At 44.3% G+C, this 72089-nt stretch overlaps 2 protein-coding genes and 1 long non-coding RNA gene across 3 annotated transcripts; 1 reads left to right on the top strand and 2 right to left on the bottom strand.

Moving 5' to 3' along the window:
- Nucleotides 1-14861: 14861 nt before the first annotated feature.
- Nucleotides 14862-16636, bottom strand: LOC135537189 (uncharacterized). Its single transcript, XR_010455142.1, has 2 exons — nucleotides 16310-16636; nucleotides 14862-16127 (listed from the first exon to the last, which is right to left on the bottom strand). It is a non-coding gene; the product is annotated as an uncharacterized LOC135537189 (long non-coding RNA).
- Nucleotides 16637-22769: 6133 nt separating this feature from the next.
- On the bottom strand, nucleotides 22770-32232 carry LOC135537190 (zinc transporter ZIP9-like). The gene is made up of 7 exons (XM_064963387.1): nucleotides 31564-32232; nucleotides 29735-29843; nucleotides 26413-26619; nucleotides 25206-25274; nucleotides 24979-25064; nucleotides 24549-24683; nucleotides 22770-24311 (listed from the first exon to the last, which is right to left on the bottom strand). Exons 1-7 carry the CDS (start codon nucleotides 31663-31665, stop codon nucleotides 24075-24077), a joined length of 945 nt encoding a protein of 314 aa, XP_064819459.1. The 5' UTR covers nucleotides 31666-32232; the 3' UTR covers nucleotides 22770-24074.
- An 11350-nt stretch (nucleotides 32233-43582) lies between these two features.
- On the top strand, nucleotides 43583-64961 carry LOC135537192 (M1-specific T cell receptor beta chain-like). Its single transcript, XM_064963389.1, has 8 exons — nucleotides 43583-43690; nucleotides 43771-44114; nucleotides 50810-50812; nucleotides 50958-50960; nucleotides 51208-51265; nucleotides 63552-63899; nucleotides 64105-64128; nucleotides 64315-64961. The coding sequence occupies exons 1-8, from the start codon at nucleotides 43642-43644 to the stop codon at nucleotides 64440-64442; spliced, it is 957 nt and encodes a 318-aa protein (XP_064819461.1). The 5' UTR covers nucleotides 43583-43641; the 3' UTR covers nucleotides 64443-64961.
- The last annotated feature ends 7128 nt before the right edge of the window (nucleotides 64962-72089 follow it).

The following is a 72089-nucleotide window of genomic DNA, read 5'->3' as shown; positions in this document are numbered from 1 at the left end:
ATTACGAGTTTGGAGGGTACTATGGTGTTAAATGCTGAGCTGTAGTCGGTGAACAGCATTCTCACATAGGTATTCCTCTTGTCTAGATGGGTTAGGTCTGTGTCCAGTGTGGTTGCGATTGCGTCATCTATGGACCTATTGGTGTGGTAAGCAAATTGGAGTGAGTCTAGGGTGTCAGGTAGGGTGGAGGTGATATGGTCCTTGACTAGACTCTCAAAGCACTTCATGATGACGGAAGTGAGTGCTACGGGGCGGTAGTCGTTTAGCTCAGTTACCTTCGCTTTCTTGGGAACGGGAACAATGGTGGGAACAGCTGGTCTGCGCATGCTCTGAGGACGCGGGTGGGGATGCCGTCTGGGCCTGCAGCCTTGCGAGGGTTAACACGTTTAAATATTTTACTCACGTTGGCTGCAGTGAAGGAGAGTCCGCAGGTTTTGGTAACAGGCTGTGTCAGTGGCACTGTATTGTCCTCAAAGCGGGCAAAAAAGCTATTTAGTCTGCCTGGGAGCAACCTGGTCCGCTACGGGGCTGGTTTTCTTTTTGTAATCCGTGATTGACTGTAGACCCTGCCACATACCTCGTGTCTCTGAGCTGTTGAATTGCGACTCTACTTTGTCTCTATACTGACACTTAGCTTGTTTGATTGCCTTGCGGAAGTAATAGCTACACTGTTTGTATTCGGTCATGTTGCCGGTAACCTTGCCCTGGTTAAAAGCAGTGGTTTGCGCTTTCAGTTTCGGGTGAATGCTGCCATTAATCCACGGTTTCTGGTTAGGGAATGTTTTAATCGTTGCTGTGGGTATAATGAACTCGCTCACTGAATCAGCGTATTCGTCAATGTTGTTGGACGCAATCGGAACATACAGTATCACGTGATGGAAGCAGTCTTGGAGTGTGGAATCAGATAGGTCGGACCAGCGTTGAACAGACCTGAGCACTGGAGCTTCTTGTTTTAGTTTCTGTCTGTAGGCTGGAAGCAACAAAATGGAGTCGTGGTCAGCTTTTCCGAAAGGAGGGCGGGGGAGGGTCTTATATGCGTCGCGGAAGTTAGAATAACAATGATCCAGGGTTTTACCAGCCCTGGTAGCACAATTTATATGCTGATAGAATTTAGGGAGTCTTGTTTTCAGATAAGCCTTGTTCAAATCCCCAGCTACAATGAATGCAGCCTCAGGATATGTGGTTTCCAGTTTACATAAGAGTCAAGTAAAGTTTGTTCAGGGCCATCGATGTGTCTGCTTGGGGGGAATATGATTATAATTGAAGAGAATTCCCTTGGTAGATAATGCAGTCGACATTTGATTGTGAGGAATTCTAAATCAGGTGAACAGAAGGACTTGAGTTTCTGTATGTTGTTATGATCACACCACGCCTTGTCTTGAAACTCCCCATCCCGGATCCGGGATCGTGACTAAGCCTCAGGCTCATTAGCATAACGCAACGTTAACGATTTCTGAAAATCGCAAATAAAATTAAAATAATGCGTTTGCTCTCAAGCTTAGCCTTTTCTTAACAACACTGTCATCTCAGATTTTCAAAATATGCTTTTGAACCATAGAAATGGACTAATTTGTGTAAGAGTATGCAAAGCTAGCATAGCATTTTGTGTAGCATGTAGCACGCAACATTTTCACAAAAGCCAGATAACCAAATAAATAAAATCATTTACCTTTGAAGAGCTTCTGATGTTTTCAATGAGGAGACTCCCAGCCACATACCAGATGCGCAGTGTTTCCTGAAAGCGTCTGTGTGTAGGAGAAATCGTTCCGTTTTCTACATTGTGCCTGGCTACCGAAACGAACCGAAAATGCAGTCACCTACAACGTGAAACTTTTTCCGGATTAACTACATAATATCGACGAAACATGGCAAACGTTGTTTGGAATCAATCCTCAAGGTGTTTTCACATATCTCTTCATTGACATGCAGTTCGTGGAAGCTTGCTTCCCTCTCTGTGTCCCATGGAAAAATACTGGCAGGTGACTTTTGCGCACCAATTTCGGCGCAGGACACCGGGCGGACACGTGGTAAATGTGGTCTCTTATGGTCAATCTTCCAATGATCTGCCTACAAATACGTCACAATGCTGCAGACACCTTGGGAAACGACAGAAAGGGCAGACTCATTCCTCTTGCGTTCACAGCCATATAAGGAGATCATGAAAGACAGAGCCTCAAAAATCCTTGTCATTTCCTGGATGCCATCTCATCTTGGTTTTGCCTGAAGCTCACGTTAAAGGGCACGCAGAGAAGATATTTGTATTTCTGGACACGTCAGAGTGTTTTCTTTCAACAGTAGCAATTATATGCATAGTCGAGCATCTTTTTGTGACAAAATATCTTGTTTAAAACGGGAACGTTTTTCTTCCAAAAATGAAATAGCGCCACCATAGATGTAAGAGGTTAATGATAAGGCATACCCCCCCCCCCGCCCTCTTCTTACCAGAAAGATGCTTGTTTCTGTCGGCGATGTGGAAGAAACCAGCTGGCTGCACTGACTCCATCCGTGTCTCGTGTGAGCCATGTTTCCATAAAGCAAAGAACATTACAGTCTCTGATGTCTCTCTGGAATGCTACCCTTGCTCGGATTTAATCAACCTTGTTGTCAAGAGACTAGACATTGGCGAGTAGTATGCTAGAGAGTGGTGCGCGATGTTCCCGTCTCCGGAGCCTGACCAGAAGACCGCTTCGTTTGCCCCTTTTACGGCCACGTTGTTTAGGGTCGCCGGCTGGGATCCAATCCATTGTCCCGGGTGGAAGGCAGAACACAGGATCCGCTTCGGGAAAGTCATATTCCTGGTCGTACTGATGGTGAGTTGACGTTGCTCTTATATTCAGTAGTTCCTCCATGAAACTATGTAATGAAACCTAAGATTACCTGGGGTACCAATGTCAGAAATAACACGTAAAAACCAAAATAATGCTTAGTTTCCTAGGAACGCGAAGCGAGGCGGCCCTCTTTGTCTGCGCCAGAAGTAGACCTGAAAAACCTCCAGTAATCCGCGGATGACGTGGAACTGTGGGACCTTATATAGACAAGTGTGTGCCTTTCTAAATCATGTCCAAGCAATTGAATTCATCACAGGTGGACTGTTGTAGCAAAGGGTCGGAATACTTGTGTAAATAAGGTACGCGCTCTCGTCCTCTCACCTTTTCCTTGTGGACTTCAGTGCACAACACAGCAGCTGTCTTTAACCAGGCAACAAAAACAGAATGCGTGTGTGGAGAAGTTTTAAGAACAAATTCTTATTTACAATTATGGCAAAAGGCCTCCTGAGGGGATTAATAGGATATATAGGATGTAAAACGCACATCACAACACTACATAAAGAGAGACGTATGTGGAGGATGAGGGCTGCAGTACATATCTCAGATAAGGGGGAGATGAGGTCTAAGAGGGTTTTATAAATAAGCATCAAACAGTGGGTCTCGTGACGGGTATACAGAGATGACCAGTTTACAGAGGAGTATAGAGCGCAGTGATGTGTCCTATCAGGAGGATTGGTGGCAAATCTGATGGCCGAATGGTAAAGAATATCTAGCTGCTTGAGGGCACCCTTACCTGCCGATCTATAACTTATGTCGCCGTAATCTAGCATGTGTAGGATGGTCATCTGAATCAGGGTTAGTTTGGCAGCTGAGGTGAAAGAGGACCGATTACAGGACTCTTTAACCTTAGCCTCCAGCTTTGATATGTGCTGAGAGAAGGACAGTGTACCATCTAGTCATACTCCCAAGTACTTGTATGAGGTGACTAACTCAAGCTCTAAACCCTCAGAGGTAGTAATCACACTGGTGGGGAGAAGGACATTCTTCTCAGCAAACCACGGGACCTTTGTTTTGGAGGTGTTCAGAGAAAGCTTGATGGACACTAAGAAAGCTTTGTTGTAGAGCATTTAGCACAAAATCCAGGAGGGGACAGCTGAGTATAAGACTGTATCATCTGCATATAAATGGGTGAGAGAGCTTCCTACTGTCTGAGCTATGTTGTTGATGTAAGTTGAGAAGAGTGTAGGGCCTAGGATCGAGCCTTGGGGTACTCCCTTGGTTACAGGGCAGTGGCTGAGACAGCAGATGTTCAGACTTTATACACTGCACTCGTTTGAGAGCGGTAGTTTGCAAACAAGGCCAAAGAATCTATCTTTATGTAAAAACATGCAGAAGAATGCGGGAGCCCATCTGTTAAATGATATCTACTCTCTTCACGTTTCAGCAGGACCCCCTCTTAACTAGACAGGACCTAACTGCTGCTAGGTATAATTAACTAGACAGGACCTACCTGCTGCTAGGTATAATTAACTAGACAGGACCTAACTGCTGCTAGGTATAATTAACTAGACAGGACCTAACTGCTGCTAGGTATAATTAACTAGACAGGTCCTACCTGCTGCTAGGTATAATTAACTAGACAGGACCTACCTGCTGTTAGGTATAATTAACTAGACAGGGTCTACCTGCTGCTAGGTATAATTAACTAGACAGGTCCTACCTGCTGCTAGGTATAATTAACTAGACAGGACCTACCTGCTGCTAGGTATAATTAACTAGACAGGACCTACCTGCTGCTAGGTATAATTAACTAGACAGGAACTACCTGCTGCTAGGTATAATTAACTAGACAGGACCTACCTGCTCCTAGGTATAATTAAATAGACAGTACGTACCTGCTGCTAGGTATAATTAACAATGCAGGACCTACCTGCTGCTAGGTATAATTAACTAGACAGAACCTACCTGCTGCTAGGTACAGTGCCTTGCGAAAGTATTCGGCCCCCTTGAACTTTGCGACCTTTTGCCACATTTCAGGCGTCAAACATAAAGATATAAAACTGTATTTCTTTGTGAAGAATCAACAACAAGTGGGACACAATCATGAAGTGGAACGACATTTATTGGATATTTCAAACTTTTTTAACAAATCAAAAACTGAAAAATTGGGCGTGCAAAATTATTCAGCCCCCTTAAGTTAATACTTTGTAGCGCCACCTTTTGCTGCGATTACAGCTCTAAGTCGCTTGGGGTATGTCTCTATCAGTTTTGCACATCGAGAGACTGAAATGTTTTCCTATTCCTCCTTGCAAAAAAGCTCGAGCTCAGTGAGGTTGGATGGAGAGCATTTGTGAACAGCAGTTTTCAGTTATTTCCACAGATTCTCGATTGGATTCAGGTCTGGACTTTGACTTGGCCATTCTAACACCTGGATATGTTTATTTTTGAACCATTCCATTGTAGATTTTGCTTTATGTTTTGGATCATTGTCTTGTTGGAAGACAAATCTCCATCCGTCTCAGGTCTTTTGCAGACTCCATCAGGTTTTCTTCCAGAATGGTCCTGTATTTGGCTCCATCCATCTTCCCATCAATTTTAACCATCTTCCCTGTCCTTGCTGAAGAAAAGCAGGCCCAAACCATGATGCTGCCACCACCATGTTTGACAGTGGGGATGGTGTGGTCAGGGTGATGAGCTGTGTTGCTTTTACGCCAAACATAACGTTTTGCATTGTTGCCAAAAAGTTCAATTTTGGTTTCATCTGACCAGAGCACCTTCTTACACATGTTTGGTGTGTCTCCCAGGTGGCTTGTGGCAAACTTTAAACAACACTTTTTATGGATATCTTTAAGAAATGGCTTTCTCATTGCCACTCTTCCATAAAGGCCAGATTTGTGCAATATACGACTGATTGTTGTCCTATGGACAGAGTCTCCCACCTCAGCTGTAGATCTCTGCAGTTCATCCAGAGTGATCATGGGCCTCTTGGCTGCATCTCTGATCAGTCTTCTCCTTGTATGAGCTGAAAGTTTAGAGGGACGGCCAGGTCTTGGTAGATTTGCAGTGGTCTGATACTCCTTCTATTTCAATATTATTGCTTGCACAGTGCTCCTTGGGATGTTTAAAGCTTGGGAAATCTTTTTGTATCCAAATCCGGCTTTAAACTTCTTCACAACAGTATCTCGGACCTGCCTGGTGTGTTCCTTGTTCTTCATGATGCTCTTTGCGCTTTTAACGGACCTCTGAGACTATCACAGGTGGATTGTATTTATCATCATTAGTCATTTAGGTCAACATTGGATCATTCTGAGATCCTCACTGAACTTCTGGAGAGAGTTTGCTGCACTGAAAGTAAAGGGGCTGAATAATTTTGCAGGCCCGATTTTTCAGTTTTTGATTTGTTAAAAAAGTTTGAAATATCCAATAAATGTCGTTCCACTTCATGATTGTGTCCCACTTGTTGTTGATTCTTCACAAAAAATACAGTTTTATGTCTTTATGTTTGAAGCCTGAAATGTGGCAAAAGGTCGCAAAGTTCAAGGGAGCCGAATACTTTTCGCAAGGCACTGTATAATTAACTTGACAGGACCTACCTGCTGCAAGGTATAATTAACGAGACAGGGTCTACCTGCTGCTAGGTATAATTGACTAGACAGGACCTACCTGCTGCTAGGTATAATTACCTAGACAGGACCTACAAGCTGCTAGGTATAATTAACTAGACAGGACCTACCTGCTGCTAGGTATAATTAACTAGACAGGACCTACCTGCTGCTAGGTATAATTAACTAGACAGGACCTACCTGCTGCTAGGTATAATTAACTAGACAGGACCTACCTGCTGTTAGGTATAATTAACTAGACAGGACCTACCTGCTGTTAGGTATAATTAACTAGACAGGACCTACCTGCTGTTAGGTATAATTAACTAGACAGGACCTACCTGCTGCTAGGTATAATTAACTAGACAGGACCTACCTGCTGCTAGGTATAATTAACTAGACAGGACCTTACCTGCTGTTAGGTATAATTAACTAGACAGGACCTACCTGCTGTTAGGTATAATTAACTAGACAGGACCTACCTGCTGCTAGGTATAATTAACTAGACAGGACCTACCTGCTGCTAGGTATAATTAGCTAGACAGGACCTACCTGCTGCTAGGTATAATTAACTAGACAGGACCTACCTGCTGCTAGGTATAATTAACTAGACAGGACCTACCTGCTGCTAGGTATAATTAACTAGACAGGACCTACCTGCTGCTAGGTATAATTAACTAGACAGGACCTACCTGCTGCTAGGTATAATTAACTACGCAGGACCTACCTGCTGCTAGGTATAATTAACAATGCAGGACCTACCTGCTGCTAGTTATAATTAACTAGACAGGACCTACCTGCTGCTAGGTATAATTAACTAGACAGGACCTACCTGCTGCTAGGTATAATTAACTAGACAGGACCTACCTGCTGATAGGTATAATTAACTAGACAGGGTCTACCTGCTGCTAGGTATAATTAACTAGACAGGACCTACCTGCTGCTAGGTATAATTAACTAGACAGGACCTACCTGCTCCTAGGTATAATTAAATAGACAGGACCTACCTGCTGCTAGGTATAATTAACAATGCAGGACCGACCTGCTGCTAGTTATAATTAACTAGACAGGACCTTACCTGCTGTTAGGTATAATTAACTAGACAGAACCTACCTGCTGCTAGGTATAATTAACTAGACAGGACCTACCTGCTGCTAGGTATAATTAACTAGACAGGACATACCTGCTGCTAGGTATAATTAACTAGACAGGACCTACCTGTTGCTAGGTATAATTAAGAATCTGTATCAGAGGCATAACAACAACAAGCACGCTACTTTCTAGCAAAGAGCATGTTAGGTAGTGAAATGAAAAAGAGGGTTTGTAATGTGTACATCACAGGCGATTGGTGGCTCCTTCTCTGGGGAGAACGGGCTCGTGGTAACGGCTGGAGCGGAATAGGTGGAATGGATACGGTTCCATTCACTCAGTTTGGGGAGAACGGGCTCGTGGTAACGGCTGGAGCGGAATAGGTGGAATGGATACGGTTCCATTCACTCAGTTTGGGGAGAACGGGCTCGTGGTAACGGCTGGAGCGGAATAGGTGGAATGGATACGGTTCCATTCACTCAGTTTGGGGAGAACGGGCTCGTGGTAACGGCTGGAGCGGAATAGGTGGAATGGATACGGTTCCATTCACTCAGTTTGGGGAGAACGGGCTCGTGGTAACGGCTGGAGCGGAATAGGTGGAATGGATACGGTTCCATTCACTCAGTTTGGGAGAACGGGCTCGTGGTAACGGCTGGAGCGGAATAGGTGGAATGGATACGGTTCCATTCACTCAGTTTGGGGAGAACGGGCTCGTGGTAACGGCTGGAGCGGAATAGGTGGAATGGATACGGTTCCATTCACTCAGTTTGGGGAGAACGGGCTCGTGGTAGCGGCTGGAGCGGAATAGGTGGAATGGATACGGTTCCATTCACTCAGTTTGGGGAGAACGGGCTCGTGGTAACGGCTGGAGCGGAATAGGTGGAATGGATACGGTTCCATTCACTCAGTTTGGGGAGAACAGGCTCGTGGTAACGGCTGGAGCGGAATAGGTGGAATGGATACGGTTCCATTCACTCAGTTTGGGGAGAACGGGCTCGTGGTAACGGCTGGAGCGGAATAGGTGGAATGGATACGGTTCCATTCACTCAGTTTGGGGAGAACAGGCTCGTGGTAACGGCTGGAGCGGAATAGGTGGAATGGATACTGTTCCATTCACTCAGTTTGGGGAGAACAGGCTCGTGGTAACGGCTGGAGCGGAATAGGTGGAATGGATACGGTTCCATTCACTCAGTTCCGGACATTATTATGAGTCCTGTTGTATACAACTGAATGGTTACTAGGTGACAGACAGTGGTGATTTAAGCATGTACATCTTGATGGGGCAACCCCCCCCCCCCTTCATTTTTTTCTGAGGATGCATGCCAGCAAAGCCTCTACACTACACTACACACTAAACAATACAGTCATTGCCCTATAACGGTGACAACAAGCAGTTAGGGCCTTATAAAAAACTGTCCCAACAGCAGAGCTTTCTATTCAGAACCATGGAGTGAATCCTCTGCTACACCTGGCTATCAGGGGGAACCTTGTCTGGCAGCGAAACAGTTCATTTAGCCTCATTTACTGCCTTTTAAAAAACATCACTGACATGGCTGACTTGGTTAAACAAATGTGGTTTCTACTGACAATCAAAATGTACAAACTATGGCATAAGGGGATAAGAGGAAATCCGTCATTTCGATGAAGACATTAATGAGCGAGCTAGGACGAAAGTAGTCAATATAACTATTTGTTCAGCACTTTTGATATTTACAGCAACGGAATTCAGAACATGGGCCGTTCTTACAGTATTCTCCCTGTACACCAAGTCAGAACCGTAGGATGAATAAAGGGGGCATATAAGCAGACAATGAAAGCTCTTACAATATTCAATGATTACATTTTTCTAAGACAGGATATAGGCTAAATGTGCAACACCAAGTCAGAACAGTAGGCTAAATTATGAGGGGAAAACATACCAAATTATTAGCATGAGACACATGGGCTACTAACAGCTTACTACACAACATACACTTAGTATTACTTTCTTAGCTACAGTATACATATCTCCCTGGCATATTACATAATTTATGCAGCACCATAGAATACATTTTTGGTCTCACCTTGTTGTGCTGTGCTCACTTAAACAGGAAGATGGCGCGTCGGTCCTTCACGAGAAAATGTTGTCATCAAACTTTGTCATCAAAAGTATGGCATTCTCTGGATTTATGTTGCTTTCAAGACAACTGGGAAATCGAGAGAAAACAGCAATGTTGAATCAGTGATCGGCCCCGACTTGGAATTCCGAGTTGGATGATCGGATTTTCCCAGTCGGAGCTCCCCCCTTATTTTTTTTTTTGAGTCCCCAGTTGTCTTGAACACGGCAGAAGTCATGCTGGATTGACAGCATGGCCAATGTATTCAACCTTTTGTGGCCCATGGTGTTGAATGTTTATCATTTTAAGCTTGGTAAAGAGACCCTTAAACCTAGACTTGGACCACACACCCACTCCACTGAATAGCAGGCTAGTGATTGCTTTTTTGCAACACAAGCAGTTAGCCACTGATTCCTTCCAAAACACTCATTGTTGAATTTGCAATCTGCAATTTCCAACTCGTTGTGTAATGTTTATTTCCAATGGCCAATGAGCACCGATATGTTTTATCTATAATTTATCTTCATATGACAAGAGTTTAAAAGGATTTGCCAGTAGATCGTCGACTTGATTCATGATGACGACTGCTCGCTAAGATTTGGAAAGTTAGATGTTGACATGATCAGTCCAATCAAAGCTACGGTATTTATAATGTGATGTAATGTAATTTTATCTGTGGCCAATGACCTTGAGCCTTCTTGGATGGGCACATCTAATGTAACTCTATGGCAGCACCCAAGGGGCTTGAATTTTCAAGCTCTACCCATAGATTTTGCAGTGACGTAGTGTCCCCATGAGTGACAGAACACTGAGCCAATCACGGTGCAACTAGAGAACATTACCAACCCCTATACTCCATATTTTCCCTGGCTGCCCCACCACCACAGAAGGCACTGAGCTAGGCTGAAACACCTGCATTTTGGAGCTGCCTTACTCAAGAAAGCAGAAAAGAGACCATGTTTGTATGTAGCTTTATTAACTCAAATTTAAGTATATATTTTTTTTACATTTACTGATATGTGACACGTTTTAATGCCAAAATTACATGCAAAACAGGCCATTTTTTAAATAAAAAATAAACAGGTGGGGCTTTGATTGACAGGTTGCAACTGGTTACAACGCATATTTAGGAAGTTTGTGTGTAGTAGTGGATAGGAGATTAAAAGATAGACAGCTCTGTCTCTACATCCACCTATAGGACAGCTCTGCCTCTACATCCACCTAAAGGACAGCTCTGCCTCTACATCCACCTATAGACAGCTCTGCCTCTACATCCACCTAAAGGACAGCTCTGCCTCTACATCCACCTAAAGGACAGCTCTGCCTCTACATCCACCTATAGACAGCTCTGCCTCTACATCCACCTATAGGACAGCTCTGCCTCTACATCCACCTAAAGGACAGCTCTGCCTCTATATCCACCTAAAGGACAGCTCTGCCTCTACATCCACCTATAGACAGCTCTGCCTCTACATCCACCTATAGGACAGCTCTGCCTCTACATCCACCTAAAGGACAGCTCTGCCTCTACATCCACCTATAGACAGCTCTGCCTCTACATCCACCTATAGACAGCTCTGCCTCTACATCCACCTATAGGACAGCTCTGCCTCTACATCCACCTATAGACAGCTCTGCCTCTACATCCACCTAAAGGACAGCTCTGCCTCTATATCCACCTATAGACAGCTCTGCCTCTACATCCACCTATAGACAGCTCTGCCTCTACATCCACCTATAGACAGCTCTGCCTCTACATCCACCTATAGACAGCTCTGCCTCTACATCCACCTAAAGGACAGCTCTGCCTCTACATCCACCTATAGGACAGCTCTGCCTCTACATCCACCTATAGACAGCTCTGCCTCTACATCCACCTATAGGACAGCTCTGCCTCTACATCCACCTATAGACAGCTCTGCCTCTACATCCACCTATAGGACAGCTCTCCCTCTACATCCACCTAAAGGACAGCTCTGCCTCTACATCCACCTATAGACAGCTCTGCCTCTACATCCACCTATAGGACAGCTCTGCCTCTACATCCACCTATAGGACAGCTCTGCCTCTATATCCACCTAAAGGACAGCTCTGCCTCTACATCCACCTATAGACAGCTCTGCCTCTACATCCACCTATAGACAGCTCTGCCTCTACTTACAATTATACAGCATTAGACTTTATGCTAAACAAAACACTCTTATTTCGCTAGTACCTCGTCATTTGGATCTCCACGACTTCCTATTCTGGGCCAGGTCCTGATGCGGTGTTGAGTCCCAGGTCCTGAGGCGGTGTTGAGTCCCAGGTCCTGATGCGGTGTTGAGTCCCAGGTGTTGAGTCCCAGGTCCTGATGCGGTGTTGAGTCCCAGGTGTTGAGTCCCAGGTCCTGATGTGGTGTTGAGTCCCAGGTCCTGATGTGGTGTTGAGTCCCAGGTGTTGAGACCCAGGTCCTGATGTGGTGTTGAGTCCCAGGTCCTGATGTGGTGTTGAGTCCCAGGTCCTGAGGCGGTGTTGAGTCCCAGGTCCTGATGTGGTGTTGAGTCCCAGGTCCTGAGGCGGTGTTGAGTCCCAGGTCCTGATGTGGTGTTGAGTCCCAGGTGTTGAGTCCCAGGTCCTGATGTGGTGTTGAGTCCCAGGTGTTGAGTCCCAGGTCCTGATGTGGTGTTGAGTCCCAGGACCTGATGTGGTGTTGAGTCCCAGGTGTTGAGTCCCAGGTGTTGAGTCCCAGGTCCTGATGTGGTGTTGAGTCCCAGGTCCTGATGTGGTGTTGAGTCCCAGGTCCTGATGTGGTGTTGAGTCCCAGGTCCTGAGGCGGTGTTGAGTCCCAGGTCCTGATGTGGTGTTGAGTCCCAGGTCCTGATGTGGTGTTAAGTCCCAGGTGTTGAGTCCCAGGTCCTGATGTGGTGTTGAGTCCCAGGACCTGATGTGGTGTTGAGTCCCAGGTGTTGAGTCCCAGGTGTTGAGTCCCAGGTCCTGATGTGGTGTTGAGTCCCAGGTCCTGATGTGGTGTTGAGTCCCAGGTCCTGATGTGGTGTTGAGTCCCAGGTGTTGAGTCCCAGGTCCTGATGTGGTGTTAAGTCCCAGGTCCTGATGTGGTGTTGAGTCCAAAGGTTGTGTAACTCTCAGCCTTCTTCTCAGGCGTGGCCAGTTCGGGGATGGCTCCTTCAGGATGAGGGTAGGATCCAGAGGTGGGTTCGATCTGGCCACCCTGCTCTCTACTGTGATAGGCTACTCACCTCTCTACTGTCATAGGCTACCCTCTCCTCTCTACTGTGATAGGCTACTCCCCTCTCTACTGTCATAGGCTACCCTCTCCTCTCTACTGTCATAGGCTACCCTCTCCTCTCTACTGTGATAGGCTACTCACCTCTCTACTGTCATAGGCTACCCTCTCCTCTCTACTGTGATAGGCTACCCTCTCCTCTCTACTGTGATAGGCTACTCACCTCTCTACTGATATAGGCTACCCTCTCCTCTCTACTGTGATAGGCTACTCACCTCTCTACTGTGATAGGCTACCCTCTCCTCTCTACTGTGATAGGCTACTCCCCTCTCTACTGTCATAGGCTACCCTCTCCTCTCTACTGTGATAGGCTACCCTCTCCTCTCTACTGTGATAGGCAACCCTCTCCTCTCTACTGTGATATGCAACCCTCTCCTCTCTACTGTGATATGCTACTCACCTCTCTACTGTCATAGGCTACCCTCTCCTCTATACTGTGATAGGCTACCCTCTCCTCTCTACTGTGATAGGCAACCCTCTCCTCTCTACTGTGATATGCAACCCTCTCCTCTCTACTGTGATATGCTACTCACCTCTCTACTGTCATAGGCTACCCTCTCCTCTCTACTGTGATAGGCTACCCTCTCCTCTCTACTGTCATAGGCAACCCTCTCTTCTCTACTGTGATAGGCTACTCACCTCTCTACTGTCATAGGCAACCCTCTCCTCTCTACTGTGATAGGCTACCCTCTCCCTGACCCCAGAAGAACATCTTTGGTTTCTGTCTATTCTGCTTGTGTACAATGGCTGTTTTTCTTGTGTTCTCATAATATAATATTAGTTAAATTACTATTCCCATGTAAAACTCAATTCAAAGCTTAACTTCTAAAACTTATAATAAAATGTTATTTATATTTAGACTGGACTCCCCACTCAAACCTTTTGTGACCTGGTCCTTCCTATTCCCTCTGCCCTGCAAGTCCAGAAACCACTGTAGCACTGTGGCCTATGCTGCCCAGGCCAACAGAATGAGAGCGAGCCTCACACCCCCCCTGAGTTTTGAACGAGCCTTCTCCTCCACGTGTGTTCCATGCTCGCTGTAGACCGAGCTCATTAGTACATAGCTAAACACCAGACACAGACGTAATGGGAAACATATCATTATCGTTGCCATAGATACGGTAAACTTTTTAACTATATTTGCGGACACTACAGTCACATTTTGCCACTAGAGGAGTAGCTACCTAGTTATATAAACCACGACCCTCTGCAAATGCCTTCTCCGACGTTGTTCACTTGTACTCATTTAAATGAGTTAAGAGAATAGCATGTTACCCATTTGGTGTATTTAAATGATTTAAGAGAATAGCATTTTACCCATTTGGTGTATTTAAATGAGTGTAGCGACCCGCACAGACAGCTGTGTGTTATGTGTTAGGCTAGGAGGTGGTTGTGTTGTACTGACCAGTACCCGGTGTTCGCGGGGTCCGACATGTCAATCAACCTGCTATCTGCCAATCACGGGAATGCCTGGAATGTTCTGATGCCGGGCATCCTGGTGGTTGGCGGAGTGGCGTGGAGGGGTTGGGCAGGGGGTGGAGCATTGGAAGTTAAGACCAGGTTCAGCTTTTGTTCTCTCTCTCTTACGTCTGGGCTTCCCAAGAGAAGGTCATGATTGGCTTGTGGGTTATCTGTCATCTTTTTGGCGTGTGCTACGGCCCAAACAGTAGCCTGTGTAAAGTTGGTTTAATAAACCGTCAATTCGCAAACTCAAGCCTCTGTCTGGACAATTGTTCATTTATGATCTAGTCAGGTCATTACATGAGTTAAGGTGACATCACTCTATCCCGTGAATAATGAATCCAAGTGTTTGACATGGAGGAGGGGACTAGTAACTTTATGATCAAACGTTGATCAATGTAGAAGAAACAGTCATTGCTCATACTTTTATATTCCTTCTTTGATCTGGTTTCTTTCAAATATCATCACATTTCATGACAAGCAAGTGCACTACCTACACCAGGGCCCGTAGAGTTCTGGTCTAAAGTAGTGCACTATATAGAGAATAGGGTGTAATTTGGGATGCACTGAGAGACCGTTATTTTATTGTACAGCATCAACACATACATGTCAGTGGAGGCTGCTAAGGGGAGGACGGCTCATAACAATGTCTGGAACGGAGCAGATGGAATGGCATCAACCTCATGGAAACCATGGAAACCACGTACTTGATTCCATTCCACTAATTCCGCTCCAGTCATTACCACAAAACCCATCCAAACCCAACTGAGGAGCCACCAACTTCCTGTCATACATGTACATACATCATAAATACATACGAGCTCTGCTGGGTAGGCACGGTTACAGTGACACCTACAAACCCCAGCCAATCAGAAATGAGGAGAGCAGCAGCCAGCCTCCACATCAACCAATAGAAACCGCTCCCGTCACCGGGGCGTGTGATAATACGCAGGTCTACGACATCAGACGACTTCCTTCTGAAGCCAGAGCTAAAATCATTAGGAATACAGACACATTGTGAAAGCCAGGAGTCTGTTTCTGTCCCAAATGAAACCCAATTCCCTTCATAGTGCACTACGACCCATCGGGCTCTGGCCAAAAGGGTGTCATTTGGGACGTAGCCTGTAGTTAATTCCATCTTGATATGAGAACCAAAGAGCCATCACATAAGTACTGTAAGCCATTTGTTCATGGAGGGTAAATCTACCACAAAAACAAAGGTAAATCCCCCATGAAAACAACAAGCAGGTAAATCCCCCATGAAAACAACAAGCAGGTAAATCCCCCATGAAAACAACAAGCAGGTAAATCCCCCATGAAAACAACAAGCAGGTAAATCCCCCATGAAAACAACAAGCAGGTAAATCCCCCATGAAAACAACAAGCAGGTAAATCCCCCATGAAAACAACAAGCAGGTAAATCCCCCATGAAAACAACAAGCAGGTAAATCCCCCATGAAAACAACAAGCAGGTAAATCCCCCATGAAAACAACAAGCAGGTAAATCCCCCATGAAAACAACAAGCAGGTAAATCCCCCATGAAAACAACAAGCAGGTAAATCCCCCATGAAAACAACAAGCAGGTAAATCCCCCATGAAAACAACAAGCAGGTAAATCCCCCATGAAAACAAAGTCAGACTTAAAGCAGGATATTTAGCGGAGGTCCATTCCCAATGTAAGCGGCAAAGTGTGCATCCCAAATGGAGCCCTATTCCCTATATAGTGCACTACTTTAGACCAGAGCCCTATTCCCTATATAGTGCACTACTTTAGACCAGGGACCCTATTCCCTATACAGTACACTACTTTTGGCCAGGGCCCTATTCCTTATATAGTGCACTACTTTAGACCAGGGCCCTATTCCATATATAGTACACTACTTTAGACCAGGGACCCTATTCCTTATATAGTGCACTACTTTAGACCAGGGACCCTATTCCCTATATAGTGCACTACTTTAGACCAGGGACCCTATTCCCTATATAGTGCACTACTTTAGACCAGGGACCCTATATAGTGCACTACTTTAGGTCAAAAGATGTCCACCATAAGGAATAGGGAGCCCCCCTCCTGGCAGAGCAGGGACCAACTCCAATGCCCCCCTCCTGGCAGAGCAGGGACCAACTCCAATGCCCCCCTCCTGGCAGAGCAGGGACCAACTCCAATGCCCACCTCCTGGCAGAGCAGGGACCAACTCCAATGCCCCCTCCTGGCAGAGCAGGGACCAACTCCAATGCCCCCTCCTGGCAGAGCAGGGACCAACTCCAATGCCCCCCTCCTGGCAGAGCAGACCAACTCCAATGCCCCCTCCTGGCAGAGCAGGGACCAACTCCAATGCCCCCTCCTGGCAGAGCAGGGACCAACTCCAATGCCCCTCCTGGCAGAGCAGGGACCAACTCCAATGCCCAACTCCTGGCAGAGCAGGGACCAACTCCAATGCCCCCTCCTGGCAGAGCAGGGACCAACTCCAATGCCCCCTCTCCTGGCAGAGCAGGGACCAACTCCAATGCCCCCTCCTGGCAGAGCAGGGACCAACTCCAATGCCCCCTCCTGGCAGAGCAGGGACCAACTCCAATGCCCCTCCTGGCAGAGCAGGGACCAACTCCAATGCCCCCTCCTGGCAGAGCAGACCAACTCCAATGCCCCCTCCTGGCAGAGCAGGGACCAACTCCAATGCCCCCTCCTGGCAGAGCAGGGACCAACTCCAATGCCCCCTCCTGGCAGAGCAGGGACCAACTCCAATGCCCACCTCCTGGCAGAGCAGGGACCAACTCCAATGCCCCCTCCTGGCAGAGCAGGGACCAACTCCAATGCCCCCTCCTGGCAGAGCAGGGACCAACTCCAATGCCCCCTCCTGGCAGAGCAGGGACCAACTCCAATGCCCCCTCCTGGCAGAGCAGGGACCAACTCCAATGCCCCCCTCCTGGCAGAGCAGGGACCAACTCCAATGCCCCCTCCTGGCAGAGCAGGGACCAACTCCAATGCCCCCTCCTGGCAGAGCAGGGACCAACTCCAATGCCCCCTCCTGGCAGAGCAGGGACCAACTCCAATGCCCCCTCCTGGCAGAGCAGGGACCAACTCCAATGCCCCCTCCTGGCAGAGCATGGACCAACTCCAATGCCCCCTCCTGGCAGAGCAGGGACCAACTCCAATGCCCCTTCCTGGCAGAGAAGGGACCAACTCCAATGCCCCCTCCTGGCAGAGCAGGGACCAACTCCAATGCCCCCCCCCCTGGCAGAGCAGACCAACTCCAATGCCCCCTCCTGGCAGAGCAGGGACCAACTCCAATGCCCCCCTCCTGGCAGAGCAGACCAACTCCAATGCCCCCCTGGCAGAGCAGACCAACTCCAATGCCCCCCTGGCAGAGCAGACCAACTCCAATGCCCCCTCCTGGCAGAGCAGACCAACTCCAATGCCCCCTCCTGGCAGAGCAGACCAACTCCAATGCCCCCCTGGCAGAGCAGACCAACTCCAATGCCCCCCCTGGCAGAGCAGACCAACTCCAATGCCCCCCCTGGCAGAGCAGACCAACTCCAATGCCCCCCCTGGCAGAGCAGACCAACTCCAATGCCCCCCCCCCCCTGGCAGAGCAGACCAACTCCAATGCCCCCTCCTGGCAGAGCAGACCAACTCCAATGCCCCCCTGGCAGAGCAGACCAACTCCAATGCCCCCCTGGCAGAGCAGACCAACTCCAAAGCCCCCTCCTGGCAGAGCAGACCAACTCCAATGCCCCCTCCTGGCAGAGCAGGGACCAACTCCAATGCCCCTCCTGGCAGAGCAGACCAACTCCAATGCCCCCTCCTGGCAGAGCAGACCAACTCCAAAGCCCCCCCTGGCAGAGCAGACCAACTCCAAAGCCCCCCTGGCAGAGCAGACCAACTCCAAAGCCCCCCTGGCAGAGCAGACCAACTTCAAAGCCCCCCTGGCAGAGCAGACCAACTCCAATGCCCCCCCCCCCTGGCAGAGCAGACCAACTCCAAAGCCCCCCTGGCAGAGCAGACCAACTCCAATGCCCCCCTGGCAGAGCAGACCAACTCCAATGCCCCCCCTGGCAGAGCAGACCAACTCCAATGCCCCCCTGGCAGAGCAGACCAACTCCAAAGCCCCCTGGCAGAGCAGACCAACTCCAATGCCCCCCCCCCCCTGGCAGAGCAGACCAACTCCAATGCCCCCCTGGCAGAGCAGACCAACTCCAATGCCCCCGGGCAGAGCAGACCAACTCCAATGCCCCCTGGCAGAGCAGACCAACTCCAATGCCCCCCCCCTGGCAGAGCAGACCAACTCCAATGCCCCCCCTGGCAGAACTCCAATGCCCCCCTGGCAGAGCAGACCAACTCCAATGCCCCCCTGGCAGAGCAGACCAACTCCAATGCCCCCCTGGCAGAGCAGACCAACTCCAATGCCCCCCTGGCAGAGCAGACCAACTCCAATGCCCCCCCCCTGGCAGAGCAGACCAACTCCAATGCCCCCCTGGCAGAGCAGACCAACTCCAATGCCCCCCTGGCAGAGCAGACCAACTCCAATGCCCCCCCTGGCAGAGCAGACCAACTCCAATGCCCCCCTGGCAGAGCAGACCAACTCCAATGCCCCCCTGGCAGAGCAGACCAACCCTCTGGACGTACAACAGGAACATGATTATCGCTCTTAAAGGGATACTACGGCGGTAATGATGTTATTCATAGTAACTGAGATTTTATAAAATAGATCATTTTTCTGATACTCTATCCACTTCCTCGTCTGTTAGAGCACAGGCAGCGCCATTGAGACAGATACTAACATGAGTGGAATCTTGTTTCTTATGATTATCAGTAAAAAATGTACTAATTTATCAAATATTGATTACTAATGTCTATCTTTGTAAGACTATAAATGACCCAGCTTTGGAGATGTTAGAAGGCCTGTTTCCATGCTTCTGAGAGGAGCTGACTACTGTACCAGGAGTCTTTCAGCTATTGCGTTACGCTAACGATATCTTGATTTCAATAATGTCCAAACTGCACGCAGAGACATAAAAATTTGAAAAATCCTGAAAATCTCACAGTATCCCTTTAGAGCTGGATTCCGTAGAGGTGAAACTGCCACGTCCGTTTGCGATATTACAAAATACGTTACCTTAAAACAACAAACAGTTTTTTCCCCCAGACATCATTGCACGAGCGATCATGTACTTTCATTTTTACCGCGATGCGCTAAGCGGCGCTGTTTCAAACAAATGCAGATCTCAGATTTAACGGCTGAAGATAAATGAAAGCAATCCGAGAGAAAAAAATAAAATAAACACATCTACGTCATAACTGCTGTTTTGTTTAGTCCAAAATAAACAAATTAACTATTTACAGACGGAACAGAGTGACGAGGCTCCTGTGTAATTATTTTCATACCTTTCTTTTGTACCTACATTTTCACCCCTTCATTACCGAGAAGAGCTTCTGGACATCAGAACAGCAATGATTTGGATGAGGATTTCTGCATACGGCTCATCCCGGACCAGGCCCAAATCCCAGACACTCAAAAAAGGGAAGAGGCGACGCTATGGAGGACAGGGATACCCGACGAGACTACGCTTCCCTCCACCGTTCTATTGGCAAAGGTCACTGGAGAATAAACTGGACAAGCTCCATTCGAGATCAACGTGATCTGAAGAACTGTAATATCCAATGTTTTCTCCGAGTCGTGGCTGAACAAGGACATGGTTAATATTATTAGTGGTTTTCCTATTCATCTGATAGTAGGTTAGCGTCGGGCAAACTCAATGGTGTGTGACTCTGTCAACAACAGCTGGTGAACGATCTCTAATATTAATGAAGTCTTGAGGTTCTGTTCTCCTGAGTAAGAATACCTCATGATAAGCTGTAGACCATACTATTACCAAGAGACTTTTCATCTATATTCTTCATAGGTGTCTATTTACCACCACAAACCGATGCTAGCACTAAGACCGCTCTCACCGAGCTGTTTTGGGCCATGTTTTCCTGGCACACGTTAGATTTCTTTAAACCAATTGAACAATGAAGAATTCGGGCCATTCTGGAGACAGAGGGGTCCAACCTTGTACTAGATAGGTGTACCTAATAATAAACTGGGTACATCTAGCTGGTTTTTGTATGCATCGGCAGGTCAGAACAGCAGCGTTGGGCTCAAGGAGGAAGTGTGTGTCTTTTTGTTAACAACCGCTGGTGAACGATCTCTAATATTAAGGAAGTCTTGAGGTTCTGTTCTCCTGAGTTAGAATACCTCATGATAAGCTGTAGACCATACTATTACCAAGAAAGTTTTCATCTATATTCTTCATAGGTGTCTATTTACCACCACAAACCGATGCTGGCACTTACGAGCGGTATAGGGCCATAAGCAAAAAGAAGAAAAACCCAGAGTTGGTGCTCCTCGTGATTTTAATTCAGGAAATCTCAAATCCATTTTTTTACCTCATTTCTACCAGCATGTCATCTGTGCAACTAGAAGCACAAAAACCCTAGATCACCTTTACTCCGCACAGTGATGTGTACAAAGCTCGCCCTCGCCCTCCATTTGGTAAATCTGACCATAAATCCTTCTTATTCCTGCTTACAAGCGAAAACTCAAACTGGAAGCTCAAACAGGAAGTGGTCCGAGGAAGCGGACGCTAAGCTACAGGACTGTTTCGCTAGCACAGACTGGAATATGTTCAATATGTACAACATACGCTCTCACACACACTACACCGACACACACACACACACACACACACTACACAGACCCTCACAACATACGAATGCATGTTGACGCCAAACACTTTTACTCTTCGCTGCTGCTATTGTTTATTATCTATCCTAGTCACTTCACCCCTAAATACATGTACAGTTGAAGTTGGAAGTTTACATACACTTAGGTTGGAGTCATTAAAACTCGTTTTTCAACCACTCCACAAATTTCTTGTTAACAAACTATAGTGTTTGTCAAGTCGGTTAGGACATCTAATTTGTGCATGACACAAGTAATTTTTCAAACAATTGTTTAGACAGATTATTTCAATTATAATTCACTGTATCACAATTCCAGTGGGACAGAAGTTTACACTAAGTTGACTGTGCCTTTAAACAGCTTGGAAAATTCCAGAAAATTATGTAATGGCTTTAGAAGCTCCTGATAGGCTAATTGACATAATTTGAGCCAATTGGGGTGTATTTCAAGGCCAACCTTCAGACTCAGTGCCTCTTTGCTTGACATCATGGGAAAATCAAAAGAAATCAGCCAAGACCTCAGAAAACAATTTGTAAACCTCCACAAGTCTGGTTCATCCTTGGGAGCAATTTCCAAACGCCTGAAGGTACCATGTTCATCTGTACAAACAATAGTACGCAAGTATAAACACCATAGGACAACAACAACAACAAAGGACCTTGTGAAGATGCTGGAGGAAACAGGTACAAAAGTATCTATATCCACAGTAAAATGAGTCCTATATCGACATAACCTGAAAGGCCGCTCAGCAAGGAAGAAGCCACTGCAACTGCACATGGGGACAAAGGTCGTACTTTTTGGAAAAATGTCCTGTGGTCTGATGAAACAAAAATAGAACTCTTTGACCATAATGACCATCGTTATGTTTGGAGGAAAAAGGGGAGGCTTGCAAGACATAGAACACCATCCCAACTGTGAAGCACCATGTTGTGGGGGTGCTTTGCTGCAGGAGGGACTGGTGCACTTCACAAAATAGATGGCATCATGAGGGTGGAAAATGATGTAGATATATTGAAGCAACATCTCAAGACATCAGTCAGGAAGTTAAAGCTTGGTTGCAAATAGGTCTTCCAGATGGACAATGGCCCCTTGCATACTTCCAAAGTTGTGGCAATATGACTTAAGGACAACAAAGTCAAGGTATTGGAGTGGCCATCATAAAGTCCTGACCTCAATCCTATAGAAAATGTGTGGGCAGAACTGAAAAAGCATGTGTGAGCACACAGGGTAGCTTAGTTGGTTAGAGCGTTGGACTAGTAACCGGAAGGTTGCAAGTTCAAACCCCCGAGCTGACAAGGTACAAATCTGTCGTTCTGCCCCCTGACTTGCCTAGTTAAATGAAGATAAAAAAAAATGTAAAAACTGACTCAGTTACACCAGCTCTGTCAGGAGGAATGAGCCAAAATTCACCCAACTTATTGTGGGAAGCTTGTGGAAGGCTACTCCGAAACATTAAACAATTTAAAGGCAATGCTATGATTTATACAAATAATAATTGAGTGTATGTAAACTTCTGACCCTCTGGGAATGTGATGAATGAAATAAAAGCTGAAATAAATCATTCTCTCTACTATTATTCTGACATTTACATTCTTAAAATAAACCGGTGATCCTAACTGACCTAAGGACAGGGAATTTCTACTAGGATTAAATGTCAGGAATTGTGAAAAACTTCTTACTTTGCTATTCTTTCTTACTTTTTAACTCTGTATTGTTGGTTAAAGGCTTGTAAGTAAGCATTTCACTGTAAAGTCTACACCTGTTGTATTAGGCACATGTGACAAATAACATCTGATTAGATTAAAACAAAGTGGTCCAAAGGAAGCTGTCTGTCTGTCTGTCTCCCTACACTCCACAATGCTGGTCCCTCAGTTCAGAGGTCATTATAATGAGTCTCTCTGACTACTCATACACTGTACAAAGACTACTCACATATTGTATGGAGACAAAATGGCTACTAGTCTATTTGACCACCACCACCACCATCAAAAAGACTAGTTGCCATTTTGTCTCCATACAATCATCGCTCAGGAGTGAAGTACAGCTTTGACCTTAACCATTAGTGGGGAGGGGAGGAACACAAAACTGACCAAAGATCAGCATATAGTGGCAACCTCACTCTACTCCACAATCACCTCTCCACTTCCTGTACCAGGGAAGCAGGTCTAGGGGGTAAACAACCAAACGAAATGTGAAAGAAAGAAGGGCTGTTAGGTTTAGATGTTTCAGTGTCTCGTTTAGAGGCCGATCCTGTGGCAAGCATTCCTTTATGTGGCTGAAGCTAGACAGTCATTAACTTTCAGTTAACAAAAGGTCTCATAGATACATTTCTCTCAGACGTCTCATATTACTAGTAGAGCAGATATATATAAGTAACCATTAGGTAAGATCAAAAGCCATAGAAATGTAACTACTTACATGTAAAACTTCTAAATACTTAACCCGATTCCCACTAGCATGAACATAAATAACTGTCACATTTCATCTTACAGTAAGAGTAAAGTTATTCAAAGTCTGAAAACCAAGGAGGGTTTTTTTTTTTTTTTTTTTAAATCACTGATTTAAAAACAACTTTAAATTTTACTGCAAGATGTCACAATTTAATAAGGTTTTAAAGTTTTTTTTACAGCCCAAGTCTTCAAACAAGTTTCCCGTTAATACGAGTTCAGGAGTCAGTTGAAAGTTGGTCTGAAACAGGATACGACCATGATCCAAACTCTCTTGCTTATCTGTACAGTCTACCTAGAGCTCAAAATCAAATCAAATATATATATATATTTTTAAACATGGTAGTACAAGTCTCTTGTCAACAGACAACACTTCTCGTAGAAAAAGTGGGAAAGTTGTTGTTATTAATGACATCGTCATCCCTGTGTCTTCCAGCGTGGGTTTTAAATGGTTTTGATCCCGCCGCAAGTCGTTGTCCCACTCCAACCAATCAGCAGTCAAAGAACAGATACATAAGACACAAGAGAGATATCTGTTTGGCTGCTTTCCCTGTAGACCCTCCTCCTTCCTACCCGTTCTCTCTCCTCCTCCTCTGGGTGTGTCTCTAGTGCTGGTGTCCCACAGACAGCACCAGTGGTATCAGACAGCCCAGAACCAGAGCCCCAACCTCCACCTTGCTCAGTCCCTTCGCTGTTTCCTTCCCCGGTGTGGGGGAGTGGCTGTGTCCGGTCCCGCCCACCTCGGGAAGGACATGTACCGTGGCAACGTACAGGAAGGTCCCGGCAGAGAACAACATGGCCACGCCCGTGGCGTTCACATCTGACAGTGCCTCTTTGCTGGACTAGAGGTCGACGAGACCAGGAAGAAAGAAAACAACAAACAGAACGGAGGAATTAGAATGAGCATCAATTCTCATGACTGGAGCATGAAGTGAAATACATTTTTGAAAAGCCATAGAGGGAGAACAACATTTGGAATGAATACTCAGGGCTTCATTTCATTCTATGGGTTGGGGACAGGAGTACTGAGGGGACAGAATAGCATTCTGGGCTCATTCGGGCCCCCTCCCCCAACTGACCTGGCTGAGTCCTACGAAGGTAACCATGGCGAGGACTGGTGCTGCCAGGGCGAAGACCAGCAGGTGTTTACGGATCCGGTTCCTCTCTAGACCAGCATGCATCAGGAAAGAGACCAGGCCAAAGGCTGCTGGGGCCTGGGGTTTGGGTGGGGAGAGAAAGACAGGGTTCAAATACACAGCTGGGGCCTAGGGGGGGGGACAGGTTAACATACAGACCAATGACAACTGAACTTTATAAGAGCATGGATTGGTTACTTTCTAATTGTTACCTCATAGTTGTTCCTTTCGTCTGTTTTGTTCATCTTTTTTATTTTTAAACTGAAAATCATTTGGTTTGTCAGTGTGGCTTCGTGAGGAAGGAGGCTATACTGTTAAGCAACACACAAACATGGACTAGAAGGTGAACGGTCTGTAATCGTTTTCACTGTACCTTGTGAAGCATGATGGCCACAAAGACAATGAGCTGTACACTGGTCTGAGAGGTGGAAGCTGCTGCGCCGAGAGCCACACCATCCGCTGGAACATAAATGTTTTTATCAATACAAATACTCTATCAAAACATACCAACGACAACAAAAATCCACCAACAAGCCTTCCACTCTCTCTTCTTCCTAAAAACATGTTGGTCTGAAACACTGTGTCAGGAAGCCATCTTACCCGCTGCATGGACCACTAGTCCCAAGGTGGTGGTGATCTTTGAGCTGGCAACCCTCGCAGACTCTGGATCTGAACACACACCAAATCAGACAGACCACTCCATTAACAAATCAGACAGACCGCTCCATTAACAAAACAGACAGACCGCTCCATTAACAAATCAGACAGACCACTCCATTAACAAATCAGACAGAAAGCTCCATTAACAAATCAGACAGACCACTCCATTAACAAATCAGACAGACCACTCCATTACCAAATCAGACAGACCGCTCCATTAACAAAACAGACAGACCACTCCATTAACAAATCAGACAGACCGCTCCATTAACAAAACAGACAGACCACACCATTAACAAATCAGACAGAAAGCACCATAAAAAAATCAGACAGACCACTCCATTAACAAATCAGACAGACCACTCCATTAACAAATCAGACAGACCACACCATTAACAAATCAGACAGACCACTCCATTAACAAATCAGACAGACCACTCCATTAACAAAACAGACAGACCACTCCATTAACAAAACAGACAGACCACTCCATTAACAAATCAGACAGAAAGCACCATGGACAAATCAGACAGACCACTCCATTAACAAATCAGACAGAAAGCTCCATTAACAAATCAGACAGACCACTCCATTAACAAATCAGACAGAAAGCTCCATGGACAAATCAGACAGGCCACTCCATTAACAAATCAGACAGACCACTCCATTAACAAAACAGACAGACCACTCCATTAACAAATCAGACAGACCACTCCATTAACAAATCAGACAGAAAGCACCATGGACAAAACAGACAGACCACTCCATTAACAAATCAGACAGACCACTCCATTAACAAATCAGACAGACCACTCCATTAACAAATCAGACAGAAAGCTCCATGGACAAATCGTGCTCTGATAAAGTAGAACCTTGAGGGCCCGGTTTCCCGGACTGATTAATCTTAGAACTGGGGTGAAAATAACTTTCAATGGTGATTCTCCACTGAACTTTCTTCAGTCCAGGACTACTAGACTTAATCTGTGTCCGGGAAGCAGGCCTTGAGAGTGGTGAGCTCCACCCATGCTCTGTCTGTCTGTCTGTCTGTCTGGGAAGCAGGCCTTGAGAGTGGTGAGCTCCACCCATGCTCTGTCTGTCTGTCTCTGTGTGTGTGTGTCCGTGTGTCCGTGTGTGTGTGTAGACTGACCGTCAGCACTGCTATGTACGTGGGCGCTTCCGATCTGGTCGACCAGCAGCATGAAGACGAACCCCAGGACCAGGGAAACCCCGATGTAGGCATGGAGGTGCTCGTGGCCGTGGCTGTGCTCCACACTGACCCCCAGAGCTGCATCCACACCTTCCTTGGGCTGGGACACCTCCACGCCCTCCACCTGGCCAGGGGCGTGGTGCACACCTACACAGAGAGAGAGAGGGAGAGAGAGACTGAGACCCTACCCCATACAGTAGAGAGAGAGACCCTAACCTATAGAGTAGAGACAGAGACCCTAACCTATAGAGTAGAGTAGAGACAGAGACCCTAACCTATACAGTAGAGACAGAGACCCTAACCTATAGAGTAGAGACAGAGACCCTAACCCATACAGTAGAGACAGAGACCCTAACCCATACAGTAGAGACAGAGACCCTAACCTATAGAGTAGAGTAGAGACATAGACCCTAACCCATAGAGTAGAGTAGAGACAGAGACTCTAACCCATAGAGTAGAGTAGAGACAGAGACCCTAACACATAGAGTAGAGTAGAGACAGAGACCCTAACCCATAGAGTAGAGTAGAGACAGAGACCCTAACCCATAGAGTAGAGTAGAGACAGAGACCCTAACCCATAGAGTAGAGTAGAGACAGAGACCCTAACCCATAGAGTAGAGTAGAGACAGAGACCCTAACCTATAGAGTAGAGTAGAGACAGAGACCCTAACCTATAGAGTAGAGTAGAGACAGAGACCCTAACCTGTAGAGTAGAGACAGAGACCCTAACCTATAGAGTAGAGTAGAGACAGAGACCCTAACCTGTAGAGTAGAGTAGAGACAGAGACCCTAACCCATACAGTAGAGACAGAGACCCTAACCTATAGAGTAGAGTAGAGACAGAGACCCTAACCCATAGAGTAGAGACAGAGACCCTAACCCATACAGTAGAGACAGAGACCCTAACCCATACAGTAGAGACAGAGACCCTAACCCATACAGTAGAGACAGAGACCCTAACCCATAGAGTAGAGACAGAGACCCTAACCCATACAGTAGAGACAGAGACCCTAACCCATACAGTAGAGACAGAGACCCTAACCCATAGAGTAGAGACAGAGACCCTAACCCATAGAGTAGAGTAGAGACAGAGACCCTAACCCATAGAGTAGAGACAGAGACCCTAACCCATAGAGTAGAGTAGAGACAGAGACCCTAACCCATACAGTAGAGACAGAGACCCTAACCCATACAGTAGAGACAGAGACCCTAACCCATAGAGTAGAGACAGAGACCCTAACCCATAGAGTAGAGTAGAGACAGAGACCCTAAACCATACAGTAGAGACAGAGACCCTAACCCATACAGTAGAGACAGAGACCCTAACCCATAGAGTAGAGACAGAGACCCTAACCCATAGAGTAGAGTAGAGACCCTAACCCATACAGTAGAGACAGAGACCCTAACCCATACAGTAGAGACAGAGACCCTAACCCATAGAGTAGAGACAGAGACCCTAACCTATAGAGTAGAGTAGAGACAGAGTACAGACACACATCACTGTTACCTACTTGGGCTTGTTAGCATCGCTACGTACAGATACACATCACTGTTACCTACTTGGGCTTGCTAGCATCGCTACGTACAGATACACATCACTGTTACCTACTTGGGCTTGTTAGCATCGCTACGTACAGACACACATCACTGTTACCTACTTGGGCTTGTTAGCATCGCTACGTACAGATACATATCACTGTTACCTACTTGGGCTTGTTAGCATTGCTATGTACAGACACACATCACTGTTACCTACTTGGGCTTGTTAGCATCGCTACGTACAGACACACATCACTGTTACCTACTTGGGCTTGCTAGCATCGCTACGTACAGATACACATCACTGTTACCTACTTGGGCTTGCTAGCATCGCTACGTACAGATACATATCACTGTTAGCTACTTGGGCTTGTTAGCATCGCTACGTACAGACACACATCACTGTTACCTACTTGGGCTTGTTAGCATCGCTACGTACAGACACACATCACTGTTACCTACTTGGGCTTGTTAGCATCGCTACGTACAGACACACATCACTGTTACCTACTTGGGCTTGTTAGCATCGCTACGTACAGACACACATCACTGTTACCTACTTGGGCTTGCTAGCATCGCTACGTACAGACACACATCACTGTTACCTACTTGGGCTTGTTAGCATCGCTACGTACAGACACACATCACTGTTACCTACTTGGGCTTGCTAGCATCGCTACGTACAGACAGACATCACTGTTACCTACTTGGGCTTGTTAGCATCGCTACGTACAGACACACATCACTGTTACCTACTTGGGCTTGCTAGCATCGCTACGTACAGACACACATCACTGTTACCTACTTGGGCTTGTTAGCATCGCTACGTACAGACACACATCACTGTTACCTACTTGGGCTTGCTAGCATCACTACGTACAGACACATCACTGTTACCTACTTGGGCTTGTTAGCATCGCTACGTACAGACACACATCACTGTTACCTACTTGGGCTTGTTAGCATCGCTACGTACAGACACACATCACTGTTACCTACTTGGGCTTGCTAGCATCGCTACGTACAGACAGACATACCCAGTCAGACAAAAGAAGAACAGACCCTATCACCAAAGAGTGTTTTATAACTAACCCAAGATAGACTACAGACTGTTGTTTCCAATGGGAACAAATAAGTCATATTGGGCTGAACAAGCAACCTGGGCAGAGCCAAGCACGAGCTAGCGAGATCCTATTGGCGCGTTCTAGCGTGCATTTGCATATAACCATTAGGGAACGCCTACTCTGAAGTGTGTACATCACATCCTTGTAAACAACGGAATTTTTTAAAACTTCGGCAAAGGGTAAAGTCCACAAAACTTAGTCCAGTCTGTTTGTAACAATTTCTAGTTTTGGGAACATTATTTGAGGTCAAATACACAAACCTTAGTCCAGTCTGTTTGTAACAATGTCTAGTTTTGGGAACAGAATACTGTATTGAGATCAAATGTTTCATCAATGAGAAAATTGTCAAAATGTCAGTATCCCTTCTCCCACTGCCAGCCACTGGGCTTCCTCTCACCACCATATTTGGTAGTGAGTGGAATCGCCAAGGGGATGCTTCAGATTCATACCACTGGTGAAATATCTGTCTCATTGTTTCGATCTGTGCTCAGCTTTACATTGTGCACTACTTTTGACTAGAACCCCATAGGACCTGGTCAAAAGTAGTGCACTATGAAAGGGAATATAGGGTGCCATTTGGGACACAGGCCGAGCCTCACCCTCCAGGACCTCCTCGTACAGGGCATGGACCCCCTCGGGGATGATGACAGCCAGGGCAGTACCACACAGCAGCCCTGCTCCCAGGACCGTCACCAGCTTCAGCTTCTCCTGCAGGACAAGACAGAGAGGACCGAGGGTTCAGCAACATTACAGAACAACTATGACAGAGGGTTCATCAGGATTACAGAACAACTAGGACAGAGGGTTCAGCAACATTACAGAACAACTAGGACAGAGGGTTCAGCAGGATTACAGAACAACTAGGACAGAGGGTTCAGCAGGATTACAGAACAACTAGGACAGAGGGTTCAGCAGGACTACAGAACAACTAGGACAGAGGGTTCAGCAGGATTACAGAACAACTAGGACAGAGGGTTCAGCAGGATTACAGAACAACTAGGACAGAGGGTTCATCAGGATTACAGAACAACTAGGACAGAGGGTTCAGCAACATTACAGAACAACTAGGACAGAGGGTTCAGCAACATTACAGAACAACTAGGACAGAGGGTTCAGCAGGACTACAGAACAACTAGGACAGAGGGTTCATCAGGATTACAGAACAACTAGGACAGAGGGTTCAGCAGGACTACAGAACAACTAGGACAGAGGGTTCATCAGAATTACAGAACAACTAGGACAGAGGGTTCAGCAACATTACAGAACAACTAGGACAGAGGGTTCAGCAACATTACAGAACAACTAGGACAGAGGGTTCAGCAGGATTACAGAACAACTAGGACAGAGGGTTCATCAACATTACAGAACAACTAGGACAGAGGGTTCATCAGAATTACAGAACAACTAGGACAGAGGGTTCATCAGGATTACAGAACAACTAGGACAGAGGGTTCAGCAACATTACAGAACAACTAGGACAGAGGGTTCAGCAACATTACAGAACAACTAGGACAGAGGGTTTAGCAGGACTACAGAACAACTAGGACAGAGGGTTCAGCAGGACTACAGAACAACTAGGACAGAGGGTTCATCAGGATTACAGAACAACTAGGACAGAGGGTTCAGCAGGATTACAGAACAACTAGGACAGACGGTTCAGCAGGACTACAGAACAACTAGGACAGAGGGTTCATCAGGATTACAGAACAACTAGGACAGAGGGTTCAGCAGGATTACAGAACAACTAGGACAGAGGGTTTAGCAGGACTACAGAACAACTAGGACAGAGGGTTCAGCAGGATTACAGAACAACTAGGACAGAGGGTTCATCAACATTACAGAACAACTAGGACAGAGGGTTCAGCAGGATTACAGAACAACTAGGACAGAGGGTTCATCAGGATTACAGAACAACTAGGACAGAGGGTTCAGCAACATTACAGAACAACTAGGACAGAGGGTTCAGCAGGATTACAGAACAACTAGGACAGAGGGTTCAGCAGGACTACAGAACAACTAGGACAGAGGGTTCAGCAACATTACAGAACAACTAGGACAGAGGGTTCAGCAGGATTACAGAACAACTAGGACAGAGGGTTCATCAGGATTACAGAACAACTAGGACAGAGGGTTCATCAGGATTACAGAACAACTAGGACAGAGGGTTCATCAGGATTACAGAACAACTAGGACAGAGGGTTCAGCAACATTACAGAACAACTAGGACCGAGGGTTCAGCAACATTACAGAACAACTAGGACCGAGGGTTCAGCAACATTACAGAACAACTAGGACAGAGGGTTCATCAGGATTACAGAACAACTAGGACAGAGGGTTCAGCAACATTACAGAACAACTAGGACAGAGGGTTCAGCAGGATTACAGAACAACTAGGACAGACGATAGTTGTAGTCGGAATACGACTCACCTCTGAGAAGCTGACAGCCAGAGGAATGGTTCCAGACACATAACACCCCACCAACATGGCCAGGGAAAGCAGGCTGATCGAAGTGAAGTCGTCCATAGACATAGTTACAGATTAGATAACACAAATGGTGTTGTTGCTCTTCAACTTGCTTGCTTGACACGACTTGTGGTTCGTGTTGAGGCTCCAGCTCGCTCGACAAATATAACTCCCGGACGTCGCAATTCTGGCTAGAGCTTTCTGTACCGAGGTCTAAACAGACATGTCAGTCTTAATCATTTCTAGTGACTTTCAGAGGACGTGGAAAGGCTCCAAGTTATTGATCTATCTTGAACGCGGTTTTGTTATGCAAACATGTACATCTAGAGAACTACCTAACTAGTCTGATCCTTACTTTGCAGATATGTAAACACCGTTGGCTAGCAGAGTTAGCCTAGCGGGCAATCTTCTCGCTTGAGTCTTATTGCCTACAGCAGGCAAGTTGTAATTCATAGCGTGTTGACCACATCGTACACTCTCCAACGTTGCTATTTGTTATAACCATTTCATCAAAACTAGCTACCTGCAGTAAGCTATTATTATTATTATTATTTATATATATATATATATCTATAGCTAGCTCGAAATGTTTTGCCAACAAGTCAGCATCTCCATTGCGGATGAAATGTAGCACTTCCGGGTAACGCTTACGTCACCGTCCGTGCAACAAACAAAAAAACATGCCACGTATGCGTGTAGTACGCGTACACGACACATATTCATTCTGTGTTTACTTTTCTCTTCACTGACTGTGGACCGATACGTCAGATGTTACATAAGCCAATCTATTTACATGTATATAAGGTATAACCGTTTTAGCTGGTTGTGGTTAATCTTTTCTAGGAACTTAATGATGACAAATGTCTTCTTCATTTTCATCTTCTTTGGGATTGGGTTGAAGGATCGTATCCAATTTTTTGAGGTGCATGCACAGCCACTTATTGTCCTGGAGGCCAGTTATGGCTGACTGAACGGCTTTAGACAAAAACAATGAGGGGAATGGGAGATTAGATATAGGCAATAGTTTTTAAAATGGGTCTGTGGTGTTCTCAGTGTTAATAGTGAAGTCACCAAAAATGTGAGGATTATCTGCCATGACTGTGCTGTAAATTCATCATTCTTGAGCCATGTTTCAGTCAGGCCAATCACATCAGGTTTACGATCAGTGATTAGTTCATTGACTATGACTGCCTTGGTAGTGAGGGATCTGACATTAAATTGTTCTATTTTGAGAAGTGAGGTATTATCACAGTCTCTTTCAATAAGGACAGAACATGAGGAGGTCTTTACTCCGGTGAGATTTGCTAAAGCGAACACCGCCATGTTTACAGAAATACGGAAAGTATTCAGACCCCTTCACTTTTCCCACATGCTGTTACATTCCAGCCATATTCTACAATGGATTTAATGAATGTTTGTCCTAATCAATCTACACACAATACCCCATAATAATGACATCACAATACCCCATAATAATGACATCACAATACCCCATAATGACATCACAATACCCCATAATGACAAAGCGAAAACAGGTTTTTAGAACAGAAATAGCTTATTTACATAAGTATTCAGACCCTTTGCTGTGAGACTCGAAATTGAGCTCAGGTGCATCCTGTTTCCATTGATCATCCTTGAGATGTTTCTACAACTTGATTGGAGTCCACTGGTGGTAAATTCAATTGATTGGACATGATTTGGAAAGGCACACCCCTGTCTATATAAGGTCCCACAGTTAACAGTGCATGTCAGAGCAAAAACCAAGCCATGAGGTTCAAGGAATTGTCCGTATTGCTCCGGGACAGGATTGGTCGAGGCACAAATCTGGGGAAGGATACCAAAATATTTCTGCAGCATTGAAGATCCACAAGAACGCAGTGGACTCCATCATTCTTAAATGGAAGAAGTTTTGAACCACCAATACTCTTCCTAGAACTGGCCGCCCGGCCAAACCGAGCAATCTGGGGAGAAGGGCCTTGGTCAGGGAGGTGACCAAGAACCCAATGGTCACTCTGACAGAGCTCCAGAGTTCCTCTGTGGAGGTGGGAGAACCTTCCAGAAGGAGAACCATCTCTGCAGCACTCGACAAATCAGGTCTTTATGGTAGAGTGGCCAGACGGAAGCCACTCCTCAGTAAAAGGCACATGACAGCCCTCTTGGAGTTTGCCAAAAGGCACGTAAAGGACTCTCAGACCATGAGAAACGAGATTCTCTGGTCTGTCAAGCCAAGATTGAACTCATTGGCCTGAATTCCAAGCGTTACGTCTTGAGGAAACCTGGCACCATCCCTACAGTGAAGCATGATGGTGGCAGCATCATGCTGTGAGGATGTTTTTTAGAGGCAGGGTCAGGGAGACTAGTCAGGATCGAGGGAAAGATGAACAGAGCAAAGTACAGTGAGATCCTTGATGAAAACCAGCTAGAGAAGGTGTCCACATAATTTTGATAAGCTGATCTAGTGGTGTCCACTTACCTTTGTAAATATAGTGTATGTTGCGAATTGGTGACCTCTGACTGTTTCATCATAACATAGTTAGTGATGATGTAATGGGTTGAAAACAAAGTAACTAAAAACACACACCCCTTTATTATAATTTTTTATAACCAATTTGTTTATGTATTTGTCTTAATTAATCTAAATTGTATATATATATATATATATATATATATATATATATATATATATATATATCACTACATGCTTCAGCAGTAGTGAGGCCATCAAGCCAATAGATGGCGCTGTTGCACTGTGGTAGATGGAGAAACAACAAGTTCTGTTCAATCGCACGCACCATTCTTCAGAATAAAGAAAGTGCCCGAATTGTGTCCGTTCTTTTTACAATTACAGGCCACCTCAGCTACAGACTGAGGCCGGTAACACTGAGATGGATGGACAATATCCCTATATCATGATCCTTTACGTCGGTAGGCCTGTCCCCTGGTGTGGTAAATTATACACGATCGCTGGATGATTCTTTTTAAGTGGAATATTGCGGGTAATGAAGTCGCCAATGACGAGGGTTTTCAATTTGCCAGCGCTAATGATGGGAGGCTTCTGCGGCTCAGACCCAGTAACCGTGGAGGAACAACTAGTGGGGGAAACCAGTTGAACGTTTCTATCGGCTGAATGAGCTACACCGGTTGACCATGCGATAGCATTTCTTTCCAGAAGTCCGGCTGCAGGGACTGATCATTATTTACTGGGGGCACAGACGTTGTTTCATCTTTTTCTACACTTAAACTGCCCTTGCCTAACGATTACGTCTGAAGTCGAGCTTGCTACTCGGTTATCCTCACCTGTATATTATATACAGGCGATACCTGTACATTACTACTACAGCGACTGTAAAGCGGCTGATAAAATGGTACTTAGTCTTTTGGTCCGGACGAGGTCCTGCCAGATAGTGTCCTGGGTGAAAACGTTTAGTTGGAAACGTCATGTGAGGACAAAACTAAGATGTTGGCAAACTTGTTACATTTATATAAAGAAAAAGCCAACTAGCGACAAATATCAACTATTATTTTTATATTTATTATTTTTAGCTGCTCTGATATATCTATCATGATGGGGTAGACCTAGAGACTGGTATAAATAAATACAGTATAGTTGGGAACAGTAGAAAGGGAAAATCTCAGAGATCATAACAGAAGAAAGGACTGTGTATTTATTTGCAGACAGTTTGACACAGCACTGAAAACCTCCTCTCTCTACTCAAACCCCTTGGTTCTGATCCACTTCCCTCTCTCTACTCAAACCCCTTGGTTCTGATCCACTTCCCTCTCTCTACTCAAACCCCTTGGTTCTGATCCACTTCCCTCTCTCTACTCAAACCCCTTGGTTCTGATCCACTTCCCTCTCTCTACTCAAACCCCTTGGTTCTGATCCACTTCCTCTCTCTACTCAAACCCCTTGGTTCTGATCCACTTCCCTCTCCCTACTCAAACCCCTTGGTTCTGATCCACTTCCCTCTCTCTACTCAAACCCCTTGGTTCTGATCCACTTCCCTCTCCCGACTCAAACCCCTTGGTTCTGATCCACTTCCCTCTCTACTCAAACCCCTTGGTTCTGATCCACTTCCCTCTCTCTACTCAAACCCCTTGGTTCTGATCCACTTCCCTCTCTACTCAAACCCCTTGGTTCTGATCCACTTTCCTCTCTCTACTCAAACCCCTTGGTTCTGATCCACTTCCCTCTCTCTACTCAAACCCCTTGGTTCTGATCCACTTCCTCTCTCTACTCAAACCCCTTGGTTCTGATCCACTTCCCTCTCCCCGACTCAAACCCCTTGGTTCTGATCCACTTTCCTCTCTCTACTCAAACCCCTTGGTTCTGATCCACTTCCCTCTCTCTACTCAAACCCCTTGGTCTGATCCACTTCCCTCTCTCTACTCAAACCCCTTGGTTCTGATCCACTTCCCTCTCTCCCGACTCAAACCCCTTGGTTCTGATCCACTTCCCTCTCCCCGACTCAAACCCCTTGGTCTGATCCACTTCCCTCTCCCCGACTCAAACCCGTTGGTTCTGATCCAGTTGAATCCCTATGTGTACCGATGCTCATTCAAACCACCTGGCTGCTTAACACCATTGTAAATGCCTGTGCTGTAGGATGGTGCTTCTTGTGAACAGGTGAATACATTCTGTAGTAGTGAGTCCCAAAATGGACCGTATGGGCCCTGGTCTGAAGTAGTGCACTTTATAGGGAGTAGGTGCCAGTTGGTATCCATTTGTGATTCACAATTTCTGTTTTTGTTTCCAGTGGGAGGGATCATTACTGTTACGCCCATGTTTTGGATTGTGATGTCATAGTGTTCTATATCCTCTTCCTGGTGCGTTCCGAATGACACTTTCTCTAAATATTGTTCTTGTTGACAGAGAAATGTTCCCATTTCTCATCCCATTCTCTGTCTCACTTATTTGTCTGACAGGTAATAACATTAGTCTAGGAAATTATGACAAGTATGAGAGTTTCTGTGTACGTATGTTTCAATTTAAAAAGATATAAAAGTAGCTAAATGTGTTCTCTTCACCCCTTTCCAGGTCTCTCTGTCAGCCTTGAGGTTCACCAGACTCCCTCTGAAGTGTTACTCAAACGCGGAGAAAATGTTCAACTCTTCTGCCATCACAAGAGAACTAACTACAGACTGATGCAGTGGTTCCAGCAGTCACCAGGAGAAACAGAACTAAAACTACTAGCTTATTTATATTTCAAGTCTCAAACCTCATACTTTGAAGAACATCTAAACGTGACTGGGGATTTGGCTCAAAATGAACCAAAGAACGCTTCTCTGAACATGTTCAACCTTAAAGGTCCCGAACACAGTGCAGTGTATTTCTGTGTTGCAAGTGAAGGTGCTGCACTGTGTTGTAGTTTCCCTCTCTCCTACAACAAAAACCCTGTGTGACACAGTCTGTCTCACTGTAGTATCCCGTTTAGCAGATTACCTCCCCTCCACCTGCATTGAAGGGTTGGATTTGATTCAGTGCCAATATTGTATAACCACAGAACCAGAACGAGTACAACGGGTCATCCCCGTGATGTCATAATGCTGTGCGCTGGCAGCCGTCCTTTTCTAGAGATTCTATTGGCTATGACTGTAACAGAGTTCTGTCAATTAAAACAACAAATGATGTCACTTCCTGTCTCCTCCTCCACTCCACTATTTACTGACTCCAACGATTGAGCGTTCATATGAACAGCGTGTCGGTAGGAGTGGGGATTTGAGTGGAGGAGGCCCAAAGAGTCTCTCTGAATATGTTCGGCTTGAGACGACCCCAACACAGCGCTGTGTATTTCTGTGCTGCTGGTGAATCACAGTGGGGCTCATTCCCCTCTCTACACTACAAAAAAAACAACCTTCTCTCATTCACTGTCTCAGTCGATTATACTGAAGCAACACCTCCCCTTACAGCTGCGTTTGAGGTCTGCATTCTGTCATTACATCACCGATGAGGTCACTTCCTGGCTCTCCACTCAGTAAAGATGAGATGTCAGTTGGTTTTCAACAATCATTGAGAGTCAACATGTACAAACCTCTTATCATTATCACAGTCCCCCTTTTCTGGATCACAGACAATTTAGCTACAGTTATTTATTAGTTTCCTCAAATATTTATTAAATATGAACGTGTAACAATGCGTATTAAATCTGTAACAATAATTACTTCACAGGTTTCATGCAATAATTTGTTATGCATTGTAAAGTTAAAGTAATGTACTCTTCCCATCTTTCACTCTGTCTCTCTCTCTCCTCTCTCTCACTCTCTCGCTCTCTCTCTCTGTCTCTCAATTTCAATTCAAGGGGCTTTATTGGCATGGGAAACATGTGTTAACATTGCCAAAGCAAGTAAGGTATATAATATATAAAGTGAAATAAACAATAAAAATTAACAGTAGACATCACACATACAGAAGTTTCAAAACAATAAAGATATTACAAATGTCATATTATATATATACAGTGTTTTTACAATGTGCAAATGGTAAAGGACACAAGATAAAATAAATAAGCATAGATATGTGTTGTATTTACAATGGTGCGTGTTCTTCACTGGTTGCCCTTTTCTCGTGGCAACAGGTCACAAATCTTGCTGCTCTGATGGCACACTGTGGAATTTCACCCAGTAGATATGGGAGTTTTTCAAAATTGGATTTGTTTTCGAATTCTTTGTGGATCTGTGTAATCTGAGGGAAATATGTCTCTCTAATATGGTCATACATTGGGCAGGAGGTTAGGAAGTGCAGCTCAGTTTCCACCTCATTTTGTGGGCAGTGAGCACATAGCCTGTCTTCTCTTGAGAGCCATGTCTGCCTACGGCGGCCTTTCTCAATAGCAAGGCTATGCTCGCTGAGTCTGTACATAGTCAAAGCTTTCCTTAATTTTGGGTCAGTCACAGTGGTCAGGTATTCTGCCGCTGTGTACTCTCTGTGTAGGGCCAAATAGCATTCTAGTTTGCTCTGTTTTTTTGTTAATTCTTTCCAATGTGTCAAGTAATTATCTTTTTGTTTTCTCATGATTTGGTTGGGTCTAATTGTGCTGCTGTCATGGGGCTCTGTAGGGTGTGTTTGTGAACAGAGCCCCAGGACCAGCTTGCTTAGGGGACTCTTCTCCAGGTTCATCTCTCTGTAGGTGATGGCTTTGTTGTGGAAGGTTTGGGAATCGCTTCCTTTAGGTGGTTATAGAATTTAACTGCTCTTTTCTGGATTTTGATAATTAGTGGGTATCGGCCTAATTCTGCTCTGCATGCATTATTTGGTGTTCTACGTTGTACACTGAGGATATTTTTGCAGAATTCTGCGTGCAGAGTCTCAATTTGGTGTTTGTCCCATTTTGTGAAGTCTTGGTTGGTGAGCAGACCCCAGACCTCACAACCATAAAGGGCAATGGGCTCTATGACTGATTCAAGTATTTTTAGCCAAATCCTAATTGGTATGTTGAAATTTATCTTCCTTTTGATGGCATAGAATGCCCTTCTTGCCTTGTCTCTCAGATCGTTCACAGCTTTGTGGAAGTTACCTGTGGCGCTGATGTTTAGGCCAAGGTATGTATAGTTTTTTGTGTGCTCTAGGGCAACAGTGTCTAGATGGAATTTGTATTTGTGGTCCTGGTGACTGGACCTTTTTTGGAACACCATTATTTTGGTCTTACTGAGATTTACTGTCAGGGCCCAGGTCTGACAGAATCTGTGCATAAGATCTAGGTGCTGCTGTAGGCCCTCCTTGGTTGGTGACAGAAGCACCAGATCATCAGCAAACAGCAGACATTTGACTTATTCTCTGTCTCTCTCTTGCTCTCACTCTCTGTCTTTCCCTCTCTCTATCTCTCAATCACACTGTCTCTCTCATTCTCTCTCGCTCTCTCTCCCTGTCTCTCTCTCCTCTCTCGCTGTCTCACTCTCTCGCTGTCTCACTCTCTCGCTGTCTCTCTCGCTCGCTATGTCTCTCTCCCCAGGTGTGTCTCTCAGTAACGTAGTGTACCAGTCTCCCTCTACACTGCTGGTAGAGCCTAATGCATCTGTCTCTGTCTCTCTCCCCAGGTGTGTCTCTCAGTAACGTAGTGTACCAGTCTCCCTCTACACTGCTGGTAGAGCCTAATGCGTATGTCTCTGTCCCACTCAGCTGCAGTCATAAAATCCCTATGACACTATCCTCTGGTACCAGTGTCCTGTGGGAGGCTCTGAAACTCATAGCATATGTATACTATATAGGTCAGACTGTTGAACCCTCATATAAAGGTTACGTTGACGTGAAAGGTGATGGAAGGAACGAAGCCTTCCTTCATCTCCTCAAACTGAGACAAGTTGAAGACAGTGGGGAGTATTTCTGTGCTGCTAGTTATACACAGTGGTACAGAGACACCGTCTACTCTACAAAAACCCCTACCTATCAGACCCATCTGGTACTGTATCTAAACACCTGCATTAAACCACATGAACTAGGAAAGACGGGGACGATGGGGGGAGTTGACACAAGAGGACAGTGCAGTGTATATCTGTACTGCCAGACTGGACAGTGCAGTGTATTTCTGTACTGCCAGACAGGACAGTGCAGTGTATTTCTGTACTGACAGACAGGAGAGGACATTGTATATCTGTACTGCCAGACAGGACAGTGCAGTGTATTTCTGTACTGCCAGACAGGACAGTGCAGTGTAGTTCTGTACTACCAGACAGGAGAGGACAGCGTATTTCTGTACTGCCAGACAGGACATTGCAGTGTGTTTCTGTACTGCCAGACAGCAGAGGGCAGTGTATTTCTGTACTGCCAGAAAAGGACATTGCAGCAGGTCCTATCTCAGCCATACAAACCCAACTCTGAGATATATAGTCTGAGATATATAGTCACACCTCCTACAGTGTTCTGAACCACAGCCTCAATGCTGAACATCCTCAATGCTAAACATCCTCAATACTAAACATGTGTAATGCTAAACATCCTCAACGCTAAACAACCTCAATGCTAAACATCCTCACTGCTAAACATCCTCACTGCTAAACATCCCCGATACTAAAACATCCTCAATGCTTGTTAGAGCCGATTTGGACATATTTGTGTAAAAGACTGAACATATGGAGCTCCATGTATATTTGTGTAAATATATTAAATATTAATGTAAATGATGAAATATTAGGTACATACCATTATGATTTATATTTACCTGATTTGAGATATATTCATTTGTCGTTTGTGTAACTCAGTTTTTGTCCCCCCCCCCTCTTGCCTATTCATTGTATTGTGGTAAGTGTGTTAGGATAAAGGCAGGAAGTTGGGCCTTCGGGAGGGGGAGTCCTTGCTAGATGCGGGAGCGGTATAGTTTTTTGACTTGATTGTAATGGCTTCCTTTCGCCTTTACCATAGCCACTGCCCAAGCCTGAAGCGGGGTTGTTTGGTACGCATACAGTCCACACTCAAGGTTTCCCAAACGGCCATACATCCATACATCCATCCATACATACAAACATACATACAGACAGGTCATAATATGTATTTTCCATATCAAGTATTCTCTGCTTTAAGTTGATTGGAGAATAATTTATTTGTTAGATATAAGAAGAATAAACATTTTTGTTGCACCATATCCCTGGATGTCATCGAATGTTTGGCCGTTTGGGAAACCTTGAGTGTGGACTGTATGCGTACCAAACAACCCCGCTTCAGGCTTGGGCAGTGGCTATGGTAAAGGCGAAAGGAAGCCATTACAATGCTAAACATCCTCAATGCGAAACATCCTCAATGCTAAACATCCTCAATACTAAACATTTGCAATGCTAAACATCCTAAACATCCTCCATGCTAAACATCCTCAATGCTAAACATCCTCAATGCTAAACATCTTCAAAACTAAACATCCTAAACATCCTCCATGCTAAACATCTTCAATACTAAACATCCTAAACATCCTCCATGATAAACATCCTCAATACTAAACATATGCAATGCTAAACATCCTCAATGCTAAACATCCTCAATGCTAAACATCCTCAATGCTAAACATCTTCAATACTAAACATCCTAAACATCCTCCATGCTAAACATCTTCAATACTAAACATCATAAACATCCTCCATGCTAAACATCTTCAAAACTAAACATCTTCAATACTGAGCATCCTAAACATCCTCCATGCTAAACATCGTCAATACTAAACATTCTAAACATCCTCCATGCTAAACATCCTCAATGCTAAACATCCTCAATGCTAAACATCCTCAATGCTAAACATCCTCCATGCTAAACATCCTCCATGCTAAACATCCTCCATGCTAAACATCGTCAATATTAAACATTCTAAACATCCTCCATGCAAAACATCGTTAATACTAAACATTCTAAACATCCTCCATGCTAAACATCTTCAATACTAAACATCCTAAACATCCTCCATGCTAAACATCCTAAACATCCTCCATGCTAAACATCTTCAATACTAAACATCATAAACATCCTCCATGCTAAACATCTTCAATACTAAACATCATAAACATCCTCCATGCTAAACATCTTCAATACTAAACATCATAAACATCCTCCATGCTAAACATCTTCAATACTAAACATCATAAACATCCTCCATGCTAAACATCTTCAAAACTAAACATCTTCAATACTGAGCATCCTAAACATCCTCCATGCTAAACATCTTCAATGCTAAACATTCTAAACATCCTCCATGCTAAACATCCTCCATGCTAAACATCCTCCATGCTAAACATCCTCAAAAATGTATAATAATATTTTGTTTATTTTCTTCAAAATAAAGAGTACTTTCTTTATTACTTATAGCTTATCTTTTTCTATTACTGCACGAATAACTTCTGTTCCTGTATCAATAACTTCTGTTCCTGTATCAATAACTTCTGTTCCTATATCAATAACTTCTGCTCCTGTATCAATAACTTCTGCTCCTGTATCAATAACTTCTGTTCCTATATCAATAACTTCTGCTCCTGTATCAATAACTTCTGTTCCTGTGTCAATAACTTATGTTACTGTATCAATAACTTCTGCTCCTGTATCAATAACTTCTGCTCCTGTATCAATAACTTATGTTCCTGTATCAATAACTTCTGTTCCTGTATCAATAACTTCTGATCCTGTATCAATAACTTATGTTCCTGTATCAATAACTTCTGTTCCTGTATCAATAACTTCTGTTCCTGTATCATTAACTTCTGTTCCTGTATCAATAACTTCTGTTCCTGTATCAATAACTTCTGTTCCTGTATCAATAACTTCTGTTCCTGTATCATTAACTTCTGTTCCTGTATCAATAACTTCTGTTCCTGTATCATTAACTTCTGTTCCTGTATCAATAACTTCTGTTCCTGTATCAATAACTTCTGTTACTGTATCAATAACTTCTGTTACTGTATCAATAACTTCTGCTCCTGTATCAATAACTTATGTTCCTGTATCAATAACTTATGTTCCTGTATCAATAACTTCTGTTACTGTATCAATAACTTCTGTTACTGTATCAATAACTTCTGTTCCTGTATCAATAACTTCTCTTCCTGTATCAATAACTTCTGTTCCTGTATCAATAACTTCTGTTCCTGTATCAATAACTTCTGCTCCTGTATCAATAACTTCTGCTCCTGTATCAATAACTTCCAGCTGATCCAGCAGAGCGCAGTCATGTCACACTGTAATGGAGGTAGACACATCAACTATAAGCTCCTCCCTCCTCAGAACAAAGACTCACTAAACCCCTCCCCTCCTTCTCTCCTCCCCTCTCCTCCCCTCCTCATCCCTCCCCTCCTTCTCTCCTCCCCTCCTCATCCCTCCCCTCCTTCTCTCCTCCCCCCTCTCCCCTCCTCCCCCTTCTCTCCTCCCCTCCTCCCCTCCTTCTCTCCTCCCCTCCTCCCCACCTCATCCCTCCCCTCCTTCTCTCCCTCCCCCTCTCCCCTCCTCCCCTTCTCTCCTCCCCTCCTCCCTCCTTCTCTCCTCCCCTCTCCTCCCCTCTCCTCCTGGGGAATTACCATTGAGTTCCTACCTCAGCCTTTTCATTTGTCTTAGTATCTATCCGCACTAAAAAAGTCACCATGTTCAAAGTATTTTCCACGTTCCTCGTTTCTCTCTCCTTCCTCTCAGGTAAGTGTCACAGAGATACGTTATGTTCACTGTGGCGTCTCTGTAATGTCCTCTTGACTGTGTTTTCCTCCCCTCCGTAGAGGAGGTGGTGTTCTCCTCCTCTCTCCTCATCCGCCAGACTCCTCAACACCTCCTGAGGAGGACAACTGAACACAGAGAGGCACACCTGGACTGTCACCACGGCGACAACGACTACCCGTACATGTTGTGGTACCAACATAAGGAGAAGGGAGGACAGAAGACCATGGAACTCATTGGAACACTACACTATACAAACCCAACTCTTGAGAAGAACTATGAAACACGGTTCAACTTAACAGGTCATTCCAAGGCCAAAGCCAGCCTGGTCATCTCTGAGATAAACCCTACAGACAGTGCCGTGTATCACTGTGCAGCCAGTCAGCACAGTGCTGCAAATTCATTCCCTCACTAACCAAAAACTACTGGTCGTATCAACACGACACACCTGCACAACGTTAACTCTAACTGTCTGGTGAACAATGAATGTGTGGTTGTATATTTAGCTGGGTGGGTAGAGAAGGCAGTCCATACACAAGGCAGTCTGTTGTGTCTACACAGTCCACCTCAACATGGGTTATTCGGGTGATAAGTTAGCTTATACTGAATATCACAGCAGCATGTATGTAACGGGATTCTTCCGTTGGAGGAGAGGCGGACCAATACGCAGCGTGGTTGAAGTTCATGGTTTTTTTAATAAGAAAAACTATACATGAACAAACTACAAAACAATAAATGTGAAAACACAAAACCAGTCCCGTGTGGTACAAACACTGACACAGGAGACAATCACCCACAAAACCCAACACCAAACAGGCTACCTAAATATGGTTCCCAATCAGAGACACCTAACACCTGCCTCTGATTGAGAACCATATCAGGCCAAACACAGAAACAGACAAACTAGACACACAACATAGAATGCCCACTCAGATCACACCCTGACCAAACAAAACATAGAAACATACAAAGCAAACTATGGTCAGGGTGTGACAATGTAACTGTCTAGTAATCAGAGGCTACCTCGGGTTCAACTAACTGTCTAGTAATCAGAGGCTACCTCTGGTACAACTAACTGTCTAGTAACCAGAGGCTACCTCTGGTACAACTAACTGTCTAGTAATCAGAGGCTACCTCTGGTACAACTAACTGTCTAGTAATCAGAGGCTACCTCTGGTTCAACTAACTGTCTAGTAATCAGAGGCTACCTCTGGTACAACTAACTGTCTAGTAATCAGAGGCTACCTCTGGTACAACTAACTGTCTAGTAATCAGAGGCTACCTCTGGTTCAACTAACTGTCTAGTAATCAGAGGCTACCTCTGGTACAACTAACTGTCTAGTAATCAGAGGCTACCTCTGGTACAACTAACTGTCTAGTAATCAGAGGATACCTCTGGTACAACTAACTGTCTAGTAATCAGAGGCTACCTCTGGTACAACTAACTGTCTAGTAATCAGAGGCTACCTCTGGTACAACTAACTGTCTAGTAATCAGAGGCTACCTCTGGTACATGTAACTGTGGAGGAATTAGAGGCTACCTCGGGTTCAACTAACTGTCTAGTAATCAGAGGCTACCTCTGGTACATGTAACTGTGGAGGAATTAGAGGCTACCTCGGGTTCAACTAACTGTCTAGTAATCAGAGGCTACCTCTGGTACAACTAACTGTCTAGTAATCAGAGGCTACCTCTGGTACAACTAACTGTCTAGTAATCAGAGGCTACCTCTGGTACAACTAACTGTCTAGTAACCAGAGGCTACCTCTGGTACAACTAACTGTCTAGTAATCAGAGGCTACCTCTGGTACAACTAACTGTCTAGTAATCAGAGGCTACCTCTGGTACAACTAACTGTCTAGTAATCAGAGGCTATCTCTGGTTCAACTAACTGTCTAGTAATCAGAGGCTACCTCTGGTTCAACTAACTGTCTAGTAATCAGAGGCTATCTCTGGTACATGTAACTGTGGAGGAATTAGAGGCTACCTCTGGTTCAACTAACTGTCTAGTAATCAGAGGCTACCTCTGGTACAACTAACTGTCTAGTAATCAGAGGCTACCTCTGGTACATGTAACTGTGGAGGAATTAGAGGCTACCTCTGGTACAACTAACTGTCTAGTAATCAGAGGCTACCTCTGGTACAACTAACTGTCTAGTAATCAGAGGCTACCTCTGGTACATGTAACTGTGGAGGAATTAGAGGCTACCTCGGGTTCAACTAACTGTCTAGTAATCAGAGGCTACCTCTGGTACATGTAACTGTGGAGGAATTAGAGGCTACCTCGGGTTCAACTAACTGTCTAGTAATCAGAGGCTACCTCTGGTACAACTAACTGTCTAGTAATCAGAGGCTACCTCGGGTTCAACTAACTGTCTAGTAATCAGAGGCTACCTCTGGTACAACTAACTGTGGATTAATCAGAGGCTACCTATGGTACAACTAACTGTCTAGTAATCAGAGGCTACCTCTGGTTCAACTAACTGTCTAGTAATCAGAGGCTACCTCTGGTTCAACTAACTGTCTAGTAATCAGAGGCTACCTCTGGTACAACTAACTGTCTAGTAATCAGAGGCTACCTCTGGTACATGTAACTGTGGAGGAATTAGAGGCTACCTCTGGTACAACTAACTGTCTAGTAATCAGAGGCTACCTCTGGTACAACTAACTGTCTAGTAATCAGAGGCTACCTCTGGTACATGTAACTGTGGAGGAATTAGAGGCTACCTCTGGTACAACTAACTGTCTAGTAATCAGAGGCTACCTCTGGTACATGTAACTGTGGAGGAATTAGAGGCTACCTATGGTACAACTAACTGTCTAGTAATCAGAGGCTACCTATGGTACATGTAACTGTGGATTAATACAGGGAAGATAAGAGGAGAGGATAACAGAGCTGAATAAACTTGGAGAGAAAGATCATAATGTCAGTTTATGTTTTGAGTTTGTTTCTTTCCAGCATGGTTTCGGGGTCACAATTGAGGCTGTTCTGAAGTGATTTTGACAGAAACATAAATGTAATGTTTACTTTGAAGTTCTTAGTAAAAACCCATACATGTTGATCGGTCTTCAAAGATGTTATATCTGGCATCCCAGTAGGGGGCATAGTGAGAGCTATGAACCACAACCTCTGTAACTAAAGGTGTACCCTGACTGAAACCGTGAATACACACTCCTTCTCAACAAACAGTGTCATATTTTGAGGATGAGACTAGAATATTCTGCTCCGTTCAGTTTACGAGACAATCTCTGTTTGTCTGTTGCCAGTTCTTCTTTGTCTTGTCAAGCCTACCAGCTTGTTTTTCGTACTCCTTTTTTCTTGAGCCTGTGTTCTAGTTATCACGGTTTTGATCATTCTGCCTGCCCTGACCCTGACCCTGAACCTGAACCTGACCCTGACCTCTGCCTGCCCTGACCCTGAGCCTGACCCTGACCTCTGCCTGCCCTGACCCTGACCCTGACCTCTGCCTGCCCTTGACCTGTTGTTTGCCTGCCCCTTGTTTATATAATAAACTAATAAATAATAATAAAAATACCTATTTGGAGGGGGGTAGTTGTGTTGTCGTTCCCAGTGGGAGTAGTTCAGCTAGTGGGGTTGATATCTCTGGGGGGTAGTTCAGCTAGTGGGGTTGATATCTCGGGGGGGGGTAGTTCAGCTAGTGTGGTTGATATCTCGGGGGGTAGTTCAGCTAGTGTGGTTGATATCTCTGGGGGGTAGTTCAGCTAGTGGGGTTGATATCTCTGGGGGGGGGGGGGTAGTTCAGCTAGTGGGGTTGATATCTCTGGGGGGGGGTAGTTCAGCTAGTGGGGTTGATATCTCTGGGGGGGTAGTTCAGCTAGTGGGGTTGATATCTCTGGGGGGGGTAGTTCAGCTAGTGGGGTTGATATCTCTGGGGGGTAGTTCAGCTAGTGGGGTTGATATCTCTGGGGGGGGGTAGTTCAGCTAGTTGGGTTGATATCTCTGGGGGGGGGTAGTTCAGCTGGTGTGGTTGATATCTCTAATTTGATAGTATTTTACATTAAACCGTCCTTCAGTTGTTGTTTTTGCATCAGATAACTGATCCTATGAGATAGGAGAGTTCAGGTGCCAACCATTATACTGGAGTTGTTGTCCTCGTACCTGCAGTCAGTGGTTCTACATTTTAAAAGATAGATATAACAAACAGTATATGGGTGTTTCTCTGACTGTCTGACTGTCATCCAGGTGTCCCTGGTATATAGGTCTACCCTTGTATCAAATTAGACTATTTGATTAAAAAGGGAGACGTTTGTCAGAGTTGACCTTCCATTGACCTCTGGGGGGTAAATGTCAGATGACACAGAAATGAACCCAGGAGTCTAAACTATCCTGGATTACACACTGACCTTTGGAGGGTAAATTCCATGACTTGAGATATAAAACAAAAAGAAAACATATTTAAGATTCCCTCTAAATACATATTAATCCCTGATTGATATTACATCTTTCTGTTTTTACAAACAAAATGGAACAATATAATGGTACTGTTACTACAGCAGATATGATCAAATGGAAGTTACAAACACCTGGTTCTGGAAGTTTAGGACTGGGGGGAGGGGGTAGTTTAGCTAGTGTGGTTGCTAAAAATTAAAAATAAAAATAAAATAAAAGTATTTCACAAGAATATGATTGTCGCTGTCACATGATACTGCATGGAGGGGGTTGGGTGAAGAGAGGAGGGGGGTTGTTGGGTGAAGAGGGGAGGGGGGGTTGTTGGGTGAAGAGAGGAGGGGGGTTGTTGGGTGAAGAGGGGAGGGGGAGGGGGGTTGTTGGGTGAAGAGGGGAGGGGGGTTGTTGGGTGAAGAGGGGAGGGGGGTTGTTGGGTGAAGAGGGGAGGGGGGTTGTTGGGTGAAGTGGGGAGGGGGGTTGTTGGGTGAAGAGGGGAGGGGGAGGGGGGTTGGGTGAAGAGGGGAGGGGGGTTGTTGGGTGAAGAGGAGAGAGGGGGTTGGGGGGTTGGGTGAAGAGGGGAGGGGGTTGTTGGGTGAAGAGGGGAGGGGGTTGTTGGGTGAAGAGGGGGGTTGGGTGAAGAGGGGAGGGGGATTGTTGGGTGAAGAGAGGAGGGGGGTTGTTGGGTGAAGAGGGGGAGGGGGGTTGTTGGGTGAAGAGAGGAGGGGGGGTTGTTGGGTGAAGAGGGGGAGGGGGTTGTTGGGTGAAGAGAGGAGGGGGTTGTTGGGTGAAGAGGGGAGGGGGGAGGGGGGTTGGGTGAAGAGGGGAGGGGGTTGTTGGGTGAAGAGGGAGAGGCGGTTGGGGGGTTGGGTGAAGAGGGGAGGGGGGTTGTTGGGTGAAGAGGGGAGGGGGTTGTTGGGTGAAGAGGGGAGGGGGAGGGGGTTGGGTGAAGAGGGGAGGGGGTTGTTGGGTGAAGAGGGGAGAGGGGAGAGGGGGTTGGGTGAAGAGGGGAGAGGGGAGAGGGGGTTGGGTGAAGAGGGGAGGGGGGGTTGTTGGGTGAAGAGGGGGTTGTTGGGTGAAGAGGGGGGGGTTGTTGGGTGAAGAGGGGAGAGGGGGGTTGGGTGAAGAGGGGGGGCTGTGTTGGGTGAAGAGGGGAGGGGGGATTGTTGGGTGAAGGGGGAGAGGGGGTTGGGTGAAGAGGGGGCTGTGTTGGGTGAAGAGGGGGGCGTTTTAGAGACTTAGAGGGAGGCGTCAACTCCCTTATAGGACGAAACAGAAACCAAACATTACCTGTCCCCTCCTGTTCCTCTGTCTTCTCTTCTGCTTCCTCCCCTCTGCTTTTCTCAGCGCTGTTGACAGAAATAGAAAGAGTCCGTTGGGAACAGGATCCCCCGTATCAACACACCTGCTGCTACAGACAGATACTGAGAAGGAGAGATGAGTAGGGAGATAGAGAGAGAGACCGGGTGGGGGGAAGGAGGGAAGAGAAAGACGAGAGTATGAGAGAGAATTTGTGTTTTTGTGTGATGCTTTAACACTGTGGGGACAGGGGGCCACGGTGATATATTCACATAGAGACGCCGTACAAAAACAACCTTCTCCCATTCACTTCCGTACAAAAACAACCTTCTCCCATTCACTTCCATACAAAACCCTCCTCCCATTCACTTCCGTAGAAACACAACCTTCTCCCATTCACTTCCATACAAAAACAACCTCCTCCCATTCACTTCCATACAAATCCTTCTCCCATTCACTTCCATACAATAACCTCTTCCCATTCACTTCCATGCAAAAACAACCTCCCATTCAAAACCCTTCTCCCATTCACTTCCATACAAAACCTTCTCCCATTCACTTCCATACAATAACCTCCTCCCATTCACTTCCATGCAAAAACAACCTCCCATTCAAAACCCTCCTCCCATTCACTTCCATACAAAACCCTGCTCCCATTCACTTCCATACAAAAACAACCTTCTCCCATTCACTTCCATACAATAACCTCCTCCCATTCAAAACCCTCCTCCCATTCACTTCCATACAAATCCCTCCTCCCATTCACTTCCATACAATAACCTCCTCCCATTCAAAACCCTCCTCCCATTCACTTCCATACAAAACCCTCCTCCCATTCACTCCCATACAAAAACAACCTCCTCCCATTCACTTCCATACAAAAACAACCTCCTCCCATTCACTTCCATACAATACCCTCCTCCCATTCACTTCCATACAATACCCTCCTCCCATTCACTTCCATACAGGATAGGCCTGGGGGCACACATTGAGGAGACTGTTAAGGAGCCTGGAGAGATGCTTCTCAAGAGATCAATAATACTGAACAGGATTTTCTTCGTAACATCAAGTTAAATTCATTAGATATTGGAGTTTGTTTGATTCCTGCTTGACAACAAAACGTATTCTAAACCAACTAGGTGATGGTGTTTTAAATTCTCCAAGGATGGTCTGTTCATTGTCCCTAGAGGGTGAATGACAGAGAGATCTGAGGTAGTATCTGTTCTCTGTATCTCTGAGTGTCTCTGTTCATTTTCCCTAGAGGATGAATGACAGAGAGATCTGAGGTAGTGTCTGTTCTCTGTGTCTCTGTTCATTTTACCTAGAGGGTGAATGACAGAGAGATCTGAGGTAGTATCTGTTCTCTGTATCTCTGAGTGTCTCTGTTCATTTTCCCTAGAGGGTGAATGACAGAGAGATCTGAGGTAGTGTCTGTTCTCTGTATCTCTGAGTGTCTCTGTTCATTTTACCTAGAGGGTGAATGACAGAGAGATCTGAGGTAGTATCTGTTCTCTGTATCTCTGAGTGTCTCTGTTCATTTTCCCTAGAGGGTGAATGACAGAGATCTGAGGTAGTATCTGTTCTCTGTATCTCTGAGTGTCTCTGTTCATTTTCCCTAGAGGATGAATGACAGAGAGATCTGAGGTAGTATCTGTTCTCTGAGTATCTCTGTTCATTTTACCTAGAGGGTGAATGACAGAGAGATCTGAGGTAGTGTCTGTTCTCTGTATCTCTGTTCATTTTACCTAGAGGGTGAATGACAGAGAGATCTGAGGTATTTTTGGAATAGGAGAGTAGCGATGTGACACTGGAAGTGTGCCCTACTTTGGAAATGGAACAAAGCTCACTGTTTTAGGTAAGTTAACTTCTTAAAGATTCATAATATGTATGTGAATATGTAACCCTGAAGATGTTTCGTTGCCAATAAGAGTCTCCTAAAGTGGTCAAGCTGAACTAAAGGGTTGATGTGAAAACGCTGTGACTTTAAACCAACCAGCCTTCTTTGGCAAAGGAACCAAACTCACTGTTTTAGGTAAATACTTCCTACTTTCTTATCGTGAAATGTATGATTTTTTTATTTTCTTTCTTCTTAAAAACATGAATAATTGACTAAAAGCAAGCATTCTTAAAGTATTTCTGATGCCAAAAGCATAGGACAAGGCAGTAGTAGTTGGTCCATTACTGCTCAGTATGTCCGCACTGTGACAACTATGATCCTGCATTCTTTGGAGCAGGAACCAAACTGACTGTTCTGGGTAAGAGAATATTCCCCATGATGGAACTAATGGGTCTCTATGTGTGGTGTAGTAGCATAGTGATGTGAGGAGTTAGTTGGTTGTGGATTCAGTGCATTAGATTAGTTCATACTAGTGTTACTCCACTCAATGCTTTCTGATGCTAAGCCTGTACACTGTGCCAACTATGAGGCACATTTCGGTTCAGGCACCAAATTAACAGTTCTCGGTAAGTCATCCGTACACTATGTTTGCCTTTACGTGTCGTTTGAGTTAGACAGCATAATTGTGAGAAGAGAGATGTGATATCCTAGTAGATTATAGTATGTTTGTCTCATCTATGTGTTCTAAACCGGTAAGAACAGGGTGTTGGTTGGTATTAGGAGAATAGATTTATCAAAGGTCGTGATCGGGGATGGAAAGTTCTAGAAAACAGCACAGCTAGAGTTTAAATCTATATTAGAGCAGTGTTCCACTGTACTGTGCTGATGGTGCCAGGCTCAGCATGTCTATATATCTATATTAGAGCAGTATTCCACTGTACTGTGTTAATGGTGGCTCAGCATGTCTATATATCTATATTAGAGCAGTGTTCCACTGTACTGTGTTAATGGTGGCTCAGCATGTCTATATATCTATATTAGAGCAGTGTTCCACTGTACTGTGTTAATGGTGCCAGGCTCAGCATGTCTATATATCTATATTAGAGCAGTGTTCCACTGTACTGTGTTAATGGTGGCTCAGCACGTCTATATATCTATATTAGAGCAGTGTTCCACTGTACTGTGTTAATGGTGGCTCAGCATGTCTATATATCTATATTAGAGCAGTGTTCCACTGTACTGTGTTAATGGTGGCTCAGCATGTCTATATATCTATATTAGAGCAGTGTTCCACTGTACTGTGTTAATGGTGCCAGGCTCAGCACGTCTATATATCTATATTAGAGCAGTGTTCCACTGTACTGTGTTAATGGTGGCTCAGCATGTCTATATATCTATATTAGAGCAGTATTCCACTGTACTGTGTTAATGGTGGCTCAGCATGTCTATATCTATATTAGAGCAGTGTTCCACTGTACTGTGTTAATGGTGGCTCAGCATGTCTATATATCTATATTAGAGCAGTGTTCCACTATACTGTGTTAATGGTGGCTCAGCACGTCTATATATCTATATTAGAGCAGTGTTCCACTGTACTGTGTTAATGGTGGCTCAGCATGTCTATATATCTATATTAGAGCAGTGTTCCACTGTACTGTGTTAATGGTGGCTCAGCATGTCTATATATCTATATTAGAGCAGTGTTCCACTGTACTGTGTTAATGGTGCCAGGCTCAGCATGTCTATATATCTATATTAGAGCAGTGTTCCACTGTACTGTGTTAATGGTGCCAGGCTCAGCACGTCTATATATCTATATTAGAGCAGTATTCCACTGTACTGTGTTAATGGTGCCAGGCTCAGCATGTCTATATATCTATATTAGAGCAGTGTTCCACTGTACTGTGTTAATGGTGGCTCAGCATGTCTATATATCTATATTAGAGCAGTATTCCACTGTACTGTGTTAATGGTGGCTCAGCATGTCTATATATCTATATTAGAGCAGTGTTCCACTGTACTGTGTTAATGGTGGCTCAGCATGTCTATATATCTATATTAGAGCAGTGTTCCACTGTACTGTGTTAATGGTGGCTCAGCATGTCTATATATCTATATTAGAGCAGTGTTCCACTGTACTGTGTTAATGGTGGCTCAGCACGTCTATATATCTATATTAGAGCAGTATTCCACTGTACTGTGTTAATGGTGGCTCAGCATGTCTATATATCTATATTAGAGCAGTGTTCCACTGTACTGTGCTAATGGTGCCAGGCTCAGCATGTCTATATATCTATATTAGAGCAGTGTTCCACTGTACTGTGTTAATGGTGGCTCAGCATGTCTATATATCTATATTAGAGCAGTGTTCCACTGTACTGTGTTAATGGTGGCTCAGCATGTCTATATATCTATATTAGAGCAGTGTTCCACTGTACTGTGTTAATGGTGGCTCAGCATGTCTATATATCTATATTAGAGCAGTGTTCCACTGTACTGTGTTAATGGTGGCTCAGCATGTCTATATATCTATATTAGAGCAGTGTTCCACTGTACTGTGTTAATGGTGGCTCAGCACGTCTATATATCTATATTAGAGCAGTATTCCACTGTACTGTGCTAATGGTGGCTCAGCATGTCTATATATCTATATTAGAGCAGTATTCCACTGTACTGTGTTAATGGTGGCTCAGCATGTCTATATATCTATATTAGAGCAGTGTTCCACTGCACTGTGTTAATGGTGGCGGCCAGGCTGACTTCAGTGGAGGAACCCCGTTAACTGTTCTAGACAAAACACCAAAATAAAAATAATACAATTAACCAAATGACTGTTGGAGATGGAAACCACTTACATTTCATTCGAAAAATAGTCACAATAATGTATTTGGTTATAATTTAGATTATACCCGTTGCTGAGTTACTGTGAAAAGTATTTGAATGTACTTCTAACAGAGTAACAAAGGTTGAGAAAGTCCAGAGTCCTTGTCAGAACTAGAGACGTTAGGATGCAGCCTTGTCGCTCTGCGCTTGTATGCGTGAAGCATACTTTGGAGCTGGCACCAAACTCACCGTTTTAGGTAAGAAAATATACTACCAAATGTTACGTACTAGCATGGAGAAAACATGTACAATATTCTGCAATATAAAAACAGTTACGCTTTAAACTAAAAGGTTATTTTAATGTAACTGGATCACAGTAAAAACATCAGTTATCTTCCTCTAACATTTTACACAACAAGGTATCAGAACCAGTATTGAGGTATACAGTGGTCTGGTTCTATGTTAGACCCAGTCTACATCTCTCATGGTATTGAGAAGTGGTCTGGCTCTATGCCCAGACCCAGTCTACATCTCTCATGGTATTGAGAAGTGGTCTGGCTCTATGCCCAGACCCAGTCTACATCTCTCATGGTATTGAGAAGTGGTCTGGCTCTATGTCCAGACCCAGTCTACATCTCTCATGGTATTGAGAAGTGGTCTGGTTCTATGCCCAGACCCAGTCTACATCTCTCATGGTATTGAGAAGTGGTCTGGCTCTATGTCCAGACCCAGTCTACATCTCTCATGGTATTGAGAAGTGGTCTGGCTCTATGCCCAGACCCAGTCTACATCTCTCATGGTATTGAGAAGTGGTCTGGTTCTATGCCCAGACCCAGTCTACATCTCTCATGGTATTGAGAAGTGGTCTGGTTCTATGCCCAGACCCAGTCTACATCTCTCATGGTATTGAGAAGTGGTCTGGCTCTATGCCCAGACCCAGTCTACATCTCTCATGGTATTGAGAAGTGGTCTGGTTCTATGCCCAGACCCAGTCTACATCTCTCATGGTATTGAGAAGTGGTCTGGCTCTATGCCCAGACCCAGTCTACATCTCTCATGGTATTGAGAAGTGGTCTGGCTCTATGCCCAGACCCAGTCTACATCTCTCATGGTATTGAGAAGTGGTCTGGCTCTATGCCCAGACCCAGTCTACATCTCTCATGGTATTGAGAAGTGGTCTGGTTCTATGCCCAGACCCAGTCTACATCTCTCATGGTATTGAGAAGTGGTCTGGCTCTATGCCCAGATCCAGTCTACATCTCTCATGGTATTGAGAAGTGGTCTGGTTCTATGCCCAGACCCAGTCTACATCTCTCATGGTATTGAGAAGTGGTCTGGCTCTATGCCCAGACCCAGTCTACATCTCTCATGGTATTGAGAAGTGGTCTGGCTCTATGAGAAGCACATTAGGGTGCATATAACTAGACTCTGCCAGTGTTGAGAGAAGCACATTAGGGTGTATATAACTAGACTGCTAGAGTTGAGAGAAGCACATTAGGGTGTATATAACTAGACTCTGCTAGAGTTGTGAGGAGCACATTAGGGTGTATATAACTAGACTGCTAGAGTTGAGAGAAGCACATTAGGGTGTATATAACTAGACTCTGCTAGAGTTGTGAGGAGCACATTAGGGTGTATATAACTAGACTGCTAGTGTTGAGAGAAGCACATTAGGGTGTATATAACTAGACTGCTAGTGTTGAGAGAAGCACATTAGGGTGTATATAACTAGACTCTGCCAGTGTTGTGAGGAGCACATTAGGGTGTATATAACTAGACTCTGCTAGAGTTGAGAGAAGCACATTAGGGTGTATATAACTAGACTCTGCTAGTGTTGAGAGAAGCACATTAGGGTGTATATAACTAGACTCTGCTAGTGTTGAGAGAAGCACATTAGGGTGTATATAACTAGACTCTGCCAGTGTTGAGAGAAGCACATTAGGGTGTATATAACTAGACTGCTAGAGTCGTGAGGAGCACATTAGGGTGTATATAACTAGACTCTGCCAGTGTTGAGAGAAGCACATTAGGGTGTATATAACTAGACTCTGCCAGTGTTGAGAGAAGCACATTAGGGTGTATATAACTAGACAATGCTAGAGTTGAGAGGAGCACATTAGGGTGTATATAACTAGACTGCTAGAGTCGTGAGGAGCACATTAGGGTGTATATAACTAGACTCTGCCAGTGTTGAGAGAAGCACATTAGGGTGTATATAACTAGACTCTGCTAGTGTTGAGAGAAGCACATTAGGGTGTATATAACTAGACTCTGCCAGTGTTGAGAGAAGCACATTAGGGTGTATATAACTAGACTCTGCCAGTGTTGAGAGAAGCACATTAGGGTGTATATAACTAGACAATGCTAGAGTTGAGAGGAGCACATTAGGGTGTATATAACTAGACTGCTAGAGTCGTGAGGAGCACATTAGGGTGTATATAACTAGACTCTGCCAGTGTTGAGAGAAGCACATTAGGGTGTATATAACTAGACTCTGCTAGTGTTGAGAGAAGCACATTAGGGTGTATATAACTAGACTCTGCCAGTGTTGAGAGAAGCACATTAGGGTGTATATAACTAGACTCTGCCAGTGTTGAGAGAAGCACATTAGGGTGTATATAACTAGACTCTGCTAGAGTTGTGAGGAGCACATTAGGGTGTATATAACTAGACAATGCTAGAGTTGTGAGGAGCACATTAGGGTGTATATAACTAGACTCTGCTAGTGTTGAGAGAAGCACATTAGGGTGTATATAACTAGACTCTGCCAGTGTTGAGAGAAGCACATTAGGGTGTATATAATTAGACTCTGCTAGAGTCGTTAGGAGCACATTAGGGTGTATATAATTAGACTCTGCTAGAGTCGTGAGGAGCACATTAGGGTGTATATAACTAGACTCTGCTAGAGTTGAGAGAAGCACATTAGGGTGTATATAACTAGACTCTGCTAGTGTTGTGAGGAGCACATTAGGGTGTATATAACTAGACTCTGCTAGAGTCGTGAGGAGCACATTAGGGTGTATATAACTAGACTCTGCTAGTGTCGTGAGAAGCACATTAGGGTGTATATAACTAGACTCTGCTAGAGTCGTGAGGAGCACATTAGGGTGTATATAACTAGACTCTGCTAGAGTTGAGAGAAGCACATTAGGGTGTATATAACTAGACTCTGCTAGAGTTGTGAGGAGCACATTAAGGTGTATATAACTAGACTCTGCCAGTGTTGAGAGAAGCACATTAGGGTGTATATAACTAGACAATGCTAGAGTTGAGAGAAGCACATTAGGGTGTATATAACTAGACTCTGCCAGTGTTGAGAGAAGCACATTAGGGTGTATATAACTAGACAATGCTAGAGTTGAGAGAAGCACATTAGGGTGTATATAACTAGACTCTGCTAGAGTTGAGAGAAGCACATTAGGGTGTATATAACTAGACTCTGCTAGAGTTGTGAGGAGCACATTAGGGTGTATATAACTAGACTCTGCTAGAGTTGAGAGAAGCACATTAGGGTGTATATAACTAGACTCTGCTAGAGTTGTGAGGAGCACATTAAGGTGTATATAACTAGACTCTGCCAGTGTTGAGAGAAGCACATTAGGGTGTATATAACTAGACAATGCTAGAGTTGAGAGAAGCACATTAGGGTGTATATAACTAGACTCTGCTAGAGTTGAGAGAAGCACATTAGGGTGTATATAACTAGACTCTGCTAGAGTTGAGAGAAGCACATTAAGGTGTATATAACTAGACACTGCTAGAGTCGTGAGGAGCACATTAGGGTGTATATAACTAGACTCTGCTAGAGTCGTGAGAAGCACATTAGGGTGTATATAACTAGACTCTGCCAGTGTTGAGAGAAGCACATTAGGGTGTATATAACTAGACACTGCTAGAGTCGTGAGGAGCACATTAGGGTGTATATAACTAGACTCTGCTAGTGTCGTGAGAAGCACATTAGGGTGTATATAACTAGACTCTGCTAGAGTCGTGAGGAGCACATTAGGGTGTATATAACTAGACTCTGCTAGAGTTGAGAGAAGCACATTAGGGTGTATATAACTAGACTCTGCTAGAGTTGTGAGGAGCACATTAAGGTGTATATAACTAGACTCTGCCAGTGTTGAGAGAAGCACATTAGGGTGTATATAACTAGACAATGCTAGAGTTGAGAGAAGCACATTAGGGTGTATATAACTAGACTCTGCCAGTGTTGAGAGAAGCACATTAGGGTGTATATAACTAGACAATGCTAGAGTTGAGAGAAGCACATTAGGGTGTATATAACTAGACTCTACTAGAGTTGAGAGAAGCACATTAGGGTGTATATAACTAGACTCTGCTAGAGTTGTGAGGAGCACATTAAGGTGTATATAACTAGACTCTGCCAGTGTTGAGAGAAGCACATTAGGGTGTATATAACTAGACAATGCTAGAGTTGAGAGAAGCACATTAGGGTGTATATAACTAGACTCTGCTAGAGTTGAGAGAAGCACATTAGGGTGTATATAACTAGACTCTGCTAGAGTTGAGAGAAGCACATTAAGGTGTATATAACTAGACACTGCTAGAGTCGTGAGGAGCACATTAGGGTGTATATAACTAGACTCTGCTAGAGTCGTGAGAAGCACATTAGGGTGTATATAACTAGACTCTGCCAGTGTTGAGAGAAGCACATTAGGGTGTATATAACTAGACACTGCTAGAGTCGTGAGGAGCACATTAGGGTGTATATAACTAGACTGCTAGAGTTGTGAGGAGCACATTAGGGTGCATATAACTAGACTGCTAGAGTTGTGAGGAGCACATTAGGGTGTATATAACTAGACTCTGCTAGTGTCGTGAGAAGCACATTAGGGTGCATATAACTAGACTCTGCTAGAGTTGTGAGGAGCACATTAGGGTGCATATAACTAGACTCTGCCAGTGTCGTGAGAAGCACATTAAGGTGCATATAACTAGACTCTGCTAGTGTCGTGAGAAGCACATTAGGGTGTATATCACTAGACTCTGCTAGAGTTGTGAGTAGCACATTAAGGTGTATATAACTAGACTCTGCTAGAGTCGTGAGGAGCACATTAGGGTGCATATAACTAGACTCTGCTAGAGTCGTGAGGAGCACATTAGGGTGCATATAACTAGACACTGCTAGAGTCGTGAGGAGCACATTAGGGTGTATATAACTAGACTGCTAGAGTCATGAGGAGCACATTAGGGTGTATATAACTAGACTCTGCTAGAGTCGTGAGGAGCACATTAGGGTGTATATAACTAGACACTGCTAGAGTCATGAGAAGCACATTAGGGTGTATATAACTAGACTCTGCTAGAGTCGTGAGGAGCACATTAGGGTGCATATAACTAGACACTGCTAGAGTCGTGAGGAGCACATTAGGGTGTATATAACTAGACTCTGCTAGAGTCGTGAGGAGCACATTAGGGTGCATATAACTAGACACTGCTAGAGTCGTGAGGAGCACATTAGGGTGTATATAACTAGACACTGCTAGAGTCGTGAGGAGCACATTAGGGTGTATATAACTAGACTCTGCTAGAGTCGTGAGGAGCACATTAGGGTGCATATAACTAGACACTGCTAGAGTCGTGAGGAGCACATTAGGGTGCATATAACTAGACTCTGCCAGTGTTGAGAGAAGAGGGCTCTTTCTGTAACCTCGTATCAGTGTGAACCTCAACCATCCGTACTTCAGAAGGAGAAAGACAGGACGGGTTTATAGAAGGAGGAAGACAGGACCGGTTTATAGAAGGAGAAAGACAGGACGGGTTTATAGAAGGAGATAGACAGGACCGGTTTATAGAAGGAGAAAGACAGGACCGGTTTATAGAAGGAGATAGACAGGACCAGTTTATAGAAGGAGAAAGACAGGACCGGTTTATAGAAGGAGAAAGACAGGACCGGTTTATAGAAGGAGATAGACAGGACCGGTTTATAGAAGGAGAAAGACATGACGGGTTTATAGAAGGAGATAGACAGGACCGGTTTATAGAAGGAGAAAGACATGACGGGTTTATAGAAGGAGATAGACAGGACCGGTTTATAGAAGGAGATAGACAGGACCGGTTTATAGAAGGAGATAGACAGGACCGGTTTATAGAAGGAGATAGACAGGACCAGTTTATAGAAGGAGAAAGACATGACGGGTTTATAGAAGGAGATAGACAGGACCAGTTTACATTTACATTTACATTTACATTTAAGTCATTTAGCAGACGCTCTTATCCAGAGCGACTTACAAATTGGTGAATTCACCTTCTGACATCAGTGGAACAGCCACTTTACAATAGTGCATCTAAATCATTTAAGGGGGGGGTGAGAAGGATTGCTTTATCCTATCCTAGGTATTCCTTGAAGAGGTGGGGTTTCAGGTGTCTCCGGAAGGTGGTGATTGACTCCGCTGTCCTGGCGTCGTGAGGGAGTTTGTTCCACCATTGGGGGGCCAGAGCAGCGAACAGTTTTGACTGGGCTGAGCGGGAACTGTACTTCCTCAGTGGTAGGGAGGCGAGCAGGCCAGAGGTGGATGAACGCAGTGCCCTTGTTTGGGTGTAGGGCCTGATCAGAGCCTGGAGGTACTGCGGTGCCGTTCCTCACAGCTCCGTAGGCAAGCACCATGGTCTTGTAGCGGATGCGAGCTTCAACTGGAAGCCAGTGGAGAGAGCGGAGGAGCGGGGTGACGTGAGAGAACTTGGGAAGGTTGAACACCAGACGGGCTGCAGCGTTCTGGATGAGTTGTAGGGGTTTAATGGCACAGGCAGGGAGCCCAGCCAACAGCGAGTTGCAGTAATCCAGACGGGAGATGACAAGTGCCTGGATTAGGACCTGCGCCGCTTCCTGTGTGAGGCAGGGGCGTACTCTGCGGATGTTGTAGAGCATGAACCTACAGGAACGGGCCACCGCCTTGATGTTAGTTGAGAACGACAGGGTGTTGTCCAGGATCACGCCAAGGTTCTTAGCGCTCTGGGAGGAGGAAACAATGGAGTTGTCAACCGTGATGGCGAGATCATGGAAGGGGCAGTCCTTCCCCGGGAGGAAGAGCAGCTCCGTCTTGCCGAGGTTCAGCTTGAGGTGGTGATCCGTCATCCACACTGATATGTCTGCCAGACATGCAGAGATGCGATTCGCCACCTGGTCATCAGAAGGGGGAAAGGAGAAGATTAATTGTGTGTCGTCTGCATAGCAATGATAGGAGAGACCATGTGAGGTTATGACAGAGCCAAGTGACTTGGTGTATAGCAAGAATAGGAGAGGGCCTAGAACAGAGCCCTGGGGGACACCAGTGGTGAGAGCGCGTGGCGAGGAGACAGATTCTCGCCACTCCACCTGGTAGGAGCAACCTGTCAGGTAGGACGCAATCCAAGCGTGGGCCGCACCGGAGATGCCCAACTCGGAGAGGGTGGAGAGGAGGATCTGATGGTTCACAGTGTCGAAGGCAGCCGATAGGTCTAGAAGGATGAGAGCAGAGGAGAGAGAGTTAGCATTAGCAGTGCGGAGCGCCTCCGTGATACAGAGAAGAGCAGTCTCAGTTGAATGACTAGTCTTGAAACCTGACTGATTTGGATCAAGAAGGTCATTCTGAGAGAGATAGCGGGAGAGCTGGCCAAGGACGGCACGTTCAAGAGTTTTGGAGAGAAAAGAAAGAAGGGATACTGGTCTGTAGTTGTTGACATCGGAGGGATCGAGTGTAGGTTTTTTCAGAAGGGGTGCAACTCTCGCTCTTTGAAGACGGAAGGGACGTAGCCAGCGGTCAGGGATGAGTTGATGAGCGAGGTGAGGTAAGGGAGAAGGTCTCCGGAAATGGTATGGAGAAGAGAGGAGGGGATAGGGTCAAGCGGGCAGGTTGTTGGGCGGCCGGCCGTCACAAGAAGCGAGATTTCATCTGGAGAGAGAGGGGAGAAAGAGGTCAGAGCACAGGGTAGGGCAGTGTGAGCAGAACCAGCGGTGTCGTTTGACTTAGCAACGAGGATCGGATGTCGTCGACCTTCTTTTCAAAATGGTTGACGAAGTCATCTGCAGAGAGGGAGGAGGGGGGAGGGGGAGGAGGATTCAGGTGGGAGGAGAAGGTGGCAAAGAGCTTCCTAGGGTTAGAGGCAGATGCTTGGAATTTAGAGTGGAAGAAAGTGGCTTTAGCAGCAGAGACAGAGGAGGAAAAATGTAGAGAGGGAGGGAGTGAAAGGATGCCAGGTCCGCAGGAGGCGAGTTTTCCTCCATTTCCGCTCGGCTGCCCGGAGCACTGTTCTGTGAGCTCGCAATGAGTCGTCGAGCCACGGAGCGGGAGGGGAGGACCGAGCCGGCCTGGAGGATAGGGGACATAGAGAGTCAAAGGATGCAGAAAGGGAAGAGAGGAGGGTTGAGGAGGCAGAATCAGGAGATAGGTTGGTGAAGGTATGAGCAGAGGGAAGAGATGATAGGATGGAAGAGGAGAGAGTAGCGGGGGAGAGAGAGCGAAGGTTGGGATTGCGCGATACCATCCGAGTAGGGGCAGTGTGGGAAGTGTTGGATGAGAGCGAGAGGGAAAAGGATACAAGGTAGTGGTCGGAGACTTGGAGGGGAGTTGCAATGAGGTTAGTGGAAGAACAGCATCTAGTAAAGATGAGGTCGAGCGTATTGCCTGCCTTGTGAGTAGGGGGGGAAGGTGAGAGGGTGAGGTCAAAAGAGGAGAGGAGTGGAAAGAAGGAGGCAGAGAGGAATGAGTCAAAGGTAGACATGGGGAGGTTAAAGTCGCCCAGGACTGTGAGAGGTGAGCCGTCCTCAGGAAAGGAGCTTATCAAGGCATCAAGCTCATTGATGAACTCTCCGAGGGAACCTGGAGGGCGATAAATGATAAGGATGTTAAGCTTGAAAGGGCTGGTAACTGTGACAGCATGGAATTCAAAGGAGGCGATAGACAGATGGGTAAGGGGAGAAAGAGAGAATGACCACTTGGGAGAGATGAGGATCCCGGTGCCACCACCCCGCTGACCAGAAGCTCTCGGGGTGTGCGAGAACACGTGGGCGGACGAAGAGAGAGCAGTAGGAGTAGCAGTGTTGTCTGTGGTGAAGGAGTTTATAGAAGGAGATAGACAGGACCGGTTTATAGAAGGAGATAGACAGGACCGGTTTATAGAAGGAGAAAGACAGGACGGGTTTATAGAAGGAGAAAGACAGGACGGGTTTATAGAAGGAGAAAGACAGGACGGGTTTATAGAAGGAGAAAGACAGGACCGGTTTATAGAAGGAGGAAGACAGGACGGGTTTATAGAAGGAGAAAGACAGGACCGGTTTATAGAAGGAGATAGACAGGACCGGTTTATAGGTGTCATTTCTGTTTCGTCTCTTTTAACATTTACATTTACATTTAAGTCATTTAGCAGACGCTCTTATCCAGAGCGACTTAAAGCACTCAGGTTCAGGTCTTAGTCAACAACAAACAGAGCCATTGATTGATTGTTGAAGGTTAAAGCTTCTTCTATTTCCTCCCTGCAGAGCCAGACATCCCTGTCACTCCACCCAAAGTCAAAGTCCTTCCACCCTCCACTAAGGAGTGTGAAGATAGAAACAAGAAGAAGAAGACCTTGGTGTGTGTGGCCACCGACTTCTACCCCGACCACGTCACTGTGTTCTGGCAGTTAAATGGAGGCGCCAACATCACCGATGGAGTGGGGACCGACAACACTGCCTTGAGGGATGAAAACAGATGCTACAGTATCACCAGCAGACTGAGAGTCCCAGCCAAGACATGGAACACGGCCTCGAACAGATTCACCTGCACCGTCCGCTTCTTCAATGGGACCCATGACATATATGTTGCAGATCACATTGACGGAGAAGAAGGTATGGTCAAATTATGAACTAAAACACTGTCCTTGTTTATGAGAAGAAACAGGTTTTATTGAACGACAATAGTATGCTTCTCTTTGTTTGTCATTCTCTAGTAAAACCGTAAGTCAACTAGTGAGCTTCTCTACATCGTTATGTAGAACTAGGATGTACATTCGCCTGTCATGGGAAACACCGCTTTTGTTTCTTCTATGTCAAGGTGGTGATGGAGGGATGACGACAGGTAAATGTGCCCATTCTATACTGAACTACTTATTGTTCATGCCAAATACATGGAATACATATAACCTATACTTTACATAATACTGTTTACAATACTGTCATATTTAGTCATGCCTAATCTCATGGAACAATATTAACCTGACACCATCTTAGTCAAGGTCATTTCAATGTCTTATTGTCCTTGTAGAGTACTACGTGAAGAGCACCCAGACTGCCAAGCTGGCCTACAGCATCTTCATCGCTAAGAGTACCTTCTACGGCCTGGTCGTCATGGCTCTGATTTGGAAGTTTCAGGTGAGTTCACTGCTACTATGATGATGGACATCACACAACCTTCTCTCTTCTTCAATCTATGTCTTGTGCCAGCTAGCCTGGTTCCAGATCTGTTTGTGCTGTCTTGCCAACTCTTATGGTCGGCATGACAACGACATACTGTAGGAGTTGGCAGGAAAGCATGAACAGATCTGGGACCAGGCTAGCGCTGTGCTAATAAAGGATCTAAGAGGGCACCATACTGTCTTTATCCTGTATCTCTGTGTTTCCATACAGACACCATACTGTCTTTATTCTGTATCTCTGTGTTTCCATACAGACACCATACTGTCTTTATCCTGTATCTCTGTGTTTCCATACAGACACAATACAGACACCATACTGTCTTTATCCTGTATCTCTGTGTCCCCATACAGACACCATACTGTCTTTATCCTGTATCTCTGTGTTTCCCATACAGACACCATACTGTCTTTATCCTGTATCTCTGTGTTTCCATACAGACACCATACTGTCTTTATCCTGTATCTCTGTGTTTCCATACAGACACCATACAGACACCATTCTTTATTCTGTATCTCTGTGTTTCCCATACAGACACCATACTGTCTTTATCCTGAGCTCTGTGTTTCCATACAGACACCATACTGTCTTTATCCTGTATCTCTGTGTTCCCCATACAGACACCATACTGTCTTTATCCTGTATCTCTGTGTTTCCATACAGACACCATACAGACATCATACTGTCTTTATCCTGTATCTCTGTGTTTCCAGACACCACACTGTCTTTATCCTGTATCTCTGTGTTTCCATACAGACCCATACTGTCTTTATCCTGTATCTCTGTGTTTCCCATACAGACACCATACAGACATCATACTGTCTTTATCCTGTATCTCTGTGTTTCAGACACCATACAGTATCACCATACAGACACCATACTGTCTTTATCCTGTATCTCTGTGTTTCCATACAGACACCATACTGTCTTTATCCTGTATCTCTGTGTTTCCCATACAGACACCACCATACTGTCTTTTATCCTGTATCTCTGTGTTCCCACAGACACCATACTGTCTTTATCCTGTATCTCTGTGTTTCCATACAGACACCATACAGACACTATACTGTCTTTATCCTGTATCTCTGTGTTTACAGACACCATATCTTTATCCTGTATCTCTGTGTTTCCGCTCCTCAGACAAACAGATGTAGTTGATCCCTGACCGAGACCCGGCCACCCGTGGAAGCTGAGCTCGGTGGACTGGAGGGCGTCATGTGTGGCATAAGGCTCTGGTGAAAAGTAGTGCACTAAATAGTAGTGCTCTATAAAGTAGTGCACTAAATAGTAGTGCTCTATAAAGTAGTGCTCTATAAAGTAGTGCACTATAATGTAGTGCACTATAAAGGGAAAAGGATTCCATTTGGGACGAAGGACAAACCCATTTCTATCATGTGATTACAATGTAGTGTGCTGTCTATTATCTGTCACTTCCTATACAATGTGAGGATGTATTTTATCATCCCCAATAAACAGTATCTTTCTTCATGTATTCACTGAGTGTACAAAACATTAAGAACACCTTCCTCATCCTCCCCTCGGGGTCATGGACTCTACAAGGTGTTGAAAGCGTTCCACAGGGATGCTGGTCCATGGACTCTACAAGGTGTTGAAAGTTCCACAGGGATGCTGGCCCATGTTGACTCTACAAGGTGTTGAGCGTTCACAGGATCCATGTTGACTCTACAAGGTGTTGAAAGTGTTCCACAGGGATGCTGGCCCATGTTGACTCTACAAGGTGTTGAAAGCGTTCCACAGGGATGCTGGCCCATGTTGACTCTACAAGGTGTTGAAAGCGTTCCACAGGGATGCTGGACCATGTTGACTCTACAAGGTGTTGAAAGCGTTCCACAGGGATGCTGGTCCATGTTGACTCCAATACATCCCACAGTTGTGTCATTCTTGATACACACGGGAAACTGTTGAGTGTGAAAACCCCAGCAGCGTTGCAGTTCTTGACACAACCAGTGTGCCTGGCACCTACTACCATACCCCGTTCAAAGACACTTAAATATTTTGTCTTACCCATTCACCCTCTGAATGACACACATACACAATCCATGTCTCTATTGTCTCAAGGCTTAAACATCCTTCTTTAACCCGTCTCCTCCCCTTCATCTACACTGACTGGATTTAACAATCATAGCTTTCACCTGGATTCACCTGGCCAATTTATGTCATGGAAAGAGCAGGTGTTCATAATGTTTTGTTCACTCAGTGTATATGAGTTCATTCATGAAGTGTGTCAAAAAACATTTACATTTTCCATTAACTTACAAAACCTCCATTTATGTTCATTTTTGTATGATTTTTGCTGCAGGAATTATGTCATAGTGTGTACAATATAAATATATGTTGCTTTCCAATTTCAATGTTTTCCTGATGAACAAAACATTCAGTAATGTGCAAATACAGGCGTCCGGGTTTGGCCCCGGTAGGACGACATTATAAATAAGAATTTGTTTTTTTAACTGACTTGCCGAATTAAATAAAGGTTAAATAAAATATATATATAATTAGTCTGTTCAAGTGTCATTTTATCAGTCTGAGTTGTCAGATAACGTTGTCTTTAACACGTTGTGACATCTGCTATAGTAGAGAAGGGCTTCCTAAAATACATTTGGTTGATTTTCATCATCACTTGTTACTATATACTCACTTGTTACTATATACTCACTTGTTACTATATACTCACTTGTTACTATATTACTCACTTGTTACTATATACTCATTTGTCACTATATACTCACTTGTTACTATATACTCACTTGTTACTATATTACTCACTTGTTACTATATACTCACTTGTTACTATATACTCACTTGTCACTATATACTCACTTGTTACCATATTACTCACTTGTTACTATATACTCACTTGTTACTATATACTTACTTGTTACTATACCCTCACTTGTTACTATATACTTACTTGTTACTATATTACTCACTTGTTACTATATTACTCAATTGTTACTATATTACTTACTTGTTACTATATTACTCACTTGTTACTGTTTTACTCACGTGTTACTATATACTCACTTGTTACTATATTACTCACTTGTTACTATATACTCACTTGTTACTATATACTCACTTGTTACTATATTACTCACTTGTTACAATATTACTCACTTGTTACTATATACTCATTTGTCACTATATACTCACTTGTTACTATATACTCACTTGTTACTATATTACTCACTTGTTACTATATACTCACTTGTTACTATATACTCACTTGTCACTATATACTCACTTGTTACCATATTACTCACTTGTTACCATATTACTCACTTGTTACTATATTACTCACTTGTTACTATATTACTCACTTGTTACTATATTACTCACTTGTTACTATATACTCACTTGTTACTATATTACTTACTTGTTACTATATACTTACTTGTTACTATACCCTCACTTGTTACTATATTACTCACTTGTTACTATATACTTACTTGTTACTATATTACTCACTTGTTACTATATTACTCACTTGTTACTATATACTCACTTCTTACTATATTACTCACTTGTTACTGTTTTACTCACTTGTTACTATATACTCACTTGTTACTATATACTCACTTGTTACTATATTACTCTCTTGTTACTATATACTCACTTGTTACTATATTACTCACTTGTTACTATATTATTCACTTGTTACTACATACTCACTTGTTACTATATACTCACTTGTTACTATATACTCACTTGTTACTATATTACTCTCTTGTTACTATATTACTCTCTTGTTACCATATACTCACTTGTTACTATATACTGACTTGTTACTATATTACTCACTTGTTGATATATATACTCACTTGTTACTATATACTCACTTGTTACTATATACTCACTTGTTACTATATACTCACTTGTTACTATATACTCACTTGTTACTATATTACTCTCTTGTTACTATATACTCACTTGTTACTATATTACTCACTTGTTACTATATTACTCACTTGTTACTACATACCCACTTGTTACTATATACTCACTTGTTACTATATACTCACTTGTTACTATATTACTCACTTGTTACTATATTACTCACTTGTTACTATATACTCACTTGTTACTATATACTCACTTGTTACTATATACTCACTTGTTACTATATTACTCACTTGTTACTATATTACTCACTTGTTACTATATACTCACTTGTTACTATATACTCACTTGTTACTATATACTCACTTGTTACTATATACTCACTTGTTACTATATTACTCACTTGTTACTATATACTCACTTGTTACTATATTACTCACTTGTTACTATATACTCACTTGTTACTATATTACTCACTTGTTACTATATACTCACTTGTTACTATATACTCACTTGTTACTATATACTCACTTGTTACTATATTACTCACTTGTTACTATATTACTCACTTTTTACTATATACTCACTTGTTACTATATTACTCACGTGTTACTATATACTCACTTTTTACTATATTACTCACTTGTTACTATATACTCACTTTTTACTATATACTCACTTGTTACTATATTACTCACTTGTTACTATATTACTCACTTGTTACTATATTACTCACTTGTTACTATATTACTCACTTGTTACTATATACTCACTTGTTACTATATACTCACTTGTTACTATATACTCACTTGTTACTATATTACTCACTTGTTGCTCAATAATAAATTTGGAAATGTGACTATTTGACTGACACTTTTTTCCACCTGAGAGAAGTTGGTAATGTTGAAACCTTTGAATGATTCATTACGACTGACTTCCCTCAAAGAGCTCATTTCATGACTCAATACCCAGTCATTATCAGGCTCTTTAAAACACATACTGGCAAGTAGTCCTGTTTACAGTCCCTCCCAGCATGTGGGTGTTGACTGAACATGATACACTGTTTGTGACATTACCCAGATACAGGACATGACACCTGAAATAAGGTCAAGACATGGTAAATATATAACTTCACCTGATGTAACGGTTCTCTTCCTCTTCTGATGAGGAATAGGAAGGATCGGACCAATGAGCAGCGTGGTAAATGTTCATATTATATTCATTGGAACAGAAACACTAAACAAAATAACAAAGAGAGTGAAACGAAAACAAAACAGTTCTGTATGGTGAAACACAGACAAGAAAACAACTACCCACAACCCATAGCGGGAAAACAGGCTGCCTAAGTATGGTTCTCAATCAGAGACAACGATCGACAGCTGCCTCTGATTGGGAACTATACCAGGCCAAACACAGAAATACAAAACCTAGAACACACAACATAGAATGCCCACCCCAACTCACTGACCAAACTAAAACAGAGACATAAAAAGGAACTAAGGTCAAGACGTGACACCTGAAATGAGACAGACTCTTTCTACCATGTCTTGGCCTTTTTGGAGCAGAAACTCTCTACAATTTTGATTTCAACTGTTTCTTTCCATCGAGGGAGTATATTGTGATGTTTATGTCTGTATCACGCCCGATTTCTGAGAAACACACCGCTTCCTGCTTTCCTGCCCACACAGAGAGGAAGTTTCCGTGACACTCTGCAGCGCTGCAGTGCATCATGGTCTCAGACCTACCGACGCTCAGGTGGAACAGATATACATCGCCTTCAGAAAGTATTCCGTGTTATTTTGTTGTTACAGCCTGGATTAAAAACATTTTTATTCAAAATGAAATAAAGAATTAATTTACATGAATAAACACATGTTATAATCCCATCTAAACCTGGATTGCACAATATTTACCCTTTATTATTTGTATAATTCTTCAAAGGTTGGTTGTGAAAACATTGTTTTTAAACACATTTTCTACACACAATGACCCCATAATGACAATCTGAGACATTTTTATAAATTCACAAATCTTATTTTTCCACAAATAAGGAGTTATGCCTTCACAACAGTTCAAAACTTTCAGTTGATGTCTAAAATCATGCAAGTTGAACACTGAGTGAAACATTAGGAACACTTGTTACAGTATTTACAGTACCAGTCAAAGGTTTGGACACTCATTCAAGGGTTTTTCTTTATTTTTACTATTTTCTACAATGTAGAATAATAGTGAAGACATCAAACCTATGAAATAACACATATGGATTCATGTAGTAACCAGAAAAGTGTTACACAAATCAAAATATATTTTAGATTTTACATTCTTCAAAGTAGCCACCCTTTGTCTTGATGACAGCTTTGGACACTCTCGGCATTCTCTCAACCAGCCTCATGAGGTAGTCACCTGGATTTTATTGAAATGAACAGGTCTGCCTTGTTAAAAGTTAATTTGTGGAATTTCAATATATAAAAAATAATCATTGTTTTTTTCCATTTTGTTAATGATTGCAGATTGATTGACTTGGTTTTTAGTTTGACGAAGACGGATGAGATGAGAATCGCCATTGGGGTGCATTCAGGGAAGTATTCAGATTCAATTTCTTGTTACTTTTCAGCCTTGTTCTAAAATCTAATCATAATACCCATAATGACAAATCAAAAACAGGTTTTTAGAAATGTTAGCAAATTTATAAAATATTAAAAAACAGAAATATCACATTTACATAAGTATTCAGGCCCTTTACTCAATACCTTGTTGAACCACGGCACCTTTGGCAGTGAGGCTACAAGCTTGGCACACCTGTATTTGGGGAGTTTCTCCCATTCTTCTCTGCAGATCCTCTCAAGCACTGTCAGTTTGGATGGGGAGCGTCGCTGCACAGCTATTTTCAGGTCTCTCCAGAGATGTTCGATCAGGTTCAAGTCCGGGTTCTGGCTGAGCCACTCAAATCAAATCAAATTTTATTTGTCACATACATATGGTTAGCAGATGTTAATGGTCACATAACATGGTTAGCAGATGTTATTGGTCACATACACATGGTTAGCAGATGTTATTGGTCACATGGTTAGCAGATGTTAATGCGAGGGTAGCAAAATGCTTGTGCTTCTAGTTCCGACAGTGCAGTAATATCTAACTAAGTAATCTAACAATTTCCCAACAACTACCTAATACACACAAATCTAAAGGGGTAAATGAGAATATGTACATATAAATATATGGATGATAAATGGACGAGCAGCATTAGGGAGGATGCAGTAGATGGTGTAGAATACAGTATGTACATGTGAGATGAGTAATGTAGGGTATGTAAACATTATTAAAGTGACATTGTTTAAAGTGACAAGTGATCCATTTATTAAAGTGGCCAGTGAGTGGGTCTCAATGTAGGCAGCAGCCTCTCTGAGTTAGTGGTGGCTGTTTAACAGTCTGATGGCCTTGAGATAGAAGGTGTTCTTCAGTCTCTCGGTCCCAGCTTTGATGCACCTGTACTGACCTCGCCTTCTGGATGATAGCGGGGTGAACAGGCAGTTCGGGTGGTTGTTGTCCTTGATGATCTTTTTGGCCTTCCTGTGACATCGGGTGGTGTAGGTGTCATGGAGGACAGGTAGTTTGCCCCGGTGATGCATTGTGCAGACCGAACCACCCTCTAGAGCGCCTTGCTCAAGGACATTCAGGGACTTGTCCCAAAGCCACTCCTGCGTTGTCTTGGCTGTGTGCTTGGGGGTTGTTGTCCTGTTAGAAGGTGAACCATTGCCCCAGTCT

Source organism: Oncorhynchus masou, unplaced genomic scaffold, assembly GCF_036934945.1.
Source record: "Oncorhynchus masou masou isolate Uvic2021 unplaced genomic scaffold, UVic_Omas_1.1 unplaced_scaffold_722, whole genome shotgun sequence".
Taxonomy (NCBI): Eukaryota; Metazoa; Chordata; class Actinopteri; order Salmoniformes; family Salmonidae; genus Oncorhynchus; species Oncorhynchus masou.
Note: the sequence above shows the minus strand (reverse complement) of the source record. Positions and strands in the feature narration are given on the sequence as shown.

Coding starts and splice junctions, on each gene's coding strand:
- LOC135537190 (XM_064963387.1), bottom strand. CDS start 31,665: ATGTCTATGGACGACTTCACTTCGATCAGCCTGCTTTCCCTGGCCATG. Junction 25,275..26,412: donor CGTACATAGCAGTGCTGACG/GTCAGTCTACAC, acceptor GTGTGTGTTCAG/ATCCAGAGTCTGCGAGGGTT. Junction 24,312..24,548: donor CCTTCGTAGGACTCAGCCAG/GTCAGTTGGGGG, acceptor GTCGACCTCTAG/TCCAGCAAAGAGGCACTGTC.
- LOC135537192 (XM_064963389.1), top strand. CDS start 43,642: ATGTTCAAAGTATTTTCCACGTTCCTCGTTTCTCTCTCCTTCCTCTCA. Junction 43,691..43,770: donor TTCTCTCTCCTTCCTCTCAG/GTAAGTGTCACA, acceptor TCCCCTCCGTAG/AGGAGGTGGTGTTCTCCTCC. Junction 51,266..63,551: donor AACAAAGCTCACTGTTTTAG/GTAAGTTAACTT, acceptor TCCTCCCTGCAG/AGCCAGACATCCCTGTCACT.